General features: G+C 42.8%; 3 protein-coding genes across 3 annotated transcripts; 1 reads left to right on the plus strand and 2 right to left on the minus strand.

The window, feature by feature from the left end:
- Nucleotides 1–16,666: 16,666 nt before the first annotated feature.
- Nucleotides 16,667–18,531, minus strand: LOC127331737 (elongation factor 1-beta). The gene is made up of 6 exons (XM_051357921.2): nucleotides 18,351–18,531; nucleotides 18,009–18,125; nucleotides 17,852–17,927; nucleotides 17,404–17,506; nucleotides 17,156–17,269; nucleotides 16,667–17,061 (listed from the first exon to the last, which is right to left on the minus strand). Exons 1-6 carry the CDS (start codon nucleotides 18,434–18,436, stop codon nucleotides 16,898–16,900), a joined length of 660 nt encoding a protein of 219 aa, XP_051213881.1. The 5' UTR covers nucleotides 18,437–18,531; the 3' UTR covers nucleotides 16,667–16,897.
- Nucleotides 18,532–18,697: 166 nt separating this feature from the next.
- Nucleotides 18,698–20,831, plus strand: LOC127331736 (uncharacterized). Its single transcript, XM_051357920.2, has 2 exons — nucleotides 18,698–19,149; nucleotides 19,621–20,831. The coding sequence occupies exons 1-2, from the start codon at nucleotides 18,763–18,765 to the stop codon at nucleotides 20,644–20,646; spliced, it is 1,413 nt and encodes a 470-aa protein (XP_051213880.1). The 5' UTR covers nucleotides 18,698–18,762; the 3' UTR covers nucleotides 20,647–20,831.
- Nucleotides 20,832–22,037: 1,206 nt separating this feature from the next.
- Nucleotides 22,038–25,404, minus strand: LOC127331738 (nucleolar protein 56). The gene is made up of 7 exons (XM_051357922.2): nucleotides 24,903–25,404; nucleotides 24,306–24,463; nucleotides 23,488–23,675; nucleotides 23,148–23,400; nucleotides 22,859–23,007; nucleotides 22,630–22,776; nucleotides 22,038–22,515 (listed from the first exon to the last, which is right to left on the minus strand). The coding sequence occupies exons 1-7, from the start codon at nucleotides 25,320–25,322 to the stop codon at nucleotides 22,214–22,216; spliced, it is 1,617 nt and encodes a 538-aa protein (XP_051213882.1). The 5' UTR covers nucleotides 25,323–25,404; the 3' UTR covers nucleotides 22,038–22,213.
- Nucleotides 25,405–72,089: the final 46,685 nt, after the last annotated feature.

A 72,089-nucleotide genomic window follows, 5' to 3' on the forward strand; every position in this document is an offset into this window, starting at 1 on the left:
TTGCTGCTGATGTTGATCTTTTGAAATCGAAAGTTATGCCTAATGAAAATCATCATAATAAAATTGTTACTATAGCAAATGCCATCCAAGTTAGAATTAATGAGAATATAAGATTAATGGCTGAACTGCGTGCTAGGTGGGATAGAGAAGAAAATGAAAAACTAGCTAAAGAGAAGAATGTAGCTAAAGTTTGGACTATTACCACCACTTGTAATGCTAATGCTACACATGTTGCTGCACCTCCTACTATTAATAATAAAAGAATTGGTGTTAGCAATGTTTCCACTTCTAATGCAAAGCGCGAGAAACTGCCCGAAACTGCTAAAACTGCTGAAACTGCCTGTGATAAAGCTGCTGAAATTTTTCCAACATTGGGGATGATGATCCCATTGCTTTAGATTATAATGGTTTGAATTTTGATGATTGCCACATCTCTGAAGTTATAAAGTTCTTGCAAAAACTTGCTAAAAGTCCTAATGCTAGTGCTATAAATTTGGCTTTCACGCAACATATTACAAATGCTCTCATAAAAGCTAGAGAAGAGAAACTAGAGCGCGAAGCCTCTATTCCTAAAAAGCTAGAGGATGGTTGGGAGCCCATCATTAAGATGAAGGTTAAAGATTTTGATTGTAATGCTTTATGTGATCTTGGTGCAAGTATTTCTGTTATGCCTAAGAAAATTTATAATATGCTTGACTTGTCACCGCTGAAAAATTGTTATTTGGATGTTAATCTTGCTGATCATTCTACAAAGAAACCTTTGGGGAAAGTTGATAATGTTCGCATTACCGTTAACAATAACCTTGTCCCCGTTGATTTTGTTGTCTTGGATATTGAATGCAATGCATCTTGTCCCATTATATTGGGAAGACCTTTTCTTCGAACTGTTGGTGCTATCATTGATATGAAGGAAGGTAATATAAAATATCAATTTCCTCTCAAGAAAGGTATGGAACACTTCCCTAGAAAGAGAATGAAGTTACCTTTTGATTCTATTATTAGAACAAATTATGATGTTGACACTTCGTCTCTTGATAATACTTGATACACACTTTCTGCGCCTAGCTGAAAGGCGTTAAAGAAAAGCGCTTATGGGAGACAACCCATGGTTTTTACCTACAGTACTTTGTTTTTATTTTGTGTCTTGGAAGTTGTTTACTACTGTAGCAACCTCTCCTTATCTTAGTTTAGTGTTTTGTTGTGCCAAGTAAAGTCGTTGATAGTAAGTTCATACTAGATTTGGATTACTGCGCAGAAACATATTTCTTTGTTGTCACGAATCTGGGCTGTTTTCTCTGTAGGTAACTCAGAAAATTATGCCAATTTACGTGAGTGATCCTCAGATATGTACGCAATTTTCATTCAATTTGAGCATTTTCATTTGAGCAAGTCTGGTGCCTCGATAAAATTCGTCAATACGAACTGTTCTGTTTTGACAGATTCTGCCTTTTATTTCGCATTGCCTCTTTTGCTATGTTGGATGAATTTCTTTGATCCATTAATGTCCAGTAGCTTTATGCAATGTCCAGAAGTGTTAAGAATGATTGTGTCACCTCTGAACATGTTAATTTTTATTGTCGCTAACCCTCTAATGAGTTGTTCTAAGTTTGGTGTGGAGGAAGTTTTCAAGGATCAAGAGAGGAGTATGATGCAACATGATCAAGGAGAGTGAAAGCTCTAAGCTTGGGGATGCCCCGGTGGTTCAGCCCTGCATATTCTAGGAAGACTCAAGCGTCTAAGCTTGGGGATGCCCAAGACATCCCCTTCTTCATCGACAACATTATCAGGTTCCTCCCCTGAAACTATATTTTTATTCCATCACATCTTATGTGCTTTGCTTGGAGCGTCGGTTTGTTTTTGTTTTTGTTTTGTTTGAATAAAATGGATCCTAGCATTCACTTTATGGGAGAGAGACACGCTCCGCTGTAGCATATGGACAAGTATGTCCTTAGTTTCTACTCATAGTATTCATGGCGAAGTTTCTTCTTCGTTAAATTGTTATATGGTTGGAATTGGAAAATGATACATGTAGTAATTTGCTATAATGTCTTGGGTAATGTGATACTTGGCAATTGTTGTGCTCATGTTTAAGCTCTTGCATCATATGCTTTGCACCCATTAATGAAGAAATACATAGAGCATGCTAAAATTTGGTTTGCATATTTGGTTTCTCTAAGGTCTAGATAATTTCTAGTATTGAGTTTGAACAACAAGGAAGACGGTGTAGAGTCTTATAATGTTTACAATATGTCTTTTATGTGAGTTTTGCTGCACCGGTTCATCCTTGTGTTTGTTTCAAATAAGCCTTGCTAGCCTAAACCTTGTATCGAGAGGGAATACTTCTCATGCATCCAAAATACTTGAGCCAACCACTATGCCATTTGTGTCCACCATACCTACCTACTACATGGTATTTTCCGCCATTCCAAAGTAAATTGCTTGAGTGCTACCTTTAAAATTCCATCATTCACCTTTGCAATATATAGCTCATGGGACAAATAGCTTAAAAACTATTGTGGTATTGAATATGTACTTATGCACTTTATCTCTTATTAAGTTGCTTGTTGTGCGATAACCATGTTCACTGGGGACGCCATCAACTACTCTTTGTTGAATTTCATGTGAGTTGCTATGCATGTTCGTCTTGTCCGAAGTAAGAGCGATCTACCACCTTATGGTTAAGCATGCATATTGTTAGAGAAGAACATTGGGCCGCTAACTAAAGCCATGATCCATGGTGGAAGTTTCAGTTTTGGACATATATCCTCAATCTCATATGAGAAAATTATTAATTGTTGTTACATGCTTATGCATAAAAGAGGAGTCCATTATCTGTTGTCTATGTTGTCCCGGTATGGATGTCTAAGTTGAGAATAATCAATAGCGAGAAATCCAATGCGAGCTTTCTCCTTAGACCTTTGTACAGGCGGCATAGAGGTACCCCTTTGTGACACTTGGTTAAAACATGTGCATTGTGATGATCCGGTAGTCCAAGCTAATTAGGACAAGGTGCGGGCACTATTAGTATACTATGCATGAGGCTTGCAACTTGTAAGATATAATTTACATGATACATATGCTTTATTACTACCGTTGACAAAATTGTTTCATGTTTTCAAAATCAAAGCTCTAGCACAAATATAGCAATCGATGCTTTTCCTCTATGGAGGACAATTCTTTTACTTTCAATGTTGAGTCAGTTCACCTATTTCTCTCCACCTCAAGAAGCAAACACGGCAGTGAACTGTGCATTGATTCCTACATACTTGCATATTGCACTTATTATATTACTCTATGTTGACAATATCCATGAGATATACATGTTACAAGTTGAAAGCAACCGCTGAAACTTAATCTTCCTTTGTGTTGCTTCAATACCTTTACTTTGAATTATTGCTTTATGAGTTAACTCTTATGCAAGACTTATTGATGCTTGTCTTGAAGTGCTATTCATCAAAAGTCTTTGCTTTATGATTCACTTGTTTACTCATGTCATATACATTGTTTTGATCGCTGCATTCACTACATATGCTTTACAAATATTATGATCAAGGTTATGATGGCATGTCACTCCAGAAATTATCTGTGTTATCGTTTTACCTGCTCGGGACGAGCAGAACTAAGCTTGGGGATGCTGATACGTCTCCGACGTATCGATAATTTCTTATGTTCCATGCCACATTATTGATGTTATCTACATGTTTTATGCACACTTTATGTCATATTCGTGCATTTTACGGAACTAACCTATTAACAAGATGCCGAAGTGCCGATTCTTTGTTTCTGCTGTTTTTGGTGTCAGAAATCCTAGTAAGGAAATATTCTCGGAATTGGACGAAATCAACGCCCAGGGTCCTATTTTGCCACGAAGCTTCCAGAAGACCGAAGAGGAGACGAAGTGGGGCCACGAGGTGGCCACACCCTAGGGCGGCACGGCCCACCCCTTGGCCGCGCGGCCCTGTGGTGTGGGCCCCTCGTGCCGCCTCCTGACCTGCCCTTCCGCCTACTTAAAGCCTCCGTCGCGAAACCCCGATCGAGAGCCACGATACGGAAAACCTTCCCGGAGACGCCGCCGCCGCCGATCCCATCTCGGGGGATCCAGGAGATCGCCTCCGGCACCCTGCCGGAGAGGGGATTCATCTCCCGGAGGACTCTACGCCGCCATGGTCGCCTCCGGAGTGATGTGTGAGTAGTCTACCCCTGGACTATGGGTCCATAGCAGTAGCTAGATGGTTGTCTTCTCCCCATTGTGCTTCATTGTCGGATCTTGTGAGCTGCCTAACATGATCAAGATCATCTATCTGTAATTCTATATGTTGCGTTTGTTGGGATCCGATGAATAGAGAATACTTGTTATGTTGATTATCAAAGTTATGTCTATGTGTTGTTTATGATCTTGCATGCTCTCCGTTACTAGTAGATGCTCTGGCCAAGTAGATGCTTGTAACTCCAAGAGGGAGTATTTATGCTCGATAGTGGGTTCATGCCTCCATTGATATCTCGGGACGATGACAGAAAGTTCTAAGGTTGTGGATGTGCTGTTGCCACTAGGGATAAAACATTGGTGCTATGTTCAAGGATGTAGTTACTGATTACATTACGCGCAATACTTAATGCAATTGTCTATTGTTAGCAACTTAATACTGGAGGGGGTTCGGATGATAACCTGAAGGTGGACTTTTTAGGCATAGATGCATGCTGGATGGTGGTCTATGTACTTTGTCGTAATGCCCAATTAAATCTCACTATACTCATCATAATATGTATGTGCATGGTCATGCCCTCTTTATTTGTCAATTGCCCAACTGTAATTTGTTCACCCAACATGTTGTTTATCTTATGGGAGAGACACCTCTAGTGAACTGTGGACCCCGGTCCAATTCTCTATACTGAAATACAATCTACTGCAATACTGTTCTACTGTTTTCTGCAAACAATCATCTTCCACACAATACGGTTAATCCTTTGTTACAGCAAGCCGGTGAGATTGACAACTGATACGTCTCCGACGTATCGATAATTTCTTATGTTCCATGCCACATTATTGATGTTATCTACATGTTTTATGCACACTTTATGTCATATTCGTGCATTTTCTGGAACTAACCTATTAACAAGATGCCGAAGTGCCAGTTCCTGTTTTCTGCTGTTTTTGGTTTCAGAAATCCTAGTAACGAAATATTCTCGGAATCGGACGAAATCAACGCCCAGGTTCCTATTTTACCCGGAAGCATCCAGAACACACGAGAACCGCCAGAGAAGGGTGGCAGGGCCACCACACCACACCCCGGCGCGGCCTAGGGGGGGGGGGCTCGCCCCCCTAGGGTGTGGGCCCCCCTTCGACCTTCCTGCGCCGCCTCTCCGCCTATAAAAAGCCCCTGGATCAGAAAACCCTAGAACGATTGACGAAACCCACGAAAACCTTCCAGAGCCGCCGCCATCGCGAAGCCAAGATCTGGGGGACAGGATCTCTGTTCCGGCACCCTGCCGGAGCGGGGAAGTGCCCCCGGAAGGCTTCTCCATCGACACCGCTGCCATCTCCACCGCCATCTTCATCACCGCTGCTGCTCCCATGAGGAGGGAGTAGTTCTCCATCGAGGCTCGGGGCTGTACCGGTAGCTATGTGGTTAATCTCTCCTATGTACTTCAATACAATGATCTCATGAGCTGCTTTACATGATTGAGATTCATATGAGTTTTGTATCACTACTATCTATGTGCTACTCTAGTGATGTGTTATTAAAGTAGTTCTATTCCTCCTGCACGTGTGTAATGGTGACAGTGTGTGCACCGTGTTAGTACTTGGTTTGTGCTATGATCATGATCTCTTGTAGATTATGGAGTTAACTATTGCTATGATAATATTGATGTGATCTATTCCTCCTACATATGCATGAAGGTGACAGTGTGCATGCTATGCTAGTACTCGGTTTAGTAGCGTTGATCTATCTTACACTAAAGGTTACTTAAACATGAGCATTATTGTGGAGCTTGTTAACTCCGGCATTGAGGGTTCGTGTAATCCTACGCAATGTGTTCATCATCCAACAAAAGTGTAGAGTATGCATTTATCTATTCTGTTATGTGATCAATGTTGAGAGTGTCCACTAGTGAAAGTGTAATCCCTAGGCCTTGTTCCTAAATACTGCTGAGTTACTACTGCTTGTTTCTTGTTTCTTTGCGTTACTACTGCTGCAATACCACCACCATCAACTACGCGCCAAGCACTTTTCTGGCACCGTTGCTACTGCTCATATATATTTATACCACCTGTATTTCACTATCTCTTCGCCGAACTAGTGCACCTATTAGGTGTGTTGGGGACACAAGAGACTTCTTGCTTTGTGGTTGCAGGGTTGCATGAGAGGGATATCTTTGACCTCTTCCTCCCTGAGTTCGATAAACCTTGGGTATCCACTTAAGGGAAACTTGCTGCTGTTCTACAAACCTCTGCTCTTGGAGGCCCAACACTGTCTACAGGAAAGGAGGGGGAACGTAGACATCAACAACCTCACTGTTTCGTTGAGGCAAAGTACTTTGGTTGTGTTGTGCAGGTTCCACGTTGGCGCCGGAATCCCTGGTGTTGCGCCGCACTACATCCCGCCGCCATCAACCTTCAACGTGCTTCTTGGCTCCTCCTGGTTCGATAAACCTTGGTTTCTTTCTGAGGGAAAACTTGCTGCTGTGCGCATCATACCTTCCTCTTGGGGTTCCCAACGAACGTGTGAGTTACACGCCATCAGTCATATTGGAGTGAAACGCATGAAGAAACTCCATACCGATAGATTACTTGAATCACTTGACTTTGAGTCACTTGATAAACGCGAAGCATGTCTAATGGGAAAATGACTAAGAAATGCGGAATACTTTCACAATTAAAACCGCCGGGAACACCACAACGAAACGGTGTGTCCGAACGTCATAATCGAACTCTCTTAGATATGGTTCATTCTATGATGTCTCTTACTGATTTGTCGTTATCATTTTGGAGTTATGCATTAGAGACAACTGCATTCACTTTAAATAGGGCACCATCTAAATTCGTTGAAACGACACCGTATGAATTATGGTTTAATAAGAAACCTAAGTTGTCGTTTCTTAAAGTTTGGGGTTGCGAAGCCTATGTAAAAAAGTTACAACCGGACAAGCTAGAACCCAAAGCGGAGAAATGCATCTTCATAGGATACCCTAAGGAAACTATAGGGTACACTTTCTATCACAGATCCGAAGGCAAAATCTTTGTTGCTAAGAACGGATCCTTTCTTGAGAAAGAATTTCTCACTAAAGAAGTGACTGGAAGAAAAGTAGAACTCGGCGAGATTACTGAATCTTCACTCGTTGATCAAAGTAGCGCAGTACCAGAAGTTGTTCATGTGTCGCCTACACCGGCAACAGAGAAAGCTAACGATAATGATCATGAAACTTCGAACGAGATAGCTACTGAACCTCGCAGATCGACAAGGGAACATGCCACTCCTGATTGGTATGATCCTTGTCTAAATGTCATGATTATGGACAACAATGATGAAGACCCTGCGACATATGAAGAAGTGATGATGAGCCCATATTCCAACAAATGGCAAGAAGCCATGAAATCCGAAATGGGATCCATGTATGATAACAAAGTGTGGACTTTGGTAGACTTACCTGATAGCCGCAAGGCTATCGAGAATAAATGAATCTTCAAAAGAAAAACAGATGCTGATGGTAATATTACTGTCTATAAAGCTCGACTTGTCGCAAAGGGTTTTTGACAAATTCAAGGTGTTGACTACGATGAGACTTTCTCACCTGTAGAGAAGCTAAAATCTGTGAGGATTTTGTTAGCAATAGCTGCATTTTTCGATTATGAGTTTTGGCAGATGGATGTCAAAACGGCATTCCTTAATGGAGACATTGAGGAAGAGTTGTATATGGTACAACCCAAAGGTTTTGTCGATCCTAAAAATGCTGACAAAGTATGCAAACTTCAGCGTTCAATTTATGGACTGAAGCAAGCATCGAGAAGTTGGAACCGACGCTTTGATAAGGTGATCAAAGACTTCGGGTTTATACAGTGTCATGGAGAGGCCTGTATTTACAAGAAAGTGAGTGGGAGCTCTGTAGCATTCCTGATATTATATGTAGATGACATATTATTGATTGGGAATGATATAGAACTATTAAGCAGTGTAAAATGTTATTTGAATAATAGTTTTTCAAAGAAAGACCTTGGTGAAGCATCGTACATATTAGGCATCAAGATTTATACAGATAGATCAAGACGTCTAATAGGGCTATCACAGAGTACATACCTGGACAAGATTCTAAAGAAGTTTAGAATGGACGAAAGTAAGAAAGGATTCTTACCTATGTTACCAGGCAAGGTCTTGAGTAAGACTCAAGGTCCGGCTACGGCAGAAGAAAGAGAAAGGATGAGCCAGATCCCCTATGCCTCGGCAGTAGGCTCTATCATGTATGCCATGCTATGTACTAGACCGGATATATCACATGCTGTTAGTTTGACTAGCAGATATCAAAGTGATCCAGGAATGGAACACTGGACATCGGTCAAGAATATCCTGAAGTACTTGAAAAGAACTAAGGATATGTTTCTTTGTTATGGAGGTGACCAAGAGATCGTTGTAACCAGTTACACCTTTTTCGATGCAAGTTGGAACACTGATCCTGATGATTCTAAGTCTCAGTCTGGGTACGTGTTTATATTGAATGGTGCTGCAGTAAGCTGGGCAAGCTCGAAGCAGTGCACGGTGGCGAAGTCTTCAACAGAATCGGAGTACATAGCGGCTTCAGAGGCTTCATCAGAAGCGGTATGGATGAAGAGGTTCATTGTAGAGCTCGGTGTGGTTCCTAGTGCATTGGACCCACTAGTCATCTACTGTGACAACATGGGTGCCATCGCCAATGCACAAGAACCAAGGTCACACAAGAGGCTGAAGCATATCAAGCTGCGTTATCATTCGATTCGCGAGTACATCAAAGATGGAGAAGTAAAGATTTGCAAAGTACACACTAATCTGAATGTAGCAGATCCGTTGACTAAAGCTCTCCCTAGGGCAAAGCATGACCAACACCAGAATGCCATGGGTGTTAGGTACCTTACAATGTAATCTAAATTATTAACTCTAGTGCAAGTGGGAGACTGTTGGAGATATGCCCAAGAGGCAATAATAAAAGTGGTTATTATATATCTTTATGTTTATGATAAATGTTTATATACCATGCTATAATTGTATTAACCGAAACATTGATACATGTGTGTTATGTAAACAACAATGAGTCCCTAGTAAGCCTCTTAACTAGCTTGTTGATTAATAGATGATTATAGTTTCATAATCATGAACAATGGATGTTATTAATAACAAGGTTATATCATTATATGAATGATGTAATGGACACACCCAATTAAGCGTAGCATAAGATCACGTCATTAAGTTATTTGCTATAAGCTTTCGATACATAGTTACCTAGTCCTTTCGACCATGAGATCATGTAAATAACGTATACCGGAAAGGTACTTTGATTACATCAAACGCCACTGCGTAAATGGGTGGTTATAAAGGTGGGATTAAGTATCCGGAAAGTATGAGTTGAGGCATATGGATCAACAGTGGGATTTGTCCATCCCGATGACGGATAGATATACTCTGGGCCCTCTCGGTGGAATGTCGTCTAAATAGCTTGCAAGCATATGAATAGTTCATAAGAGACCACATACCACGGTACGAGTAAAGAGTACTTGTCAGGAGACGAGGTTAAACAAGGTATAGAGAGATACCGATGATCAAACCTCGGACAAGTAAAATATCGCGTGACAAAGGGAATTGGTATCGTATGTGAATGGTTCATTCGATCACAAAGTTATCGTTGAATATGTGGGAGCCATTATGTATCTCCAGATCCCGCTATTGGTTATTGGTCGGAGAGAGTTCTCAACCATGTCTACATAGTTCGCGAACCGTAGGGTGACACACTTAAGGTTTGATGTCGTATAAGTAGAACTTGAATATGGAATGGAGTTCGAAGTTTTGTTCGAAGTCTCGGATGGGATCCCGGACATCACGAGGAGTTCCGGAATGGTCCGGAGAATAAGATTCATATATAGGAAGTCATTTTATAAGTTTGAAAATGATCCGGTGCATTTATGGAAGGTTCTAGAAGGTTCTACAAAAGTCCGGAAGAAATCACTTTGGAAGGCGGAGTCCCGGAGGGACTCCACCTCCCATGGCCGGCCAACCCTAGAGGAGTGGAGTCCAAGGTGGACTCCACCAAGGGGGTCGGCCACCCCCCTCATGGAAGGGGGGGGGGAGTCCCACTTGAGGTGGGAATTCCACCTTGGGTAGGTTTCCCTACACATGGAAGGTTTTGGGTTGGGGTCTTATTCGAAGACTTGTAGTCCAACACTTGGGGGTTCCACCTATATAATGAGGGGCAAGAGGGAGGGGGCCGGCCACACCAAAGCCACCGTGGCCGCACCCCTCATAGTGGCCGGCCACCCCTCTCTCCCCAAACCCTAGCCGCCCCACTCCTCCACCTCTCCCGCAACGCTTAGTGAAGCTCCGCCGGAGATCTCCATCGCCACCGCCACCACGCCGTCGTGCTGCCGGATTCAAGGAGGAGCTACTACTTCCGCTGCCCGCTGGAACGGGGAGAAGGTTGTCGTCTTCATCAACACCGAATGTGTGACCGAGTACGGAGGTGCTGCCCGATTGTGGCACCGTCAAGATCTTCTACGCTCTTTTGAAAGCGGCAAGTGATCGTCTACCGCAGCAACAAGAGCCTCATCTTGTAGGCTTTGGAAATCTTCAAGGGTGAGTCTCGTTCATCCCCTCGTTGCTCCCGTCTTCTAGATTGTATCTTGGCTTGGATTGCGTTCTCGCGGAAGGAAATTTTTTGTTTTCTATGCAACGAATCCCTACAAATCCACCATGCGAGAGCTTCTTCGGCGCAACTTCACATATCCATGAACACCATATGGATGGCAAGAGACAAGCAAAGGATCTTTTCGAGATGGCTCATCTTGAACTTGCACTTCATTATGTTGATGTCTTGAAGTAACTTGAGGGCTCACTTCATCTTCATCTTCAAGACATACTTGACACTTGATATCCTTCATCAATTTCTTCTTATTGCAACCTTGAAGCCAACAAATGGTTCAAGCATTGCCTATGGACAACACCTACAAATATAACTCAATGCAAACATTAGTCCATAGGGATTGTCATTAATTACCAAAACCACACATGGGGGCTCCATGCACTTTCACTCGGTGCCACCTCATCGGTCGCCTCCACCCATGTACCCGTGGGCAGTACCGACATTTGCTCTACCGCCGCCACCACCAGCTGCAACGACATTTGCTCCGCCGGTCCCCGACTAGCCATGGGTGATCCCGCAGCTCGTCGACCTGGCTCAGGTGCCCAGCGTCGATGAGGAGTAGGATAGGGTTAGGGTTTTAGCATGCCATGATCTTTTTTATATTTCCATGTTTTTTCGTACTATGTAAATTTGTTTTATGAATGAAAAAAATGGTAAAACAAGTACGTCGGACCGCTGGAGGCACCCCGGACGCAAACGGGTAGCACCCTTTTCAATCGATTTTGCGACCATGGCCCGGTGCAAACGGGCGCGTGGTCACTTCTGGCGCCTATTTTATGTCAGCCCGCTAGAAATGCCCTCAACAGATATAGAGAGATGTTGGCTTAAGCTTCAGCTGCATGGCCACTTTGTGTGCTTTCAAACAAATCCGTTTCTTCTGTACTATTACATCCATCCCAAAACTTATGTCTTATATTATTTTTAGAATGTCAAATTATGTCAAGTTTAACTATTTTTTTATCTTATTAACATGCAAAATACAAAATCAATATTATTAGATAGATATTAAAATATATTTTCATGTGGCATCTACAAAATATCATATTTGTTAATAGATTTTTCTAAAAACTTGATTAAACTTTACTTGGTTTGACATTTAAAAAAATACAAAGCTTAAATTTTAGGATGGGGGTGAGGTAGTACTGTTTAAGCCGTTGATTTTCTAACACAATGGCTACTAGCAACTGACACACAAAATGATCAGGCAAGAAGTTGTATCCGCCCATCTTTTACACAAGGAAAACTGGTATGATTGACACCACACATTAGACCGCTCAGCAGTTCAACTATTTAAAGGTATTGGAGAATTGGATAACACCCTTAACAAGGAACAACAAATATCAAACACATCCAAACAACAGATTTGGTATTGGAGAGCATTTCCAAAACCACACGGTTCTGGTATTCCCACCTCAATTCAATTACCCACTTCAATACATACATCCAAACAATGCATAAAAGTTGTTCAGGATACGACATCACTCAAGAATAAAACCGTAGCACTGCTGTAAGACGGTCGAACCGGGCAGGATAGAAAATACTTGCAGAAGAACCAATCATAGTTGCCAGGTCCTAAAATCAAGTCGCGAGCGCCAAGCGCATCAACCCTAAGTCTAGATTTTGCAGAACAGCCTATGCAAACTAGGGAAAGGAGATGCATAAAATAGAGATGAAACTGTAAAGCCATAATCCCTAACACTGTGGCATCTAGCGAATCAAATACTCCTACGGTTTATCGACACTTGGTTCTTTCGATGCAGCTGCTGAACTGGAATTACCACTCCCGCACCGTATCTGGCATTTTGAAAATGAAGCTTTTAGCTTATCCATGTGGTTGTTCCATGGAAAATGATAGCTAACAACAACACATATGCTCTTACCTTATCAAGCTTATGTCTGACTAGATTTCATTGACTCGGATGGAAAATAGGCCTACAATCGAAAAGCATATTCTCCACAAAATGATCAATAGGCATTTCACTGAAGGAGAGAAATGCCCATGTTTTTAGGAATCAAATCATCTACATCAACCATGTTTGTATCAATTATCAAGAATGAGGCAAGGATGTGGTGCCTCTCCGGGGAAAAAGCCTTTAGTAGTGTAACGCCGCAAGAGTAGACGTTTTATTTGTGTCTTGGCCAAGACTTGGTTTGTAAAACCTCTCTAAAATTTCTTATTAATTAATGAAAATGGCAAGTCCTTTGCCTTGTTTCAAAAAAAAAACTATGTAGGCTCAAGCACTAGACCCTAAAATAAGGACCATATAAGCTAACTATGGGTTCCCCCTACTTCTTGAGGACCAAAAGATGCCGCCAATCAAGTACTAGTCCCTATTTCTCAGCCCATATTTTTATGTACTCTATGATATGTGGAATACATGCAACGAAGTGGTGATAGCAGAGGCGTCGATAATGATAGGGTCGACGTTGGTGACATGGTCGACTACACTTGCCACATCAGCTACACAAAGTAGCAGTTGCGGGAAGATCCTCTTGCATTGTGTTCTCAAGGGTTTTTAAGGAGGCTCCCTATAGTAGGGGAGCTAGTAGGAGCCGATTTTTTGGAAGTGGCAAAAAAAAACCCAAAGTCGGGGCCTCCAATTCAATATGGACGTCTTTATTAATTTTGTACAATCTTTAATGTAGAATTTTGACAATTAATGATTTTAAGAAATATGTAAGTATTATGAAACAACTTTTAATGAAAAATCAATTTACACCTATTTCATCTACTCATTAGTAATTTTAAGAAATATGTAAGTAGGCCCAAACTATGTTATTAGTAATTAATGAGCTCACAAATATAAAATAGCTTAGTTGTTGAATTTCTAGAAGATATATATCTATCTGTAGGTATAAAATAGGAGTATCCACTATTTTATTAATTCTAGCCAAAAGATAGGAAAGATTAAGGGTATTATTTAGGAGTGCTTCATAATTAGTACATTAATTCAATGCCCTTTATTTCGATTTTCCCTCTTTATAAACAACTGGAAAGGCCAGGTCTTACGGCAACCTAAGCACACAACAAAAACACAACTGATCTCCTCATCATGGCACGCAAGAACAATGCGACAAGCATGGTTGTTGTCTTCCTGGCTCTTATGATCATGTCTTCCATCATTTCATCACCATCCTGCTATGCTCATACAAGTAATAACATCTCTCGCTTTATTGCTCATGTTTTCTCAAACTTTCTAATCTTGTCGATCAAGTTATTTCGATCTCTCTCTCTCTTTTGCAAAAAAATTAAGTTCGTTGTAAAAATCGAAACTATTTTTCCTACATACATACTAAACTGGTTAACTCATTCATTGTAGTTGATGATAATCCTCCAAAGTGCTTCCATTTGGAAAGTTGTCACCAGCGTTGCGGGACCTTATGCGACGTAAGTGGCCACTCTTCGCTTAGGGCCTACTGCCAGAATGATCAATGTTGTTGCGCATAGTATAATGATTTTGTTCTTGCTCGAGCAATAATGTTGTAACAGTTTCTTGCGACGTGGTATTGGTCACCAAAAAATTATATAATCAAGCTGCTTATGACAAGTGGTCCATCCTTTAATATGGTGATTCTTTGCAGGCTAATGTACTATCTATGTGAACCAACTCTCCCTTGAATTAATGAAATGTACGTGTTGTTTGCTTCCACCATGCGTACAAATAAATACACCATGTACAAATTAAGGAAACGGTAATTAGTCACAAGCATAACCACACTTCCTATTGAATTGTTGGCGTCTGAACATCTAACATGTTTATTTATGATCTTTCTTATTACATGAACTTGGAAAATGTTCATGCACGAACGTGAAACAAATCTTGTATGAACCTTATCTTCTTGATAGAAAAATTGAAATCAAATGAAATACATGTGGAAGATATAATATGCTTTGGCAAAGCTCTAAACCAACTTACCAAAACGACTTATGTTGTGGGACGGAGGGCAGAAATCCAAGGTCTAAAGTGCCTAATCTCTCTGAAGTGTTGACCATCAGTTCTGGAGTCGGACTCAAGGACTGGCCCCTTATTCTTGAAGGCAGAGAGTTGCTGAAAATTTATAGGAATATTTCTGTAACTAAAGTTGATCGTCTCTGTAATAGCCCTTCTCATGTGTTAGCCCAATTAGCTAAGTCAGGTTTTAGTGGGTCCACCTGCAACTCAACTCCGGAGTGTATTAGGGAGTTGATTGCAAATGATTGTAAGAACACTATGTAATTCTCGAGGCAACAGGTTTTTTACGCACTTTTTTCCTTACCAGGGTACCGAAGGAGACTGGAAGGTTTTTAATGAAGCGGCCAGCTGCTTAATATATGTGATCTTACTTCAAAAAAAAAAGATTTTAGGAGCACATGGTTTAGTCTAATCCAAATTGTTTCCATGGAAAATCATTACAAAGCTTCTATGAAATTTTATTTGGGCAACAGTAGGCGTCAACCAATATAAACTAACCTCCGATCAACCGCAATTCTAGCCACTTGATCTGATTAAAAGTCAGGATCATGTAGCTTGTGAAGGCTTGCAGAATATATATAAAGTTATGAGGCATTTTTTTTCTATATACTACCCCAGCTCAAGGAATAAGGCGCACGCATATTTCTAGACGAACTTTAACCATAAAAATTAAGCAACAAAATCTTGATTATATCATATGTAATTGGTATTGTTGGATGCGTATTGAAAATCACTTTCTAATAATGATGCTAATTTCATATAAACATCTTTACATATTTAAAGTAATTCTTGGTCCAACAAAAAGCACGTAAAACAAGGACAACTTATTCCTTAAATCAGAGAGAGTATGCAACATCATCACAACATTTATTCTCATGGAAGTTATAAACCATGCAAAAAGGAAAATTCTATGAAAATGGATTTTTTGAACTGGAGTGTACCTACACCCTCAATTGTTTCAGATATATTCAACTACACTTTTCTTTCTATGGCAGGTATCTACCTCATCTTTCTCTAAATTGTTTTTATTGTGCGTGTGTCCAATAATCTCTAATTTAGTTGGTTTGAGATGTACCTTTTTTAGGTCAGGGCACGCAGGAACAACATGGTTTTAAATAGCCCGCTATAGCCTTTTAGGAGACCTGCCGCTGCAGCTATACCCTTTGTAGGCTAAATGAGAAAAAACCGCTAATGGCCGGCTATAGCCTTATTTAGCCTCCAATTTAGCCGCTAAACCTCCTGTATTTTGAATTTATCTTCTCTTTGATTTTTTATTTCTTGTTTTCTGAATTTGCATTCAGTAAAATTAGATAAAACATGTGAGTTAAATATCTGAATACTTGTTTTTCTTGAATAGTTAAATAAGTTGTATCACAAATCGTATTTGAGTCATAGTTTTCCTCGTCTTTTGGTAAGATATGACAAAAATATTTTAAATTTTTGAAAAAAAGGCTAAATGGAATAGCTCGCTATAACCCAGCTATAGCCTTTTATAGGCTCTAAAAAAATTGCGGCTAAATGAGATAGCCCGCTATTTTAAACTATGAGGAACAGTCGGTGGCACAGCCCCCATCTATTGTTTTACTAAAACTAAAACGCAAGGTAATTTAGAAATGAGGGAGAATCTATCAACATATCTATATGTCAGCCTCAAGTTCCATGTCTGGCCAAAATTGCAAAATAATTGGCTAACTAAACCGGCACAAAGCTCGGTGCTAGACCATTTCATACCAGCAATAAAAGAGACCAGCCAGAGTGGGCCAGATGCCTAGTTCTCCAGTAAGGAGACAGAATGCAAGTATGTCCAAATCACATGGCAAATATAAACACAACAGTAAACAAGAGATTGATTTTACTAAAGATGACAGATGTATTCGCCATTACAAACCACTCAGCAATTCATTCAACTATTTAAAGGTAACAGATACTCGAGACCAGGGCATCACTCAAAAACAGAACTAGTAGCATTTCTGTAAGAGGGGTAACTAAATGGGATTGAAATGCTTCCAAGAAGAACCAATCCCAGTACGAAGAATCCAGCAGCAACAAGGGTACAGACCAAGATTCTATATCTTGTTGAAGGCAACAATGTCACAGGACTGGATATACTCATTGTGGGGCGGCTCCTGGAGTACTTCCTCAACCAGAGTATCGACTGACACGAGATCATCGATGATCGTCATCATAATCTGCAGCTTCTTGATGCCATAACCGACAGCAACAAGCTTTGCTGCAGAGTTCAAGAGCAGTGAATTAGTTCCATGAATCTGTTAAATCAGTGCTCTATCAGAGACAGGAGATTTGAAGAGAGACAATTTACTTACATGCACCCCAAGTGAGACCGTCCATCTGAACACTGCGGACAGACTCCTCCAGCTTCTTCATATCAGTCTCATCATCCCACGGCTTGATGTCCATGAGAACAGAGGACTTGCCACCTAAATAAGTTTTGCCGTTAGCACAAAAAAACAAACCAGACAGTGCTAATATAACCCATACTAGAGAAGTGTGGCATGCTAGTAGATTAGCACTCAGCATAAAATTCAAGCACACACAAACAGGCTAAACTTACTTTCTTTCTTCTTGGCAGGCTTGGCAGCCACACGCGCAGCTGCTGCAGCCTTGTCCTCCTCAGTCTCATCACCAAACAGGTCCAAGTCATCATCATCAACATCCTGTAAGAAGGTCAAACACAACACAAAACAATGTCAATATGGCAAAATCATTACATTAGAATGCAGAAAAGATCAATGACCATTCATAAACAGATAACAGACACAGTAATTTTGGCAAACAATCAATTGCGTAAAGCATCCAGAGCATGGAAGGCTTACAACTCTACTATTTAAACAAGAGTATCATTCCCATATAATGAAATTCTAGCAGCATAGAGTACATCAGCTATGGTGTAGTAAGTTAACTACTATGAAATCTTTGAGGACAAATAATAACATGAACAGGCTCAATTAGTCAACATCAGAACGAAGTAATTGACACAGCAGGGTAGTATAGTAGCGAACCATAGCTTCGGCAGCAGCAGGAGCAGACGCAGCAGAAGCGGATGATGCACTCACACCACCAGCCTTGCCAGGGAACCTGCAACCAGCAAACACAATACTCAGCAACCATCCATCCAGATATCTCTGGCGGTAGAGGAGCAAGCTTTACAGATCGTACCTTGCAGCGGTAGCCGCGGCGATGGTGTCATACCAGCGGGCAGCATTAGGAAACTCGGCACCAGGCTTGGTGGGCACCGCCGCGAACACCTTGATGTCGTCCTTGCTGATCCCATCGCTGCAGAAGCACAACGAACACTACTAGTGAGCAAACACGGCAGCGCACTACCAAAATCAGATCACCAGATTCGCCGAATCCGAGGCGAAAGAGAGAACAACCCACATCACAGCCAATCGCAATCGCAAGCGCCGATCAGTTCAAATCTACGCAAATCCACTGCAGACCAGTACGAACCACCAGATCTGACCGCCTACGGAAGCAAGTTAGGCAAACCGCGCTCACCCGGAGATGTAGGTCTTGCCGGCGAGGTGCGCCTCGAGGGCCTTGAGCCCTTCGGCGGTGTGGAGCTCGGAGAAGGTCACGGCCATCGGATCCGGCGAGCTCGTCGAATTCGCGTGCGGCGGCGGCGGCGGCGGCGGAGGCTAAAATCCCAAAACCCTAGAGATCGAGAGGAGCGTGCGAGGCCGCGAGGGCCGCCCTATATATACCTGGCGGCGGGCTGGGGTGGGCCCACGCCGCGCGCGCCCGTGCGATGATGCATCTACGGTCCGGATATTCCCTCGGAAAGCTACAGAGCCACCACCGCCGTCCGATCGGATTTCGCGCCGACGGACGGCTCAGATTCGATCTTCCCATCGGATAGAGTCCCTGTTCTGCTTGCTCGGCTCCCAGTCGTCTTCTCCGGCGAGCTCCAATGGTGTCGCTCGCCGCCCCAGCCTTCTACTCGCGGGTCACGCGAGCATCCAGCGCCGGCACCGCGAGGGCGCCTTCTCAGTGCGCGTGCAGCCGTGGAGCGGAGGCGCGGCCTCGGGCGGCGGAGGCGGAGGAGGCGCCGCGGTTCAGGTGGGATGAACTCGGGACCGGCCTGTCGGAGCCCCACGAGCAGGCGCTGCGCGGCCTGTCCCCGAAGCTTCCCAACCGCTGCAGGGCGCTGATGCCGCGCATCGTGTCCCTGTCTCCTCACGGTGAGAATCTCGGCGTGGTTCTTGCGTTCTGGGTGAAGGCCATGAAGCCCAAGAGGGCCGACTGGCTGCTGGTCCTCAAGGAGCTCAAGGCCATGGAGAGCCCGCTTCTTGCCGAGGTCAGTTGGCATTTTCTCTGCCAGTCTCGTTGCTGAATTTCTGGAGCAAATGGAAATTGCATGGTGTGTTTGCTGGCTTTGTGGTCAGGAATGGTTTCTGAAGTGCTAGAACCACCTAGGAAGTATTGATTCTCATGTTTATCAAGTAATTAAGATAACTGCAGTTTGCTCCCTTTTGAGGAAATGCTTGATTGAAATGAGTGTTGCTGTGTTGACACTTGACACCACAGCTACCCAAAGGTTGCAAATTTGTTCTTGGGGAATGAACAGAGACTGAATCTTTGCTTACTTGTATCTTTTCCGCATGTGTTGATTAGAAAATTATGAAGTTCTGAACTGTACCCTTTTCTAAAGATTGAACTAGGGATGTGTGAAGTCATGGTCTGCAACTCTGCATCATTGGTGACTGTTAGCATAATGTTATCTCATATCTGCAATGTAACCTTACAAAATCGACTGCATGTTTGGTAGGTACTGGAGTATGCATTGATGGAGGATTCGTTCGAAGCAAACGTGCGCGACTACACCAAGTTGATACAAATCTATGGCAAGCAAAATCTGTTGAGGGAAGCCGAGGAAGCATTCCATGCCATGAAAGCCAGAGGTCTCCCCTGCGACCAGGTCATGCTGACCGCGCTGGTGGACATGTACAGCAAGGCCGGAGATCTCGCACGCGCGAAGGAAAGCTTCGAGGAGATCGTGCTGCTTGGCCTGCCGCTCGATAAACGTGCTTATGGCTCGATGATCATGGCTTACATCCGAGCTGACATGCTGGACCAAGCAGAAGATCTAATCAAAGTAACAGAGGATCAGCAGATCTTTGCGGGGAAAGAGGTTTACAAGGCTTTGCTGAGAGCATACTCATACAAAGGCGATTCAGAAGGGGCGCAGCGAGTTTTCGACGCCGTACAGTTCGCAGGGACGGTACCCGACACGAAGCTGTGTGCACTCCTGGTGAACGCTTACTGCCTCACTAATAAGATCAATGAGGCTGTCTGTGTGACCCGGAACATGAGAAGTGCTGGACTGGAGCCGTGTGACAGGTGTGTCTCATTGGTATTGGGCGCGTACGAGAAGGTCAACAGGCTGGAAGGAGCACTGGAGTTTCTGGCAGAGCTTGAAGAAAATGGCGCTGTAATTGGTCAAGAGCCTTCGCAGTTGCTTGCGGGATGGTTCGGGCGGCTTGGCGTTGTTCATGAAGTGGAACAGGTCCTGAAGGAAGGGATGAAGAGTAATGAGAGCAAGCAGGGTGTTTCAGTCCTGAAGGAAGTGACGAAGAGTAGGAAAAACGAGCAGGGTGTTCCAGTCCAGAAGCAATGGACAAATGGCAGGAAGAGCAAACGCAGTATTTCAGTCCACAAGGTAGGGAGAAAAGGCAGGAACACCAAACATATTATTTCAGCACCTCTGCAACCCAGTATTTCAGTCAAGAATGAAGGAACAGCTAGCAGGAAGAGCAAACATAGTAGTAGTCCATTACCTCTGGAACTAAAATGATTTTCTAGCTTACTCTAGCCGTTATGGCGGTACATTGTCAAGAAATCACATGACGGTCATGAGGAATACCTAACCAGAAGAAGGAAGACCTATGTGAGTGAGTGCATGTAGCTGCGTTTTCTTTTTGAAAGTTTAGTTTCAATGCAAACTCCAGTGCAGCAGAGAAAGAAGATTCGTCAAAACCAGACACCAGCGATGTCATCTTATTTTCCCCACGGAACACACATCATAGCTATTCTCAAGTGCTCAATCAGAACATCTTCGTTCAAGAACAAAAACCCAACACACTATCAGTACAATGCAACAGGGCAACTCATTATATGAATCACAAAACAGTAAAACAAAACAGCAGAAGACAATGGTAATATTTGGAAGGCTTCCTGAATATATGATCATCTACTTTAGAGACCTGAAAATGTCATCCGCACCACCCTGTGGTGAAGGCTTCAACAGTTGAGACCAAATTAGATCCATGCCTATGCATAAATCAGATACTAGATGTTTAATTTCATGAAGCAGTGCAGAGAGGTTATAGTCTAATCGTCACCCTCGGTTCTGGACTTCTGCTTCTTCCCTTTGGTGACCGTTTTAGGCTCAACATCCACTGAAGCATCACGCTTCTTCTTTTTCTTGTTTTTGGGAGGCTTGGCCATTGGCAGGCATCTCATGACATGGGGCTCCTCAAGCTTGTTCTATTTTTTATCTTCTCAGTTTCAAGTTCAGCTTCTGATGCAGTGGCCTCGACAAGGTTATCAAGATCCGTGGCGTGGCCATCAGCCTCCGCCCTTTCTTCTTTTTCTTATTTCTTAGCAGATGTGCCACCATTCTCTCTTTTTGACCACCATTCTCTTTTCCTGCTAAATTCAAAGATAAACTTTACACACATGAAATTAAGTGATTGAGAGTTCAATGAACGAAGAGAAGCAAATGGGAAGGACCCAGTAAACTCTGGCCTCATCATTTCTCCTTCAGTGACCGCTGACCAGCAATGCCGAATTGACAAATTTCATATGGGCTAGCAAAAAATTGTCATCTGGGCTAGTTGCAAAATCATCCGAAGAAAATGTATGAAAAAGCACACTAAATGACCACAAGGATCCGATATATTAATTTTTAATTCATGAATCAAACAGAACCTTACAGACCCTCATCATACTTTCTGTAATGACATGAGTACGGTCTAGTTGCAAAATCATCAGAAGATAAATATATGAAACTGTTTCGACCTAAAGCGACTGAGCCCTTTTGACCTCAACAGAGCTGGTAACATGACGCAGCAACTAGCAAACAATGAGATAATTTGTAGGCCATTCAAAAGCTAACGCTATCCTCAACAAACATCAGGCTCAGATACCTGAACATAAAAAGGCAGAAACAGAGAACCAAGGAACTAGTGCAACAGCTTCGCCGCTTCAATCCATGCAAGCTACATTACAAACCTCATCAAGGGCTCAAAGAGTACATACTTAAACAGTCAGGCACGGTTGGATCTATTGTCGTACAAAAATTTGATCCTTCATTATCAAGTTCAACACTCCATACTTGATACGTAGGCGCTAAACTAGTACTACTCGTCATCTGTCTTGGATTTCTTCTTTTTCTTCTTCCCTTCAGTGCCTGTCTTGGGATCAACAGACTCGGAAGCATCACGGTTCTTCTTTTTCTTCTTCTTAGGGGTTTCATCATCACCATTGGCTTGCATCTCTTCGTCCTGTGCCTCAACAAGCTTGTGCTTCTTTTTCTTCTTCTTCTCTGTTTGGGTTTCAGCTTCAGCCACAACATTGTCAACGTCCATTGCATCACCATTAGCCTCAGCCTTAGACTTCTTTTTCTTACTTTTCTTAGCAGATGCCTCACCATTCTCTTTGCCTGCAAAAGAATTAATGGTGCATGGTGTTAGCTCAACAGTTTAATGTGGACTGAAAAACATGACTTGAGGTTCAAGTGATTGGGAGACTAACAAACAAATAGATGTATCCTTACCGTCATCATCCTCCGTGTTTGTCAAGCCCTCAATAGCTGCTTTCATCACATCAAGGTTTTTACGTGGTGCAACACCCTTGTCATAGAAGTCCAGTCTTTCCTCAACTTGTTCTCGCAGCTTCTCACCAAAAATGGAGCTACTCATATCTGGAATTCATAAACCAATGAGAAAAATAATCAGGAAGTGGAATCAGAATGTGTAACATTTGGTTGAAGTCCTTCAACTAACCTGAATAGCAGTCAATGCGGGAAGCAATGGAACATTTGTTTGCCAGGTACCGAGCCATTCTTCCCTTGTTCTTAGTTGATGCACGACCAATAAAAGATGAGTGGAAGATGAGACCATACTTTGGTGTGTTTCCACGTGTTTTCAGGGCTCTGTAGTAAAATTAAGAAATCAATCACAAGATTTCAGAAACATAAAGGAAAAAACTGAGTAGAAGGATAACAAAAAAAATAAGAGAGCACATCTTCAATATAAGACGTTGGAATACATAAGGTTTTCATGTATGAAGTACCTGAACAGCGCCTTTTCAGCACCTAGTATCTGGAGAGTAGAGGCAGGACACTTTGCAAGATTTGAAAGACTACCAGCATGAGAGATTAACCGAGCTCCAACCATCTCACCAATCAATGACGTCAGGTTTGGTGCAATATCATTCATCTTTGTTACCAGATATTCATATAGATTTTTACGGTACTCAGATAGATTCATGACCCTCTGAGCGAACTGCTGAACATTGATCAAATCAACTGGTGAAAGATCCTGGCCTGAAATACAAACGAGATAGTTAAACAACAACCCCACCTCCCCCAACTATGGAGAAGAAAAATAACAATTGTGGACATTTAAGTTACCCATAGATGCCTTTGCTGCTTCAACAATTTCTTTTGCCTTGTCTTCATCTCCAATTAGATCTGCTAAAGCTGGAATATCTTTCTCCGATAAATCAGATTTGTTCACCACAAACTTGGCAAGCTTAGCATAAAGGTAGTTATCATTCACAATTTTGACCAGCTCGGGAAAATGCCAGCCGTACCACTCCCTGCATTGTGGTTAAGCAACAATTTAATACACCCAAACAACTGACATATCAGATAACCACAGTAATGAATGTTCAAAACTAGTTACAGTGTCAACAATAGTTGAAAGAAAAGAAAGGCCAGTAAAACCACCTAGAACATGCATAGCAGAGGATATACAGAAGGATTGCTTAGTAAAATGATCTTTCATAATCACAGGACATAATGTGAAAGATACTACAGGGTACAACAGACTTGTCACTGTAAGCCAGATAGTGACATGACTGGGTATGGAACAAACATAAACATAGTCAGACATATAACACACATAGTAAACGTGTAAAAATGTAAGTGTTTGGGGTTTATAAATATAGCATACTGACCAACTATGATGATGCCACAATTGATATAAGAAAAGGTGATACAAACGAAATTTATTAATTTTTCATCTGTTTTTTAAACTCCTATAATCGGAAGAAGCAACACCACCTGTATACCAACAGCTAAATTGAACATGTGATGAACAAATGTCCATTCTAGTACGAAAATCTAGGATTTTCTGAAGACTTCTATGTTAGCATCAACATAATAGATTACAACATTTAAAACCAAAGCATCACAAAGTTAAACTAAGCAAAAGGTAAGGAACGAACCTCACTCTCATGGAGAAGGAATTGACGTCCTTGTCAAGTGTATCCAATAGAAAGATCGCTTGAATGACCATGTTATCCACACGGTTCACATTGAACTTAACCTTTGCCCTGCTGTAGCTATGCCCCAGGCCAAGCTGAGCCTTCTCCAGGTCAGATGGCTACAACCAAAAACCAACAGAACAAAGTTTTACAAACAAGACCAGAAAACACTATTGTTAGCCTCCAGATGGCTTAAAACAGTCAAAGCAAATCAACAAGTCAACAACCAATTTGAGCAATTGCAGGCAATTCATTGTATAAAGTAGGTAACTTTAGACTAATAGACTGCTGTATCAAGCACCCATCAACTCTGTATTGTATAATAAATCTGCACCCAGTTCATATAAAGCAAGAACACCGGTGCGTACAAGTTCTTCAACCACTATAGAAAGCTCCAAGAGCCCACACAACAGCCACAATAAACAATTAATACCACGATGTGAAGACAGAATATGATTATGCTAGAAAAGTTCACACCCCATGTTAGACTGTTCAAGCTTTTACTGAACAATGCAACATAAAACATATCGCAAGTAGGGCGTATACAAAATCGGTCACCTTGAGTTGGTCAATGAACTGGTCGAAGTGCAGGCGCACTGCGCGCAGCAGCTCCTGCACATACTCGTTGGACTGGCATGGGATTCCGGTGGCCTCGGTGATGTGTGACCCGACCTTGGGCTCCATGACGCCGACGCTGAACTTGGCCTTCTTGCCGTCCTTGACCTTGGGCAGGTTGAGCTCGAGGAAGTTCCTGAGCTCGTCGGTCATGATGCCCTCGGAGATGGCGTTGCACTGGTTGAGCGCGTCGATGGCGGACGCGAAGGGCGTGAAGCCGGCGAGCTTGACGGCCTTGCTGAACCGCTTGAGGTCGAGGACCGAGGAGCGCACGGCGTCCACGCTCTGCCCGATCTCGTCGATGCCGTAGGCGTGGAAGAGCGCGTACCCCGACGCCGACTCGAAGAGCAGGTAGAGCGCCATCTCGCCGCGCGCTTCGTCGGCGGCGGCTGGCTGAGGGGTTTGGGAGGCGGCGCTAGGGTTTTAGGAGAAAAGAGAGGGAGAGAGCTGGAATGGGCCTCGCGGGGCCTTATTTATGGTCGGGTTTTCGTGGGCACGACTCTGGGAAGCCTCGGCCGTCCGATTGGACCGATCGATCGTCCTGACCTGGAGCACATTGTTCTGGAAAAAAAACTGGAGCAAAAGGAGAGAAAGAGCAACGATTCCCCCCTTCCCAAGGATTCCGGCACCACTTGTCTCATCCTGACTCCGGCCATGTCTACCTCCTCCTCCTCTCATCCTGACTGCGTTCTCCTCAACGTTCACGCCTATATCGGCCAGAGTAGGAACGACACCACCGCCAGCGCCACCGCCGCTAAATCGCCTTACTAAACTCAAACTCCTTCATTCCTCCTCATCCCATGCCATTTCACACCTATTCCAAACCCTTAAGCATAGCTCCTCTAGGGAAGGTGCACCTTCCGGAATGAGCTGAATCACATTCTTCTGAATGGTCAGCCAAATTCACAAACCTTAGCATGTGGAACACCGGCCATAACTCTCTTGGACCTTCAGATTTAACCCAGATCTTTTCGCTTTCAAAGTTCAAATGCAGCTCACTTACGATGGCTTTGCTCAAGCAGTTCACTTAACTTGAGCATCTTCTTCGTGTGCAACTTAACTTGGAGTTAGAGTCTGGAGTAGTGGGACATAAGCAAAAGAGAAAGGATCATGTCGAGCGATCCAATATGAAATGGTCAGCTTTGTGAGGTTTGGTAGCCAATTCAGATCAACCCTTTCCAAATAACACATGAGAATCTCAAGCTCACGGAGTTGCTGGTGTTCCACTTCTAGCAAAGACATAATTCCCACATCGAAGTTGACTAAGCGGAGGAACTCCAGCCGCTTGGATAGACTAAAAATCGTATGGAAATCTTATTCACCTAGTCTCTAATTCTCTAGCTTGAGATGTGTGAGGCTATTTTTTTAGGAAAGTTACCGCGTATATATATTAAAATATCACTTGGTTACATCGTAGAAACCTCACGAACACGCCAGAAACACCAGCTGTGCTGACACTTTGCACAAAACACCTTGCAGAAGAAGAAAATTACAAAGAGGCCCTGAAGATCTTTGTGCAGCACAAAGACGAGCACCTCCTGCAGCCGCCGCCGCCGAAGACGCCGGAAGGGAAGGAGATGGCCACCACATGCCAGAACTCAGATGAGAACCCTCGCAGACACCGCTACTTTGTGGACATCAATCCGCACCCGCCGCGCCCGACGGGATTGCTTACTTTGGGGAACATTGGCCGGGGAGAGCCCCAAGCTCGTCCGAGTCGCGACGCCACCGGAGCCGATCGACAAGGTCGATGGAAAACCACCGCGTCGCCCGCCCGCTTCCACACAACCCGCATCGGCCAAGCCAGCCTCTAGAGCCTGTCGGCGACTAGCACCGGCGCTACTCCTGTACAGGACCTCCCAAGCTCCATGGCGGTGTTGGAGTGACCGCAGCCACAGCGACGAATCCGGAGGACAAAATCCAAGGGAGAGGAGATGTCGTCGCCGCGCCGACCCCCCAGGAAACCTAGACCCATAGATCCACCTGATCCATGGGTAGACTCGGCCTCCAGCTCTCTGGCGCCGCCATGGAGAGCGCCGCCGCAATGGAGATTGAGTTGAGGCATCATTATTCTTGCCGGCATCGCCTCTGCCACCAAAACGTCGCCGACCGACACAAGACCCCTACTATCTACAGGCCGGAAGCGCATATCCGCGGTTCCCCCACTCTCCCGCCGCTGAAGCAGCCGACGGAGAGGGGGGGAACTGGCGGTCTGGCCGAAGGAAAGACTGGGGAAACAAGGCTTCTCCTTTTCGCCTCTCACGGACACTGTAGCGTGGAGAGGAGAAGAGGAAAGCAGAGTAGAGTTTGATCCACACGGACACGGTAGTTGTGTGAGGCTGTTGAATATGTTTGGGCAAGCATCAACAAGTGACATGAGCTGCCTCTCGTAAGCGAGCAAGTCGTCCTCATCACACCACTTGCATTTATTCTTTGTCAAGATATTGTACTATGAGATTTGATTCTACTTTGTGCAATATGTACTGATAGATGCATATTATGTACCCCGTTTTTAAGTATTGGTTCTGATTCAATTTGTACGCAAAACGTGTGTGGGGATATGTGTGTTAGATAGAGTAGCATGGTTTTAGTGATTGAATAGTGACAACAAATCCATGATGTATTATGGCTTTGCCTTTCTTTTGCTATATCACTAGGGATAAAGTGAATGTATGTGCTATGTTCGTCACGTGACCGAAGTGATGATGTTATTTGGTCAAGGTAGTATATTTTATATTGAAACACCATGTAAAAGTACTTATGGTTATGCTCTGTTAATTATTAATTCAAGATTGCAGGGAGTTGATACGTCTCCAACGTATCTATAATTTCTGATGTTTCATGCTTGTTTTATGACAATACCTACATGTTTTGCTCACACTTTATAATGTTTTTATGCGTTTTCCGGAACTAACCTATTAACAAGATGCCGAAGTGCCAGTTCCTGTTTTCTGTTGTTTTTTGTTCCAGAAAGGCTGTTCGGGCAATATTCTCGGAATTCGACGAAACGAAGACCAAACATCATAATTCACCGAGACGGAGTAGGACACCGAAGGAGAGTCGGAGGGGAGGCCTGGGGCCCCCACACCATAGGGCCGCGCGGTCTCAGGCCTGGCCGCGCCGGCCTATGGGGAGGGCGCCCTGGTGCCCCTCCTGCGCCGCCTCTTCGCCTATAAGACCCCTTTCGACCTAAAAACACGATACGAATTGACGAAACTCCAGAAAGACTCCAGGGGCGCCGCCGCCATCGCGAAACTCCAATTCGGGGGACAGAATCTCTTTTCCGGCACGCCGCCGGGACGGGGAAGTGCCCCCGGAAGCCATCTCCATCAACGCCACCGCCTCCAACATGCTCCGTGAGTAGTTCCCCCATGGACTACGGGTTCTAGCAGTAGCTAGTTGGTACTCTCTCTCTCCCATGTACTTCAATACAATGATCTCATGAGCTGCCTTACATGATTGAGATCCATCTGATGTAATCGGTGTTGTGTTTGTTGGGATCCGATGGATGATACATTATGATTAGTCTATCTATAAAGTTTGTGAAGTTATTGTTGCTGCAATCTTGTTATGCTTAATGCTTGTCACTAGGGCCCGAGTGGCATGATCTTAGATTTAAGCTCTATAATTATTGCTTAGATTGTATCTACAAGTTGTTTGCACATATTGCTGTCCGAAACCCGAGGCCCCAAAGTGTCAGAAATTGGGACAACCGGAGGGGAAGGCTGTGATATGAGGATCACATGTTTTCACCAAGTGTTAATGCTTTGCTCCGGTGCTCTATTAAAAGGAGTACCTTAATTTCCAGTAGATTCCCAAGAGGCCCGGCTGCCACCGGCTGGTAGGACAAAAGATGTTATGCAAGTTTCTCATTGCGAGCACGTATAACTATATATGGAAAACATGCCTACATGATTAATAATCTTGATGTTCTGTCTTAATGCTTTCAATCCTATCAATTGCCCAACTGTAGTTTGTTCACCCAACACGTGTCACTTGTTATTGGAGAGTTACCACTAGTGTAGATCGCTGGGAACCCCGGTCCATCTCTCATCATCATATACTCGTTCTATATGTCATTGGAAGTAGTATCAACTATTTTCTGGTGTCATTGCCTTCGTATTCTTGCTACATCGCTGTGTTACTGTTACTATTGCTCTCATATTACTGCTGCTTTCACATCACCCCTGTTACTAGTGCTTTTCCAGGTGCAGCTGAATTGACAACTCAGTTGTTAAGGCTTATAAGTATTCTTTACCTCCCCTTGTGTCGAATCAATAAATTTGGGTTTTACTTCCCTCGAAGACTGTTGCGATCCCCTATACTTGTGGGTTATCAAGACTATTTTCTGGCTCCGTAGCCGGGGAGGCATAGCTCTACTCATAAGTTCACCCGGGGAGTACACTCTACCTCTCTCTTTGTTTTTATCTTATTTTATTTTGTTTTGCTTAGTTTACTTTTGTCTAGTTTATTTGTGCTTAGTTTATTTCTGTCTAGTATTATTTTACTTAGTTTACTTTTGTCTAGTTTGTTTTTGTCTTGTTTTCTTACATACTCGAAAATCCATAAAAATTTGAAAAACCGAAAAATTAAAAATTGTTGTTATGGGAGAACCCACAACCTATTTGGAGCTTATTGAAATATATAATAATTATAGAGAATCAAGAACGGGTAAAGTCATGAGTGCTGTGATAGAAAAATTGAATACAATTGCTAAAATCTTGCTTAAACGCCATGATATAAACTATTGCTCTCAACAGGATACTAAACATCTTAAATTCCAATGTGGCTTTAGTGAAGAAGTTTTAATTAAGAACTATAATTGGAATAGCTATATTCATCTTGGGTTCGAAGAAGTAGAACAATTTGTCTTATTTATGGGAGCCTCTGAGATCGAATCCTTCATAGTTAAAAATTATGAAACTTGTGTTGTTTGTAAGGACCTTAAAGATTATGTCTCTTCTATCCTTAATTTTTGCATAGAAAGTTACAGCGATAATCCTTATATTATTGATTATAAAGAGAGACTCATTAATGCACAAGAATGCACTCACAATTTGCAGGAACCTGTGGAAGAAGAAATTGATGAACCTGAAAGCTCATTGGATGAAAAAGCAGAGGAGAGTGATGAACAAAAGGAGGAAGAATGGATTAGCTACCCATGCCAACCTTCTAATGAGAGTAACTCTTTATCTCTTACACTATTTGATTGTCCTCCATGCTTACCAAAAGAGGATGAATGTTATGTTCCTGTGGATTCTCTTGAAATATTCCCTATGAGTAAAACTTGTGAGAAAAATTATGCTACTGTTATCTATGATAATCCATGCTATTTTGATAAATCTTATGATAATGCTTTGTTTGTGCCTGATATCGAAATGCATGGTACTAAAGAGTTTTGCGTAGCAAATATTTATGATAAAGCTCTAGATGATGGTCTTATGTTACTTGATAATATTAATTGTACTACTAATGAAAATGGGATTGGAGAGTTCTTGAATTTATCTATGAGTCACATATCTCTTGAGATTGATCAATCATCTTGTTATATTATTGATAAAAGTGGGTTTGAAAGTTTTAATCTCACTATTTTTAAGCTTGATAAAAATTATGTGCTTATGGATCATGAGAAGCATGCTTTATGTGATAGTTATATTGTTGAGTTTGTTCATGAAGCTACTGAAAATTATTATGAGAGAGGAAAATATGGTGGTAGAAATTTTCATGGTACTAAAACACCTCTCTACATGCTGAAAATTTTGAATTTACTCTTGTTTTCTCTTCCTACGCTTGTCACTTTGTTCTTCATGAATTTATTTGTGTACAAGATTCCTATGCATAGGAAGTGGGTTAGACTTAAATGTGTTTTGAACTTGCTTTTTGATGCTCTCTTTTGCGTCAACTCTTATTTCTTGTGAGTGCATCCTTAAAATTGTTGAGCCCATCTTAATGGCTATAAAGAAAGCACTTCTTGGGAGATAACCCATGAATTTATTTTGCTACTAGTTTGTTGTGTCTTGGAAGTTGTTACTACTGTAGCAACCTCTCCTTATCTTTATTTTATTGCAATGTTGTGCCAAGTAAAGTCTCTAATATAAGGTTGATACTAGATTTGGATTTCTGCGCAGAAACAGATTTCTATATGTCACGAATTTGGGCAGGGTTATCTGTAGGTAACTCAGAAAAATCTGCCAATTTACGTGCGTATTCCTCAGATATGTACGCAACTTTCATTAGTTTTGAGTTTTCTGATTTGAGCAACGGAAGTACCTCTTAAAAATTCGTCTTTACTGGCTATTCTGTTTTGGCAGATTCTGTCTCTGTTTTTTTGCATTGTCTCTTGTGGACTTTAAGCAAGGCTTTCTAGACGTGGAGAGCTGTAGCTAATGTTTTATTGAGTTCTTGTAATGTGTCACTACAGGACTAAAGTGGATTAAAAAAAAATTAGTACTAACCCCTCTAATGAAATTTATGAGAAGTTTGGTGTGAAGGAAGTTTTCAAGGGTCAAGAGAGGAGGATGATATATGATCAAGAAGAGTGAAAAGTCTAAGCTTGGGGATGCCCCCGTGGTTCATCCCTGCATATTTCAAGAAGACTCAAGCGTCTAAGCTTGGGGATGCCCAAAGCATCCCCTTCTTCATCAACAATTTATCAGGTTTCTTCTATTGAAACTATATTTTTATTCGGTCACATCTTATGTGCTTTACTTGGAGCGTTTGTGTGGTTTTATTTTCGTTTTGTTTATGTTTGAATAAATTTGGATCCTAGCAATCCTTGTTTGGGAGAGAGACACGCTCCGCTTTTTCATATGAACACTTGTGTTCTTCGTTTTACTTTTAATGTTCAATGGTAAAAGTTGGAAGCTATTGCATTTATTGCTATTTGGTTGGAAATAGGAAATGCCTCATATTGTCTTGAATAATTTGATACTTGGCAATTGTTTTGAGCTCTCAAGTAGATCATGTTTAATCTCATGCATCATGTAGTTTGAACCTATTAGTGGAGAACTACCGTAGAACTTGTTGAAATTGGTTTGCATGATTGGTCTCTCTAAGGTCTAGATATTTTCTGGTAAAAGTGTTTGAGCAACAAGGAAGACAGTGTAGAGTCTTATAATGCTTGCAATATGTTCTTATGTAAGTTTCTTGTCTTAGGTTCATACTCGTGTTTGCTTCAAATAACCTTGCTAGCCAAAGCCTTGTACTGAGAGGGAATGCTTCTCGTGCATCCAAATCCTTGAGCCAAAAACTATGCCATTTGTGTCCACCATACCTGCCTACTACATGGTATTTTCTGCCATTCCAAGTAAATACTTCATGTGCTACCTTTAAAACAATTCAAAATTTATCATCTTTTATTTGTGTCAATGTTTTATAGCTCATGAGGAAGTATGTGGTGTTTTATCTTTCAATCTTGTTGGGCAGCTTTCACCAATGGACTAGTGGCTTCATCCGCTTATCCAATAATTTTGCAAAAAGAGCTGGCAACGGGGTTCCCAGCCCCAATTAATCACAAATAGACACTCCTCCATGGTATGTGAAATGTTGGAAGGCACCCGAGGATTCGGTTAGCCATGGCTTGAGAAAGCAAAGGTGGGGAGGAGTGTCATCTAAATAAAACTAAAATAAATAGACACTCCTTCATGGTATGTGATTGTTGGAAGGCACCCGAGGATTCGGTTAGCCATGGCTTGTGAAAGCAAAGGTTGGAAGGAGTGTCACCTGACAAGGTATTAACTTGTCAATGCCTACGGGTTGTAGACTAGGGTTTTAGTTAGAAGTAGAGGGCAAGTAGATCTCGAAGGTTTCAGCCGAAAAGTACTCGACGATATGAAAACTAGGGTTTGTGAGACAATGAATCAATGCTTTCTTTGTCCCTCGACTCCCCCTTATATAGAAGGTGGAGCCGAGGGATTCGTGATACACAAGTTACAGAGTCCGGGAGGGTTTCCAACTCATCCCGCAATATTACAAGTGTTCTCTCCTAATACAACTCTAGCTTTCCTTAACTAGCAACTTGGGCTTCCGATTCTTCTTATCCTTCGGGTCGTGGGCCTTCAGTAAACCCCGGGTACCATCTTCGGCAGGCCCATTGGGGATGCCTATGTCAGTAGCCCCCGAGATTTTGCTTGAATCGCAGAGTCAGGGAAAATCTCCACCTTTATATTTATTCGATAACTCTGAACTTTACCATACATCTTTGCATACGAATTTATATATTGTACAGGGATAATGGTAGTTGGGGCTAGTTCATCTGACGGATCAGGTACTAGTTAACTGCTCTAGTGGCAATCCGCAAAAACCTACTTCAAGATCACGTCCCTGGACATGATCTCGGGATACTGGTGTAAACTTCGACAGGTGCCGCTTAAGGTCTTACCATTCTGTCGAGTCCCAGTCATATTTATCGGGTACCTAACGCGTCCGATAGGATTTTTCTTCGTATCTGTTGATACGGAAAAAAGTAGCAAACCGACGTCAGAGACGGCGCCACGCCACGCCACGCAGAACGGATCTGGGGTCTTACCTTTGCAAAGTTTTGCGGCATTCAGAGATTGATCGCAACTTTGGCGCTCTGAGAATATATTGTCGAGTGCTTTTTCGGCTGTTGGAATAGCACATTTTATTGAGTCAGCGGATGACTTATATTGCTCTCCCGATGGGAGTATATGTAGAGTTATTTATATAACTCGAAATACGTTCACTTTTTCTTCTTCTTTCTTTCTTCTCTTTTTTATAATTTCATCGGGCACGCGAACAGCGTTCCCGATGGGAGTAGCCCCCGAGGCTACAGCCAAGGACTTGTGCTTGGGTGTAGGCTCCACGCCTTATGTTGCTATATTTTCCTCTCTCTCGAAGTTTTCAAATCTCTCGGGTGCGCGAACAGCGCTCCTGATGGGAGTAGCCCCCGAGGCTATGAGCAAATACTTGTTTTTGATCATAGGCTCTCGCCATTTCTATTTTGTCTTTCTCGAGCTTTTTTTTTAAAGTAGCCCCCGAGCATTTGATCAAAAACTTGTATTTGATCAAAGGTTCTCGAGATAATCCACAATCTCCTGCTGTCGCCGTTTTATGAAGCTGCTTAGCCGAACTTTTCTCTTGCCAAGGTGACATCACTGCTGATGATAGCCACGACCGCTGTACCGGGAAAACGCGAGAACTGCTCTCTCTCTGCCTTGCGGACCCAAATTACCCATCAAGTTGACACGTCGTGCAAGTGGGGGACACACGTCCTCCGCTTTTTCTGGCGCACGTACTGTAGCTCCTGTTCTTTCTTATCTGAATGAAATTACTTTTTACCCCTTGTCCACGTGTACACCATCTGTCCCTCAATCTTTCCAATCCAACGGCGCGTGGATTCACCGCACCTCTATATAAAGGCATCGTCTTCCTCCTTCAGCCCTTTCGCTCGCGCCGCACCTCTGCTTCTCCTCTGCAAAATCCTCCATTACTCCCGTTGCTCCAAGCGCTCCACCACACTCACACCTTTCGCCGCCACACTCATTGATGCCTCCTCGCATCCATTTGACTAGGCATAGCACTCCGGAGTCGAAGATGGCGACAGCGGATCTGGGGAGCGCTGAGTGGGAAAGATCTAAGATCTCTGCCCAAGACATCAACTTGCTGAAGAAGCTGGGGTTCAGCAAGAAGGAAAACTCGCTCCGCTTCCCCAAGGAGGAGAGCTATCCAACGCCTCCAATCGAGTATCGGGTCAGTTTCGTTGACCACCTCATCCGAGGTCTCTCTCCCCCAATCCACGAGTTTCTTCGGGGTCTTCTGTTTCTCTATGGGCTTCAACTGCATCAGTTGACGCCCAATTCTATCCTCCACGTGTCGATTTTTATCACATTGTGTGAGTGCTTCCTCGGAGTCCAACCTAATTGGGCTCAGTGGAAGCGTATCTTCTGTCTCCGCCGTAATGGCTCCCACAACGTCGCCTACAATATTGGCGGCGTTGTTATCTGTGTTCGTTCTGACGTCGAATATTTCGACGTCAAATTCCCCGACTCCGTCCAAGGTTGGCAGAAGAGGTGGCTGTATGTACATGAAGAAAGCTCCAATCTAGTGGAGGACAACATCGCCCCTTTTGACGGAGAAGCCAAAATCCTTCGCCGCCGTTCTTGGGATGCTGAATCTACTGAAGCTGAGAAGTTGGCGACAGAAGCACTAATGACTCGCATCCATGAGCTACAAAACACCCGCGACAAAGAGCTATCAGGTATTGAGATCACGGCGTATTTCCTTAGGATTAGAGTGCAGCCTCTCCAGGCTCGCAAGAATCCCCTCTAGAAGTATGTTGGTGAAAAAGACGTCGATAGGCTCTCAAAAGACCTTCCTCTGAAGGATTTTGAGAAGCTTATCCGAAGAATCTCATCGCTCAGCAAGAAGGATACCATTCCATCCTCTTGCCGCATTACGCCATATAGTGGCGCCAATCCCCTTCCCGAGGTAATTTTTCTTCTTAGTCGCTATATTGTCTTGTCGAGTTTTATTATTTGTCGACTGCTATCTTTCTAGCTTTTTGCATAACTTCCTTTTTATCGATACGTTTTCTTTTTCTCAGAACCACCCCGTTCTTGCTTCTCTTCCTCCTCTTCCTGAGGGTGGAGAAGTTGAAGATCGTACCGTTGTCGATGATGACAGCCAAGGTACCTCACGCCCTGAGAGTGAAGTCGCGGGTTCTCACAAATCCGCGGCTTCCTCTGAAAAAGAAGCTGAGTCTGAGGCTACTGCCTCGACACACTCCCTTCCTTCCACTGTTTCGCCAAGGAACAAGAAGAAAAGGGATGAAGTCGAAGATTCCGACACCTCCAAAGCCGAAGAAGTTGGTCCTTCAGATAGGAAGGTGGCTTTCAATTCATATGATGATGCCCTCGTCAGCTCGTAAGTTCCCTATTGTTTCTTGTTGTTTTGCTCTCGATGTTTTTGTCTATCTTGCTTCTTATATTGTCGACAATTTACTGCAGTGGTGATGAGGAAGAAGCGCAACCTATTGACGCGACTGCTCGAATGAGCACGTCACGTACTTTAGTTGTTTCTGAAGCGCAAGCTGATGAAGACGAATCTTCGCCTCCTCAGCAAAACACGGAGCAGCCAACTCCTCCTGCAAGCCCCCGTGCCCCTTCGCCAAAAAGGGCAAGGGTTGAATCAATCACGGAGCCTGCCTTACAATTGGGTGGCTCCACTACTCCTCTTCTGGATGATGTAAGTTCCTTCTCCTTTTTTGTGCAAAGTACTTTCCGATGCTGTCGACTTTTTGTTGTTTGCTTCTTTTTTCTGCTTTGCGCTGTCGAGCTTTTTACTATATTGACGCTTTCATTCTCTATCTTTCTTCGTTAGCCTTTGATTAAGGAATTCATCCGCTTCGGTACCCAATTCGTCGGGTACCGTGATCATGCTAACAAAGCTGAAGGTAATATTTTGCTGCTCCTTCCGGCAAATGACTTCTCACTCCTTTTTTGTCGTGATTTTGACTGATTTCGACTTTTTTGGTAGAAAATCTTGCGGAAGCCAACAAGCGTGCTGACGCACTTGCTCAAAAACTAGAGCAAAATGAAAATGCTCGTAAGAAGGCTGAAGCAGATGCTAAGAAGGCCAAGGCGGATGCTGCTGCTGTCGAAGATCTTCGGAAGAGACTTCATGATGCAGAGACTGCTTTGAGCGACAAAGTGACTGAGCAAGCTGCTCGAGAAGAAAAGATCCTCAGTCGCTTGCAGTCGCAGAGTCGACGTTTTGTTAGTAAGTGCTCGAATCCTTGTGCATTTCTTCGGATTACTTCACATTTTTTCGAGCATTCTTATTGACGGGCTACCCTTTGCTTGTTTTCAGGGAGAACTCATCAAGAATACGAAGTGGATGGTCCTGAAGGCGACGAGCTTCTCGACGCGCTTACCCTTCTTGAAATCCATGGGGATGAAGCACGCGAAGGCCTTGCTGACACTGAGGCAGGTCTGTCGAAGCTTTCCCCTACTTCTTCCCGAAGAAAGAGGAGCCCAACACTTTTACTGCTCCTGCCAAAAGCTTTAACGTGCCGGAAGATCTTGGGCTCAAACTTCGCCAAGAGGGCCTGAAGATTGGCGTTGAGGGCACCATCGCGCTGATTGCTGATAGCCAGCAAAACGTCGACTTGGCTAAAGTTGGCGACATAAAGGAGATGGAGACGAAGAAGTGGCAATCTCTAATTAGAGCTGCCAAGCCTCCCTCAAAGCCGATCCTTTCCTTCCTTGGTGTCAAACCAACTCCTGCTCCAAGCGCATCCAAGCCGGAGGTCAAGTAGACCACCCTGTCTTTATTTTTCCTTTTTCCCTTTTGATGTTGTCGCCAAAGTAGCTTTGGCGACACTTACCCCACTAGTTTGTTAGGGCGACCTCCATTGTAATGTTTTGTAGATATTCTGAAAATCAATGGAATTCTATTTTGCTTGATGATTGATGTCAAACCTTTGTGTTTCAGTTGACATTTGACAACTATACTCCAACTCCTCGTCCTTCCGATGTTTTTTCCTACTTCCTCTCGCTCGAAGAAAACGCCTGTTAATGAGTAGCCTGGTGAAGATTCCTCGAATAAGGGTTCAGTGCAAGACTTGGAAGAACTTCGTCAGCAGCTTCAGTATGCGAAGAAGCAAACACTTGTGATGATGGAGCAGTTTCGAAAGGCATCCGAGAAGGAGAAAGTTGCACTATAGCAAGCTCAAGAAGCCATAGCTGCCAAGGAAGCCGCCGTTTCTGAAGCTGCAAAAGCGACCACTCGAGAATATTTTATGCTCGAGTTGATGAATGAAGCCAGCTTGGACATGTCAGGTATGGTTTTGCAAAGCAAAACTTCTATTTTCCCGCTATTTCCTTTTTTGAGATCCTTGTGCTGTCACCAAATAGGTTCCTTTCTCGACGCTGCTGCTGAAGACCAAAGGGTAGATGCAAGGACAAATCTTCTGGTTAACCTCTCCCTTGACCATGGTTCTTTGTTCTGGGCCACTCCAGAACGTACCCGACAGATTGTTAGGTTTCAAGACCGCGCCTGTCAGGTTCGTGAATTCCTTGATTTCTGCACCAGAACCTTGTCCCTTGTTTACAAGACAATGTTTCCTCGGAACGAAACACCCGACACTCTTCTTGGTCTGATTGAAATTTTTCGGGATGCCCCTCGTATCCACAACTTTGCGAGCTCAATTATCTGCTGGAGCAAGATTCGCCATGATTATGATACAGATCTGCTACCGAAAGTTAGACCTGACGAAGATTGTCTCCAAGTGCTTGGCCAAGCAATCGAAACGAAAAAGGAACATCGACAAAATCAATGATATTGTAACTCCTGTTGCCGAAGAAATGATGGATGAACTTCTTCGGATGGACTCTGAATTATTTGTCAAAGGGAGCTATGTTGAACATACGACAACTGCTGCAAATAACAAAGGCCTATCCATAGATAGTATATTAGGCATTAACTGAGTTGTACTATATTGCAAAAAGTCATGTCTATATTTTTTGTCGAATTTTTCGTGATAATGAAGTTGTCTATATTGTGAAGTGTAATCTATATTGCGAAGCCCCCGAGCCTTTGGCCAGAGCTCGAACTATTTTTTGCGTCTCGATGAATTTACTATTTTGCGAGAGTATGTATATTTTTGCTGTCGTGGGTTATGAGCCCCCGAGCCTGTCGACGAAAAAGATGTATATCACCAATATCTTTTACTATATTGCAGCACCGCGAGCCCGCCTCATTAAAAACCTTTCCAGCCCCACTCGGTGCCCTGAAAAGGAAAAGAGTGCGTCTGAAAACTCGCGGGCGTTTCAGTACATTGTATTTTTACAAAGGAGGACTATATTTTGACTCTAAGCGTAGAACCGCCTGAGTTGCGCCACGTTCCAGGGGTTTTTCTCGGGAACCCCCGTCTTCTTGTCCTTGATCCTGTATGCTCCTCCTTCGATTACTTCTGTGACGATGTAAGGGCCAAGCCATGGTGACTCGAGTTTTTCAGTACTCTGTTGATTGAGCCGTAGGACTAAATCTCCGACCTGAAAAGACCTTGGCCGCAGTCGTCGACTGTGGTAGTTTTTCAAGTCTTGCTGGTACTTGGTGACCCGTGATAGTACTTCGTCTCGAGCTTCATCGAGTGCATCGACATCGTCCTCTAATGCTCTTCTGGAAGTTTCTTCATCATACTCTGTGACTCTTGGGGAGTCATGCTCTATTTCTATCGGTAGTACTGCCTCAGCTCCATGGACCAGAAAGAACGGAGTTTCCTGTGTCGCTGTATTTGGCGTTGTTCGAATACTCCACAAAACACTTGGCAACTCTTCTGGCCAAGTATGTCGAGCCTTTTCCAGCGGTCCCAGCAGGCGCTTCTTGATACCATTGCAGATGATACCATTGGCTTTCTCGACTTGACCGTTGGTTTGCGGGTGCCCAACTGATGCGAAGTGCAATTTGATGCCTACTTCTGCGCAGTATGCCTTGAATTCCTTGGATGTGAAGTTACTGTCATTGTCCGTGACGATGCTATGAGGTACTCCAAACCAAAAAAAACAATGCTTTTCACGAACTTTATTGCTGACGCTGCATCTGGTGAATTTATCGGCTTCGCTTCTATCCACTTGGTGAATTTGTCGACAGCGACGAGCATATACTCGTATCCTCCTGGCGAGGCCTTGTGTAATTTTCCCACCATATCGAGACCCCATTGAGCAAAGGGCCAAGACAACGATATTGGCATCAGTTCTGCTGCCGGAGAATGAGGTTTTGCTGCAAATCTCTGGCACGCGTCACAAGTTCGTACTATTTCCTTCGCGTCCTCGATCGCTGTCAACCAGTAAAATCCAGCCCGAAAAACCTTGGCCGCGATAGCTCGACTGCTCGCGTGATGACCACATATTCCCTCGTGTACATCTTTCAAGATTATCCTTCCTTCTTCGGGTGTGACGCACCTTTGTAACACGCCCGAAATACTGCGCTTGTACAACTCCCCTTTGACCACTGTAAAGGCTTTGGATCGTCGAATAACTCGCCTTGCTTCAACTGGGTTGTCGGGTATTTCTTTCCTTAAGATGTATGATATGTATGCTTGCATCCATGGGACCTGCACCATCATCACTAATTCCTGGTCCTCTTCTTCTTCTGGTGCTTCCTTGGGCGTCGTCGAGGTTTTCTCTTCCTTCTTCTTTTTCTGCGCCTTCTTTGGCTTTGTGGATCTCTCGGATATTTCTTCCCAAAACACACTTGGTGGAATTGCGAGGCACTGAGACCCGATGTTTGCAAGAACATCGGCCTCATCATTGCTCAACCTGCTGATGTGGTTTACTTCGCACCCGTCAAATAACTTCTCGAGCTCATTGTATACTTCCTTGTATGTCATCATGCTATCATTGACTGCATCACACTGGTTCATGACTTGCTGAGCCACCAATTGTGAGTCGCCAAAGATTTTTAGTCGAGTTGCACCACAAGCTTTCGCCATCTTCATCCCATGTATAAGAGCTTCGTATTCTGCCTCATTGTTAGACGCGTTTGGGAATGTCATCTGCAAGATATACTTCAGTTTGTCGCCTTCTGGTGATATAAGAATCACACCTGCTCCAGCTCCTTCTACCCTCTTGGACCCGTCAAAGTTCATAGTCCAAGTCCTTGATAAATCCGGGGGTCCTGTGTTTTGCAGCTCCATCCACTCTGCGATGAAATCTGGTAGGATTTGCGACTTTATTGCTTTTCTTTTTTCATACGTGATGTCCCGAGGAGAAAGTTCTATTCCCCAAAGGGAGACACGTCCTGTAGCTTCTGGATTGTTTAGTATATTGGATAGAGGTGCTTCATTGACCACTATTATCAAGTGTGCCGAAAAATAGTGTCGTAATTTCCTTGCGGTTGTTATCACTCCATATGCTAGCTTCTGGTACTGCGGGTACCGCTGTTTTGAAGGCGATAAAATTTCACTGATGAAATATACCGGCCTCTGCACTCCATGTAGTTTTCCTTCTTCCTCTCTTTCGACAACTAGCGCCGTGCTGACCACCTGAGGTGTGGCTGCAATGTATAACAGGAGGGGTTCCTTCTCTTTCGGTGCCACCAAGATTGGTGGTGTCGAAATTGTGCGTTTAAGATCCTCGAAGGCTCTATCTGCCTCTTCGTTCCACTAGAACTTTTCTCCTTGCTTGATTAAGGCGTAGAACGGTAACGCCTTTTCTCCCAGCCTGGCGACGAATCTGCTTAAAGCTGCGACTCGCCCAGTCAGCTGATGTATTTCTTTCAACTTTGTCGGCTTCCTCATTGTTACGATAGCTTGGATTTTTTCGGGATTAGCTTCAATCCCTCTTGCTGAGACTAGGAACCCGAGAAGTTCTCCTGCAGGGACGCCGAAAGAACACTTCGTTGGGTTCAGCTTGAGGCAAAACTTGTCGAGGTTGTCGAAAGTTTCCTTCAGGTCCTTGATTAACGTTGCCCCCTTTTTTGACGTTATGACGACATCATCAATGTACACTTGTACGTTTTTCCCAATCTGTGTTGCTAAGCACTTCTGCATCATCCTCTGATATGTTGCTCCCGCGTTTTTCAGACCAAAAGGCATTGTTCTATAGCAAAACACGCCGTAAGGTGTGATGAACGCTGTTTTGACCTCGTCCTCTTCTTTCAATCTGATCTGGTTATAACCAGAATATGCATCCAGGAAAGAAAGTGATAACCCACAAGTATAGGGGATCGCAACAGTCTTCGCGGGAAGTAAACCCAATTTATTAATTTGACACAAGGGGAGGTAAAGAATACTTATTATAAGCCTTAACAACTGAGTTGTCAATTCAGCTGCACCTGGAAAAGCACTAGTAACAGGGGTGATGTGAAAGCAGCAGTAATATGAGAGCAATAGTAACAAAGAATAACACGGAAAGTAGCAATAACACAGAGGAGATGGCACCGGAAAATAGTTGATACTACTTCGAGTGACATATAGAACGAGTATATGATGATGAGAGATGGACCGGGGTTCCCAGCGATCTACACTAGTGGTAACTCTCCAATAACAAGTGACAAGTGTTGGGTGAACAAATTACAGTTGGGCAATTGATAGGATTGAAATAGCATTAAGATAGAACATCAAGACTATTAATCATGTAGGCATGTTTTCCATATATAGTCATACGTGCTCGCAATGAGAAACTTGTACAACATCTGTTGTCCTATCAGCCGGTGGCAGCCGGGCCTCAAGGGAATCTACTGGCTATTAAGGTACTCCTTTTAATAGAGCACCGGAGCAAAGCATTAACACTTGGTGAAAACATGTGATCCTCATACCTACGCCTTCCCCCCCAGTTGTCCCAATTTCTGTCACTTTGGGGCCTTTGGTTCCGGACATAGACATGTGCATACAACTTGTAGATACAATCTAAGCAATAAGTATAGAGCTTAAATCTAAGATCATGCCACTCGGGCCCTAGTGACAAGCATTAAGTATAACAAGATTGCAGCAACAATAACTTCACAAACTTTATAGATAGACTAATCATAATGTATCATCCATCGGATCCCAACAAACACAACACCGATTACATCAGATGGATCTCAATCATGTAAGGCAGCTCATGAGATCATTGTATTGAAGTACATGGGATAGAGAGTACCAACTAGCTACTGCTAGAACCCGTAGTCCATGGGGGAACTACTCACGGAGCATGATGGAGGCGGTGGCGTTGATGGAGATGGCTTCCGGGGGCACTTCCCCATCCCGGCAGGGTGCCGGAACAGAGACTTCTGTCCCCCGAATTGGAGTTTCGCGATGGCGGCGGCGCCCCTGGAGTCTTTCTGGAGTTTCGTTAATTGGTATCGCGTTTTTAGGTCGAAAGGGCTTATATAGGCGAAGAGGCGACGCATGAGGGCGCCTGGGGCCTCCTCCCCATAGGCCGGCGCGGCCAGGGTGGAGCCCACCCGGCCCTGGCGTGTGGTGGCCCCCTGGCCCGCCTCCGACTCTCCTTCGGTGTTCTAGGGTCTTCAGGGAAAAATAAGATACTGGGTCTTTGTTTCATCGAATTCCGAGAATATTGCCTGAACAGCCTTTCTGGAACCAAAAACAGCAGAAAACAAGAACTGGCACTTCGGCATCTTGTTAATAGGTTAGTTCCGGAAAACGCATAAAAACATTATAAAGTGTGAGCAAAACATGTAGGTATTGTCATAAAACAAGCATGGAACATCAGAAATTATGGATACGTTGGAGACGTATCAGCATCCCCAAGCTTAGTTCCTACTCGTCCTCGAGTAGGTAAACGATAAAAAGAATAATTTCTGTAGTGACATGCTACTTACATAACCTTGATCATACGATTGTAAAGCATATGAGATGAATGAAGTGACTCAAGGCAATGATCTATAGTTGCTAACAAACAGATAACATATAGCAAAACTTTTCATGAATAGTACTTTCAAGACAAGCATCAAAAGTCTTGCATAAGAGTTAACTCATAAAGTAATAAATTCAAAGTAAAGGCATCGAAGCAACACAAAGGAAGATTTAAGTTTCAGCAGTTACTTTCAACTTTCAACATGCATATCTCATGGATAATTGTCAACATAAAGTAATATGATGAATGCAAATAAGCAAGTATGTAAGAATTAATGCACAGTTGACACAAGTGTTTGCTTCTAAGATGGAAGGAAGTAGGTAAACTGACTCAACATAAAGTAAAAGAATGGCCCTTCGCAGAGGGAAGCAGGGATTAAATCATGTGCTAGAGCTTTTCAAGTTTTGAAATCATATAGAGAGCATAAAAGTAAAGTTTTGAGAGGTGTTTGTTGTTGTCAACGAATGGTAGTGGGCACTCTAACCCCACTACAAGAGATGGGGGATTTGTTGACGAAAACCCTGGTGACAAAAATGCATACCGTCATGGATGTGTCCTTATAGGTGACGAATTCATCTTTCGTCAAGCATTTAAGGTAATGCTTGACGGTATGATTTCTCGTCAAGAAAAAATCGTCACCCATTACCCAAGCGGGAAGGGCTTCCATCGTGTCTGTTAATAGGTGACGAAATCAAAGATCGAGGTGACGAAATAATACTAAGTTACTTTATTAAATGTTATTAGTTTTATATATCATGCGTGACCCACTTGTCAGGAACATATTTAATTAAGTAAAAATTGTGGTTTGGAAGAATCGAACAAGGGCTTCGGCGTGACCGACGCGGAGTCTTACCGCTAAGGTAGATATGGAATTTTGATCTGGATCCGTAAGTAGTCTATTCTACATATTTATTTCAATGGTGTGATCTAGATGTTACGACATAATAATTCCCTTATTAATATTTATGTCGGCCGAGGGTGCCTCGTTTAAGTCGCGCCGCTAGCAGACACGGCCTATATAGGTGCTCTTGCTAACAGTCGAATCGACTAGGGTTCTCGTCGAGGTGAGAAGAATTCCGTGAAGGCTCCATTGTGGTGGCGGCGAGACGCATCATCGGTGAGTTCTCCTGATTGTTCGTTAGGTCTAGATTTTTTAATCAGTTGTCAAGATCTGTTCTGAAGAACGTTGGCATGTTCTTAACTGAATTGTAGGCAATGGATCGAAGTTGGATAACTGATGGCACCAAGAAGTTCACAACAAAGTACATGGCAGGTGTTAGGGATTTCATCAAGTTTGCGCGAGAACACTTGGACAATACAGATGAACCAATCTTGTGCCCTTGCAAGGACTGCCTAAATCTGATACGTCAGGATATAAAAACAGTCGAGGATCACTGCAATTGTTCAGGTATGTCCATGACGTATACAAGATGGACTAGACATGGGGAAGATTTTAGTGATGACGAAGGGCGGGATAGAAACGATGATGGTGCGTATGATAGTGACAACGATGAAGAGGAAGACAATGGTGATTGTTATGTTGATGATTCGTCTAGTATGATCGATGAAGCTGCAAGTCCTGGAAATAAAGGTCCCGACTCGCCAAATCTGTATGCTAATCTAATTGAGTCAGCGAAAAAGAACTTTATGAGGGATGCACCTCTTTCACTAGGTTGTCGTTCATCATTAAGCTCCTTCATGTCAAATCATACAATGGGATAACAAACAGAGGATTTGATCTCTTACTTCAGCTTTTACGTACGACTTTGCGGATGTGGACTTTCCCAAATCATATGCTGATGCTAAGAGTGTTCTTTCGATGTTGGGCTTGGTTATGAGACAATTCATGCATGCAAGTTTGATTGTTCTTTATTTTGGGGAGATCACAAGGACGATACGAACTGCCATGTTTGTGGATTATCAAGATATAGAGACCCTATCGGAAAAAAGAAAATCCCTCACAAGGTGTTAAGGTACTTTCCTATAATTAAAAGGTTGCAGAGACTATTTGTTAAAAAGGAAATGTCGACACATACTAGATGGCACAAAGAGAAGAGGGTTGTTGAGCCCAATGTACTGAGGCACCCTGCTGATGGTGAGGCATGGAAACACTTTGATGGCAAGTTTGATTGGTTTGCTAAAGATCCTCGTAACATAAGACTAGGTTTTGCCACAGACGGCTTGATCCTTTTGGAAGTATGAGTAATCCTTACGGTATGTGGCCTGTTTTTGTGATTCCTTACAACTTCCCACCATGGATGTGCATGGATCAATCGAATTACATGATGGCATTGCTAATCCCCGGAAAGTATTCCCTGTGGAAAGATTTTCATGTATTTATGCAGCCACCGATAAAGGATATGATGCGGCTATGGAGTGGTGTGGAGACATTTGATGCATGCACAGAGGAATATTTCCCATTGCATGCTGCGTTTCTTTGGTCTATTCATGATTATCCTGGATATGCCACTATGTCGTGCCGAAGCACAAGAGGATTTCATGCGTGTGTGCATTGCGATGAGAATCCTTGCGCTGAACCTTTGAAAAACAAAATTGGATATATTGGGCATCGGCGATTTCTTGATAAAAATCACCCATACAGAAAAGCAGACTTTTCAATGGTACAACCGAGACTAGAGATCCACCAAGGAAGTACACACCCAAAGAGGTAGCTGCGAAGGTAGAAATGGTTAAGGATTTTGAACATGGGAAAAATCCAATAAGTAGAAAGCGGAAGCGTGCAATCGTACCGGTGAACCAACATGGCACCCGAAAGTCAGCTTACATCATCTACCGATCTTGGCGAACTTAAGATAGCTCACAACTTAGATGTGATGCATATTGAGAAGAACATATGTGACAATATTGTTGGTACACTACTTGAACTTGAGGGCAGGAATAAGGACACCGTTAGTGCTAGAATTGATTTGAAGAAATTCAAAATGTGGAAGAAGTATTGGTTGAAGAAAATTGTGAAGGATGATGATGATGCAAACAGTAACTTATGCGAAGCCCCTGCACCGTGGACGCTTTCGAAGGAACAAGAGACATTTGTGTAGGTATTTGGCAAACACTAGGTTCCCAGAGATGGTTATTGCGCAAACCGGGGAAGATGTGTGAATATTGATGGTTGTAAGGTTACCGGTACGAAGACGCATGATTGCCACATACTGCAGCCGAGTGTTGCCGGTGGGCTCAAGGGAATTGCATCTAAGGAAATGTATGTGGCTATTGCAGAGCTAGGAAGATTTTTAGGGAGCTGTGTGCCAAAACCACGAAAGTTGATGTGCTGAATCGATTGAAGGTTGAAATTGTTGTGATCCTATGCAAACTTGAGAAGCTCTTCCCGACTTTTTTGATGTAATGGTGCACTTAGCTATTCATCTTCCCGAGGAGGCTCTTTCGAGGGGTCCTGTTCATTATGGTTGGATGTATCCAGTTGAGAGAAGATTAGGTTATCTAAAGTCTACGGTCCGTAACAAAGCAAGGCCGAGAAGGTTCTATCGCAGAGAGCTACATTGTTGATGAGTGTTTGATTTTTTGCTCTAGATTTTTCAAGGATGGCACGAAACAAGATTTAACAAAGATGATAGGAACCAAGACATTCGGAGAAAACCTGATCCTGACGAGATGGAAGTATTTTCAGTTGGAGCTAAAGGTCTTGGGAAATCCATTTTGAAACATTTTGACAAGGAATTTGACAAAATGGTTTGGTATGTGCTGAACAACTGTGACGATGTAGAACATTATATCAAGTAAGTAGTTAGCTTCACTTTAATAACTACTTCTCAATGTTAGAACATAATTGTCCCGTATTTCATATGTGTTTTTTCTATGTTTCAAGAATTCGACAAGAATTGGGAGGTAGGGGTGTGCGTGACATCGAGGAGACGGTTCGTAGAGAGTTTGCAGGTTGGTTTGCAAACCATATGAGGCGATTGGACAATGCATCGAAGATTTGAAGTCTCGGCTCTTTGGGCCAGACCGGCGTGTAGTAGTATACGCTGGTTGCAACGTAAAGGGTGCGAGGTTTCGCACGCTTACTCGGGATAAAGACACGAAGACTCAAAATTCGGGCGTAGCGACTAAGGGATCTTTTGGTGATGCGAGATGAGACCGACTACTATGGTGTTCTGCAAGAAGTTCTTGAACTGCAAAGACGGGACTAACAAACACGGTGACAGGTCCGTGTACTTGTTTCGTTGCGACTGGTTCGACCTTTCGAGCAAGGGTTCCAAGATTAAAGATGATGGTTTTTTTAAAAGCGTTAATACTTCTATCCTATGGTTCAAGAATTCACCATTCATATTGGCCAGTCAAGCTGAAACATGCTTCTATTTGGAGGATACAAAGTTTGGTGATCCGTGGAAAGTGGTGCAGAAGTTCAGCCATAGACATGTGTACGACGTTCGAATTAGAAGATGGTAACGATGATGCATTTGTACGGAATGAAGACGCATACCAGGAGGATGAAGGTTCGATCGACCATACATTTCATGATGTTGTCGACCTAGACGAGGAAGCGAGAGGTGGAAGCAGAGGAGGATGATCATCGTGCTGCTGAAGTTGTACGTATTCATGATGCTCGTACAATCCGTGAACTAGAGAATGGGGAAGATAGTCCCAATGTTGACATGGATATGAGCGAAGATGAACTAGAGAATCAGGAAGATAGTGTCATTTTGGAAGAGAACATACATGATGACGAGGGAAAAAATTCAGAAGAAGATAGTGATTTAGATTGATAGAAACATGTAATGCATACAACTATATGTTTTGTTCCAAACATTTGAAATGTTCTTATTTAGATGTTTACGATCTCGAACTTGTCATTGAATTATCCAGAAGGGTTTAAGAGCAAATTAATATAAGCAAAAATATGGACAAATATAAGAAAGCCAACATGTCGGTAACATAACTTTGACAATGGTTTTAATTAATCGACACTTGACATGATTACAACCAGCAGCACGATATGACTAACTATTGTTTTAACACAAGCAAAATCGACAATCGCATAAAGAGTCTTACAACTTAATTTAAACCTAAAGGGGCTGCATAGTTGGACACACGGGCACCATGAATCACGGACTAGCTACTCCGGATCGATTTCGGGCACATGGGTAGCAAACAAGTAAACCCTGCATTTCCCGAGGTAAAGCAAGAACAGCATCTTGTCACCCATCTGAAGGTGCTTTTCCTTGTCCATGAACTCCTTCCACCCACTGACGCAGAGACGACCATCGTCTAAAGAAATTGCGTAGGACGCATGCACCAAAGTACTGGGATGGCACACAATACTGATTGCACCATATTGTTCCATATCTTTAGGAACCAAACGGCTAGGGATTTTCTGTTCCAACAGTAGGGACATAGTTTAGTTAACACTTGTACGTAATGTAGGTCGCAAACTTAATGAAATGATATGATGTACTGCTTACCACGTGTTTGTTGTAATTTTCGTTGTTTGTCCAATTCAGAGTATGCGGCATTGGGACAACTAGTGCTCCTTGATCATAATCTCGACATTGTGGTACTCAACAAGGTAGTCCAAGTTGTCCACACGAAGAATGACGGTATGCATCATCCTCCAATTTATCATTGTTCCATCGCACTACCGAGCGAGTCAACAATGTCACGCTTCGTACGGGACAACCGGTAGTAAGCTGCATAATTAAAATAATCGACATAAGATGGAATAATTAATATGATCAATCATTGTGTCCAAAGGTGGAAAATTACCTGGATGGATTAGTGGTTCAGTTCAGTTATTACAAGAGTATCTGAAGCAGATGAGTTAACTCTGAAAATTAACTCCATGCCAACCTTAAAATTGTACACTCTAGCAAATTCGTTCCAAAATCTTCCGTTGATATAGGTTCTGCCAGCTCTGTTGGTAACATTAACAACAAATGCATGGCCATCTTTGGTTTTGAGTGCAGCTTCAAAAGTTGTCCTGTGGGAGGTCTGGACACCATACTTCTTAAGGAAATACGGTCTATAGTAGCAAGGGATGACCTAAATTCAGTAGAGTTAATACAAAAGTAAGTTAAATATGCGTCTACTCGGATAATCACCGAGTCTCAGATCTTGGACTTCTATCAGCACATATCTGAACTTCTATCAGCAAATATCTGAACTTCTATCAGCACATATCTAAACTTCTATCGGTATAGGACTGAACTACCGATACCTCTATCTCTAACAGCTACAACTATCGTAAAACTGGTATGAACGTAAAAGTTATCACAACTATCGTAAAACTCAACCATAAATAAGCGGTTAATACATATGGTGACCAAAAATTATTACACACATCTGAATAATAGTACTAAACTAGCAATAACTACTAGGATCACGTGTTAAACTTTGATGTGGCGGCGAATTAACAAAACATCTGAATGAATTTTAAACTTATAAGTGCATGTACCGTCTTCTCCTCAAAACCCTCTTGTAGTGTTTGCACGAAAAAACCTAACGCGACTCCCCCTCCGCCGCACATCCCCTTCTTGTCAAAGCAAACTGGACACTGCAAAAAATATGAAGAAAGATTACAAATCGGAAACAACGATCGATCGCGAGACGTACATGTTATTTACGTACTCCACTAGTAGGCGCCATCCTTGGTCTCGACGCGGAGCGAGAGTCTTACAAGTCTCACCGGCGAGAGACGTGGCGAGCTGTGGCGGCGAGAGACGTGGCGAGATCTGGCGGCGAGAGACGTGGCGAGATCTCGGCGGCGCCGAAGGAGGTCGTGATATGATGGCAAGTTATATCGTGGAGTAAATTTCGGTAGGTCAATAGGAGTGCAAATGGGCGGTGCTGGGTTTAGACGTGACAACACGGTCGAATGCGCGTCAGTTGGACTAGACCCGCGTCAGTTTTCTCTTCGTCTGCCGTGTCAATATTCGGACGGAGTAATTAATGGGGATGATATTTATCCCCTTCCCCCTCCTCTACCGTCTCAATATTCGCACCGCATCCTGGTTTCCACTTTCCACACTTCTCGTCGTCTCCTCTCCCTCATTATCTTCGTCTCCCGCAGCGTCGCCATGGACATGGATGAGCAGCAAATGTACAATCTGACTAGCACGCGCGCAGTCCACATCCACGACGAGGAGGACCTGGAGGTGGTCTACACCAACGACCCCTGGGAAGTGCGCCGCGTCCTCGACATGTACACGGAGTGGCTCATGGAGGACGAGCACAAGTTCGTCGGCCTCGACTTCGAGTACACCAACCATCGAGCCGAGGACGAGAAGAAGATCGCCGTGGTTCAACTACGCATGCGTCGACATGTGCCGGTGTTCCACTACGCAGCGTAAGAACTAATCCCCTTTTTTAATCTTTCGATTGGGGTTTTTTACTTGCCGCCGTTACGTCTCTCTTTGATTTTCGTTAGACATTGTTCCGAAAATCAGTACATCCCGATCTAAATCTGCTACACATTGTTCCTAAAAGCAAGACATTCCCGATCTAAATCTGCTACACATTGTTCCCGATTTATTAATTTGTTTCATCTTCGTCTCCTCTCGTAGGTTCTTGCATATTTGTAACTGATCCGTGACTAGTACATTACTTTGTTTATCGCAGTGCTAAGCGGTGGGAGTCTCCGAGCAATCTGCGATTTCTTTCGAGAAGGCGCTACGTTTGCAGTGTTGACATCCGTGGTGACAAGAGAGTTCTGTGGAGGACATGGCACATGGAGATTCCTTCGAGTACTACGTCGATCTCTAGGACGAGTACTTCAAGTACACCGGTCATGCGAGGGCTGGCATGGCTACCATGGCAGCAAGACTCATTGATTCATGGTTCGGTGATATGAAGAAGAAGTTCCACCACCATCGGCACATCGTGGGGGACTTCCCACTTCCAAATATGAACATCGAGTATGCAGCCATTGATGCTTGGGTCTCGTACGAGCTCTACCGCAAGATCGTGGTCGACAAAGTCCTGCTGATGGTGGATTGATCATCTCTTCTGCTGCATGACCCCCTCATCTTTTGGTTTGGTCTCCCTCCTGCGTGAGGTGCTTTTGGCTAGTAGTCCGTTCTTTTGAAACTGTAAATATTTTGCCATGATATGTTAACAATTGTCTTGGGAGGTTTCAATTTTATGTTGTGTACATCCTAGTACTTCAAAGTGCTAGTAAACTAAATGTTCGAGCAAGAGAGTTCTTCAAAATCAAAACATACCAGACGTAAAAATCACCAAAAATTGTGATTCAAATTTTCTTTATGACTTTTACTCATTTATCTGAAATTTTTCATCGAAAAAAATCTCAAAGTGGTGAACAATAACATAATATGGTGTCCCCATGGTGGACATGTGTCGAACGAGGGGTTTTCGGACGAAAAGAGGGGGAAATCGCCAAAAACTCACCAAACCACCATGGATTTGGGGCATGATTTGGCACACTTGTGCACATTGTGATATGACACCTTGCTTGCTATGGGTTTTGATTTTTTGGAGTTGGTGGCATGGTGTCCCCATGGTGGACATGTGTCGAACGAGGGGTTTTCGGACGAAAAGAGGGGGAAATCGCCAAAAACTGACCAAACCACCATGGATTTGGGGCATGATTTGGCACCCTTGTGCACATTGTGATATGACACCTTGGTTGCTATGGGTTTTGATTTTTTGGAGTTGGTGGCATGGTGTCCCCATGGTGGACATGTGTCGAACGAAGGTATTAAGGTCGAAATGTGGGGGAAATCTCAAAAAACTGACCAAACCACCATGGATTTGGGGCATGATTTGGCACCCTTGTGCACATTGTGATATGACACCTTGGTTGCTATGGGTTTTGATTTTTGGGAGTTGGTGGCTTGGTGTCCCCATGGTGGACATGTGTCGAACGAGGGGTTTTCGGACGAAAAGAGGGGGAAATCGCCAAAAACTCACCAAACCACCATGGATTTGGGGCATGATTTGGCACACTTGTGCACATTGTGATATGACACCTTGGTTGCTATGGGTTTTGATTTTTTGGAGTTGGTGGCTTGGTGTACCCATGGTGGACATGTGTCGAACGAGGGGTTTTCGGACGAAAAGATGGGGAAATCGCCAAAAACTCACCAAACCACCATGGATTTGGGGCATGATTTGGCACCCTTGTGCACATTGTGATATGACACCTTGGTTGCTATGGGTTTTGATTTTTTGGAGTTGGTGGCATGGTGTCCCCATGGTGGACATGTGTCGAACGAGGGGTTTTCGGACGAAAAGAGGGGGAAATCGCCAAAAACTGACCAAACCACCATGGATTTGGGGCATGATTTGGCACCCTTGTGCACATTGTGATATGAAACCTTGGTTGCTATGGGTTTTGATTTTTTGGAGTTGGTGGCATGGTGTCCCCATGGTGGACATGTGTCGAACGAGGGGTTTTCGGACGAAAAGAGGGGGAAATCGCCAAAAACTCACCAAACCACCATGGATTTGGGGCATGATTTGGCACCCTTGTGCACATTGTGATATGACACCTTGGTTGCTATGGGTTTTGATTTTTGGGAGTTGGTGGCTTGGTGTCCCCATGGTGGACATGTGTCGAACGAGGGGTTTTCGGACGAAAAGAGGGAGAAATCGCCAAAAACTCACCAAACCACCATGGATTTGGGGCATGATTTGGCACACTTGTGCACATTGTGATATGACACCTTGCTTGCTATGGGTTTTGATTTTTTGGAGTTGGTGGCTTGGTGTCCCCATGGTGGACATGTGTCGAACGAGGGGTTTTCGGACGAAAAGAGGGGGAAATCGCCAAAAACTGACCAAACCACCATGGATTTGGGGCATGATTTGGCACCCTTGTGCACATTGTGATATGACACCTTGCTTGCTATGGGTTTTGATTTTTTGGAGTTGGTGGCTTGGTGTCCCCATGGTGGACATGTGTCGAACGAGGGGTTTTCGGACGAAAAGAGGGGGAAATCGCCAAAAACTGACCAAACCACCTTGGATTTGGGGCATTTAACGTCACCACATTACCCTACAACAGAAGTTTCACTTGGAAAAAGGTTTGACAACCTCTTAGTGCAATTAGGTCAACCTAGGTTTCACCAAACACTCAAACTTTCATATAAAATTGAAAATTTGTTGAAATCTTTCCAAACCTTGTGTATTGGCCAATGTGTGGCTAACACTTTCCATGGAAAATAACAAACTAGAAAAAAATTTGGCATAAGGGTGCATCAACATGTGGGTAATGACGCTAGCATACTATCTTGGCAGTTTGGTTTGAAAATTTTCAAAAATTCATCCCCTAAACTCAAGAAGAGGCTATGTGTGATCACTAATTCGTATTTCAAATAATTTAGAGTTTTTAATACCCATACTGAAAATTCTGTGCCAACCCATCCGTCATGCGTGGGACCCATGTCAAAGTAATGGGAAAGTGGACTGACTACATGCAGCAATCCACGTTTTCACACCCACGCGTCAGACAGAGGAACCCAAACGGCAGCACCTACTGTATATCCATCGGCCCCATCGTCTCTCCCACCCGCAACTTCTATTCCCCAATCTGCGCGAAACCCTGCTTGCACCTCCACCAGCGCAACACCGACCTCCCCTTCCACCGAAGATCCCGAAGATGAAGCGTGTTCGCGGAGACGAGCCGGAGGCGAGTGCGGTCATCAATGTCGACAGAGGCGACGGCGAGGGTCCGGTAGTAGTCGACGTCCCGGAGGCGGGATCTTCTTCCGGACCTGGAGCCGCTCTTCGCCGCGCTGTGACCGTGGAGGGCTCCGCCCAACCGGCCGTGGTCGCCGTCGCTGATGAGGCCAAGGGAGACGTCCTCGCTCCCGCGGCACAAGCAGATGACCAGGGCTTCGATCCGAATGACCCGTTCTACCGCCACTCCAGGCAGTACCGCGAGCTATATGGCCCCAAAGAGTGCGACGAGTTCGAAGAGGAGGCCTCCGACAACTGCAGCGAGGTACTCTACTATTCCGATCGATCCCCTGTTTTTCTTGATCTTACTGTTCACCATAGGGTTTGCTCATAGGGTAGATTGATTTGCCCTGTCTGCGACTTCTTGTACAAATTGATGATTCTGGGGTTCTTGCTCATCTGATTTATGGTTTGTAGTTACTAGATCTGTAATATTTGATGCACATCTTGATTCAACTGTAATGATTCCTTTTGTGTGATGAATGATACCTGCTTAGTGTAACGCTCAATGCATTTCAAACTTAAATTCATCCGAATATGAATCATACCAGAGTGATTATGATTACAAGAATTATATTATAGGTACTATTAATTGATCTGATACATGGATTTTATAATCACCATTTGTCTTAAACTGGTGCTTATTTATACGATGAAACCATAGTGTGTACATCATTTTAATTTGGGGAACAAGCGAATTATCAGTTGCATGTAATTTATGACCATAATTTTTGTTCAATTCCTGCTTATTGACGTCATGAATCCATATTGTTTTATGAATCAGTACATCTTCAGGGAACAAATGATTGATCCCTGATCCATGAAATTTATAATCACCATTTTCTCTTAAATTGGTGCTTACTTATAATACTGAAATAATGATTGGACTACCCATGAACAAGTTGTGACAACAGTTTAAATTGGTGATTATTTATATTAGTGAAGTAATTATGTATGGTTGGATCTGGATCATAAATGTTGATTCTACATGATTAATTCTTAATAATGTTCATACAAAAATATTTAATGCTTCAATTGTATTTCAGTTAATTTCCTTCTCTCACTTCTTCTTTACTTTCAAAATCGCAGGAAGACTCTGAGGACGTTGACAACGACAAGGAGGACCGGGACCGGAAGAGCCGCTTCGTTCTGAAGAAGTCGAAGATCGGCAGATCCCTTTCCGTCGTAACGGAAAGCCACATTGCCCATTCTGCGGCAGGGTTTTCCCGAACGATCTCGTGTGTCCGATCCAAAGACGCGACGGGAGTTGGAAAAGGTAGCAAGCGTAAGCACAATCCTGCTAGCAAGGCGAAGCACGCTGCCTTTGGCAAGTTCCTCAGGGACTACGTCAGGACTGGCCTCATCCCGCTCGTCGGTCCAGCTGTTGGCCCTCATGTTCTCCACTAAATTTAGTTTCTGTTTAGTTGTTCCCCTGGAGGTTCATGGTTAAACTATGTCATGTTTCAAAGACTATGTTCTACTTTTGTTATTTGGAACCTGGGCAATCATACCCAGTTGTTTAACTACCAGCCTAGTGGGCTTGTTCTGTTTTTCCCAAGGCCCAGGGAAGTACATATTAATTTGCAAAAAATGAACAATTAAAATCGGTGAAAATTGAACTGGCAAAGAGAAAAATGCAGGACCAAATAGTCAATCGTGAAGTGTACCCCCTACATAATCCCACTATACAATCCCTTCACACAAGAGCGGCGGGTAGCGATATGACATAAACACACAATGGGTACACACAAATTGTAGACTAAAACAATTATATCATATGATAAAGATTATATCATAGGATATCAACTGAAACTTCAATACCACCACGGCCGCCCTGGTTGAAAAGAATGAGAACAACATTCCCAGATTCAAAGTTATACTCCTTAGTAAACTCCGACCAGCAGGAATCGAACTTCATCCTTCCATCGTAGTAGTGTAGTATGCACCACGAGGGTGGTAGCCATAGTCATCAACAAAAAAACATGCCTCCCCGCTTTCAGAGATATTCAAGGACCTAACAACTTCCTTCGGTATACACTGAATAATAAAAATTAAATTATATATGGGAAGGATATAAAGGATAACTAAGATTACATAAAGAAAAGGAGAATTATACCGAGTCCATTGCCCTTCAAATCAGTATTCGTCAAGGTGTGCACAAAAACAACACCAAGACCAAGACCACGCTCACGGAGAAGTTGTTCCTTCTTCAATGTTTGAGCGGTAGTAAGCATAACACCTTTAGTGTGGACAAGCTGCAGTTGGAATTTCTGCATACAAATTTAAAATTAATAAAAGAATAAAAAGAGGAGATATAACATCAGTTATATTAAAAAAATGGGCAACACATGGTAAAAGATAAAACAGAATTACCATCGACACGATGCTTTTCGGTGCCATCGGGACCTACCGCAAAAATCCCAAACAGTTCAGGAGCACTATCAAACCCAAACATGATACAGTCACCAACTTTCGTGTCGTAGTCATGAAGAAATTTTTGGTATCCGGTACCAAAAACACGTGTCTTCGACTGCCTTTCTTAACATGAAATTTGTACTTCACTTCATCCGATGTAACGACAAAAAAGATATTACCAACAAGGTTGTTGAACTGCCTCCTCACAAAACAAGGCACGATCTGAAAAACAGTAGAGAACAAAAATGCAGAAAATAAGGATATAGTCTAGAATCTGTCAACAAAAAAGATACATTCTAAAAAAGGATATATACCATAAAGTCATCAAATCTGCTTCCAAGATAACAACGAAATGAATCGAGAGTCTCCCGCCTCTGCGACAATGATTGCCCATCGAACCACAAACAACACAGTTCATCCCGTGTATATTTAGCAATTACCAAAGCTAGTACAAAATACAGTAGGTAGGGCATATTCATAGAAATCTATCCATAGATACGAAACCATACACACATATATCCATAGATCTGAACAAACAAGATTATTCAGGAGGACAAAAAGGATTTTCAACAAACAGAGAAAAAGGAGGTGAGGTGAAGTAGTGACATGTAAAAACATATTTTCCTACCTCTCAAAACAAACGAAAATCTTGAGAGAGAAAAGAGTTTTTCAGCACAAAAGAGAGAGAAAGAAGATGAAGGAGACTTGCTTCACCGCATGAACAAGGGAGGCGAAGGCAAAACCAACCAGGGGCATTATAAATACAATAAGTAGTAGTAACTCGCCTACAACCGCTATTTAATGAGGCTTGTGGGGTAGATGGTGGTTGCTATCACGTAAGTTCAAAAGTCAAACACAAAGTATCTCATGCAAAAATGGAGCCCACCGCTATTATGTAAACTCTGTCAATAAGTTCACAATGGCAAAACATCAGCACACACCGAAAAATACATTGAATCATAAAGTTGCACTTCAAAATTATTTAAAACCATATGATTTACAACTTCAAATGTACAACAAAATGTTGACTACATGCCTTTGTTCGGACTATAGGTTAGGTCGAACAATTATGGCATGTTAGTCATTTTTTCAACATACATAAAAAACAAATGCTCATTTGTGGACGAAGTGCACAATTATACCAAAGTAGGCATCACTTCAACACATCAAACTACACCAAACCTCATGAAAAATTTAAATTTGAATTTTCCACATGAATGTCACAACATTTACTCAGTCCCACTAGTTACTGATGATTTTACATTGAATTTAGCATTTATTATGAGTTTTACTCGTTTTCTGTCATTTTTTAATAAAAAAATCAACAAACACCTAAAATTGTCAGAAAAATCTGAAACTCCTTAGGCACACATACCTACCCTTCATGACCACTCAAAAAAATTTGCAGCTCAATCTGAGTATTTGAAGTGCGACTTGCTTGAAAAAGAGCCCTTCACCGACATGATCGATGTGGGTCCACACATGGATCGACCCAACCAACATGAGGTTCCACAAGTGTTTTCAGACAAAATCTCACATGTGTGAACAATAACATGTATATGTGGGATGTGTTCTCACATATACCTCACATGCAAAAGGTTTTACAACTTCCAGGGTCGACGATTCGACCGTTATGCCGAAAATGCCCTCACTTGTGTAAATTCACATCAAACTACACCAAACCTCATGAAAAATTTAAATTTGAATTTTGCACATGAATGTCACAACATTTACTCGGTCCCACTAGTTACCGATGATTTTACATTGAATTTAGCATTTATTATGAGTTTTACTCGTTTTCTGTCATTTTTTAATTAAAATATACATGTACAGTTCCATTTTCGTAGTAATATTTTTTCTTTCGCGGCAAAAACTTGTTCCCTCCAAATTGTAGTACGCCGGCTGCCAAAACGCCCAAATTTTTTGTTCCCTCCACTCCTCCCGCGCACCCCACCTATCAAATATTTCGCCCTCCCTTATATACGTCGTGCCTCTACCCCATGATTTACGAGCATCTTAACTACCCACCCCCCCGACCTCATCCTCTCGTGCTCACCCCGATCCGGTGTCTTCGCCGGACGTTCATCCATCTCGCATCTATCTCCCCGCCGGTGGTCGCCATGGCCGGCGATCGTCGAAACGTCGGGGGAAGGAAAATCGCACACACACGCCGAAGAAGGCGCAGCTCGAAGAAACGCCAAGGTAAATGTCGGTGATCGGCTTGTTGTCGTGTTTTTCGGATGGTTAGATCGAGAGATCGGTTTTACATGTCTACCACGCCCGTTTGACCTATATCTAGATCTTGCATATTTGATAGATCCAATCCCGACATCATACGTATAGGGTTTATCATTTTTATTGCAGAGACAATCATGCCGTGCTATACAATCTTTGCCATCCCGCTGCTGTACAATCTTTTGCATAGACAATTGTTTGCCAAAACACTTAACTGAACTAATTCCAGCCGTTGCCGAAAACAGCCTGACGAGCTACAGTTGAACAACGACATTGCTTGAGACTTTTATTCCTCAGTTTCAGAGGGAAGCAGAGTTTGATCTAGAACAATTGTTTGCTGTTTTCTATGGAACTAGTTAGTTTGCACCTGCAATGCACGTCTTAACAATGTAATGAAGTTTTTTTAATCATGTACTTTGTTTCATCAGTCTATTTATTTCCACAATTTTTGTTTATCTATGTCTTTCAAAAGTCAAAAATCAAATTTCAGCACATATCCGAACTTCTATCAAGACAAATCTGAACTTCTATCAGCACATATCTGAACTTCTATCAGCACATATCTGAACTTCTATCGGTATAGGACTGAACTACCGATACCTCATTACGTGCATACCAAGCCCGCCAAGCAACCAGAAGGGTAGTATCCACCATGTGAGGTGGTAGTTGTCCAATAACAGACTGAAACCAGCTATCAACAGACATGCATAATTCAGTGTGCGAGGGGAGTCTCATGTGTCAATTATTTGTTACGAGTAGATATCTAAAAGCACATGATGTCCCTTAGCCTGGCATATGCCCCCTCTTATGTTTTGTTCGCCGACATCATACGTAGACTCTTATGTTTTCAATCATTTGTCTTTGTACAATATTTTGCAAAGACAATTTTTTGCTGTTTTCTATGGAATTGGCCCCCTCTTATGTTTTGTTCACGCTCCGCTCTTCCGATTATTTCAGCAGAGACACAAAACCCCGTCAAGCCGGCATATGAGCTTGCCAAGGAGAAACAAATGCAAGAAAATGTAGTACGCATGGAAAAAAATTCGCTGAAAGATATGGACCTGGCCACAAATTTCGTAAAGATTTCTCTCGGTTTTGCACGTACATTAGTGTATGGTGGGGTACAAATAGGAACTAGTAACAATCTAAAGGACACAGATCGCGAAGAGATGGAGGTCGAAGAGGACCCTTCGTATGAACCAAATCCAGAAGAGATAGCTCTGCCGATGATGATCTTCATTCAGATGAGGATCAGCAAGACTGTCGGCAAAACTTCAGCTCAGTCCGTGGAACTATGTCTACGAACTATGATAGGAAATACGTACATGCTAAATGTTTCCTACTAATGTAGCCTCTACTTTGCTTGCAGATAGTTGCTTCTTCGCAATAGTTGCACGAAGAAGCGATCCATACCCGAAGTTGCACTATCCAACATTGCAACAAGATCAATGGCAACAACCGAACTCGAAGTCGGGTCATCTCGATGAGCCGACGGCCACCGCTGGTCCGAACACCGAAGGAGCACCTCACCTAACCAGATCATGACATCCGGAGGCAGCACCTCATCTCCTGAGGACAATCAAATTGTAAACTTTGAGCGGCAAGGTATGAAAATTTGTAAAAACTAAACACTGTACCGCATATTTTCATATAAAAGAGAATCATTTCATATATCTTCTTTCAGAGACACTGACAACATCTGGCGGTAGTAAGAGAAAGAGAGGTGGACGCAGACGTACCATGGGCCATGGACTACATGAGTACACAAGAAGACATGGTGGCAATAAGATGCCAATTGAATTCAACGTGGTGTCGGGAGACCCAAGGATTATGTCCAAGCCAGCAAAGCCGAGCAATGAGGTTGGTATTCACATCCGTGAAAAATGCCGCTTGCAACACACTGGACACAAGTACAAGAAAGATGACACTCTCAAACATGTCATTCCTCATGCTATAAGTACAAAGAGTTTATGAGTCCTGTACAATCTTGGTTTAACCTAATTAGTATGCTACATGATCAACTATCTAAGATTCTACCGATTAATGCATCACTATTTTGAAGGGAAAGTTTAATATGGACAAAAATGATGAGGTGGCTCAAGATGTGTGCACCGATATGTCGGAAGTTAGTATTCGGCGCTCCGATATAGGCTTAAAAAGGAGTATTGGCCGAAAATTAAAAATCTCACACTGGAGCAAGCATATCTCAAGAAGCCAGATCATGTAGAAGAGAAAAGCTGGAAAGAACTGGTGAAAAGATGGTTTGATGAGAAGTACCAGGTACATAAACGTTATTCCTTTCAATAACGACTACCGAATTCTTACATTTCTACGATCTGGATAAATAAAATGCATGTACCGAACATAGGACTGTGTGTAATAAATGGAAAGAACAGAGAAGCTGTGAAACAGTTCCATACCACTGGATCTCGAAGCTATGTTGCTCACTGGGAACATCTAGTAAGTGTTCTGAATTTCCCAATACAGTTCATACTTCTGTCATACATAGTGTACAATGGTAATGTGCATTCTACATTTTTTCAAGCAGAAGGCTAAGCAGCAGGAAGAAGAAACCTCTCCAATTGAATTTTTTAGAATCACACACACTAACAAGGATAACATTATGAGTGCTGAAGCAAAAAGTGCATATGTAAGAAATATTTCTTATTAGCACAATATAATATAATCCAGTTTTGTATGTTGTCCATGCAATGATTGTAATCTTTATGCAGGATCAAATGGTGGCAAAAAAAGCGGCGCCACGCAATGAAGATGAACCTGATTTGACTGATTTGCAAATTGTTCAGCTAGTTCTGAGCGAGAAAAGCCCATCCACCACCCGCACAAAGCACATTCCTACCAAGATTGGGCGTCTCATCAAGTTCCAGGAAGTCTTCTGTCTCGCCTACATGCATCCGAGAGCTACAACAAAGATCGGCAGATCAAGAGCGTAACTCCATACGTGCAAATGAAACGTACCACGGTGAGATGCGAGCAAGACTACAAGGACAAGATGAAAAATTTGAAGAGATCAGAAGAAGCAGGAGGAAGAACTTGAAGCCGTGAAGAAAGCCCAAGAAGAAAAGACTCGGCTTATGAAAAGAGGTGACGTAAATGGATGCCGTGCTTAATTTGCTCTTGAGGACATCCCACCACCATCCATGTCTCAATCCCAGGGCAACTAATCTATTGCACCACCGTCCTACAACATTATTAATCATAGGTCTTTCAATTTCTTTGTGTTCCAATTGTAATTTTCTTATGAATCTTTCGGTCTGTGAGAGACATATATACTTCTTGTGCCACCATTTAAGTATGATATTTATTGTCTACTTTTTGATATTTCGCCAGTATTTTTGTTTCCCAAATTTCGCAAATAATTCAAATGCTCTCAAATTTTGTCAAATTCAAAAGGTGACGGAAAATGTCACAACGTCACTATTAAATGAAACCACGTGGCACCAATTTCTGGTCCCACTTGTCAGAATTTGTGGGTCCCACCAGTCAGCATTATTGGGACCCATATGTCGGCAACAACCTGGTCCCACTTGTCTGAATTTTGTGGATCCCACCGGTCAGAATATTGTGGGTCCAGCTTGTCATAATATTTTGTGGGTCCCACCAGATATCCATGTCAGCGCCGTCGGACCCATGTTGTCAGAAGCCAAATGGACCCACATGTAAGGCCACGTATGCTTTTTTTGGACCAATCAGAAGCTTCCCAAGATTTAGATATTGACGAAAGTTGCAATTTTTCGTGACAAACCTGTCTGTCAACAATGAACCTTTGATGTTGACGAATTTGCAGGTCGTCACCATCAAACATTTGACATTGACGAAAAAATGCATACCGTCACCCCCGATATTTTATGACGGAGCTTCCTTGACGAACCCCATGACGATCAAATTTTGTCACCGCGAAGTAATCCTTGACGAAAATTGGCCTTAACATGACGAAAGTGATTTGTCAAAAAAAATGTTTTCCTTTGTAGTGCCCCTTGCCAAACAGACTTTCGAAGAGCGGCTCCCATGAACATTATCTCTCACATGTACTTTAGTTTAATTTATTTTTATTTTTGGGTGACACTCCTTCTAACCTTGCTTTCACAAACCATGGCTAACCGAATCCTAGGGTGCCTGCCAACAATCTCATACCATGAAGGAGTGCCTTTTTATTTTAGTTTTATTTAGATGACACTCCTCCCCACCTTTGCTTTCTCAAGCCATGGCTAACCGAATCCTCGGGTGCCTTCCAACATTTCACATACCATGGAGGAGTGTCTATTTGCAAAATTAAGTTGCTTACTGACGAATCAGAGCAAAACATGTGAAGAGAATTATTAATGAAAGTTGATTAATTGGGGCTGGGAACCCCGTTGCCAGCTCTTTTTGCAAAATTATTGGATAAGCGGATGAAGCCACTAGTCCATTGGTGAAAGTTGCCCAATAAGATTGAAAGATAAAACACCACATACTTCCTCATGAGCTATAAAACATTAACACAAACTGAGAAGTATTTTGAATTGTTTAAAGGTAGCACATGAAGTATTTACTTGGAATGGCAGGAAATACCACATAGTAGGTAGGTATGGTGGACACAAATGGCATAGGTTTTGGCTCAAGGTTTTGGATGCACGAGAAGCATTCCCTCTCAGTACAAGGCTTAGGCTAGCAAGGTTATTTGAAGCAAACACAAGTATGAACCGGTATAGCAAAACTTACATAAAAACATATTGCAAGCATTATAATACTCTACACTGTCTTCCTTGTTGCTCAAACACTTTTACCAGAAAATATCTAAACCTTAGAGAGACCAATCATGCAAACAAATTTCAACAAGCTCTACGGTAGTTCTCCACTAATAGGTTTAAACTACATGATGCAAGAACTTAATCATGATCTACTTGAGAGCTCAAAACAATTGCCAAGTATCAAATTATCCAAGTCAATATGAGACATTTTCTTTTTCCAACCAAATAACAATAAGTGTTGTAGCTTCCAACTTTTATCATTGAACATTAAAAGTAAAATGAAGAACACAAGTGTTCATATGAAAAAGCGGAGCGTGTCTCTCTCCCACACAAGGATTGCTAGGATCCGATCTTATTCAAATAAAAACAAAAATTAAAACAAACAGACGCTCCAAGTAAAGCACATAAGATGTGACAGAATAAAAATATAGTTTCAATAGAAGAAACCTGATAAATTGTTGATGAAGAAGGGGATGCCCAAGGCATCCCCAAGCTTAGACGCTTGAGTATTCTTGAAATATGCAGTGATGAACCACGGGGGCATCCCCAAGCTTAGACTTTTCACTCTTCTTGATCATATATCATCCTCCTCTCTTGACCCTTGAAAACTTCCTTCACACCAAACTTCTCATAAACTTCATTAGATAGGTTAGTACTCAAAAAACTTGAATCCACCTTGGTCCCTTATTGACACATTGCAAGAACTCAATAAAACATTAGCTACAGCTCTCCACGTCTAGAAAGCCTTGCTTAAAGTCCACAAGAGACAATGCAAAAAACAGAGATAGAATCTGCCAAAACAGAACAGCCAGTAAAGACGAATTTTTAAGAGGTACTTCCGTTGCTCAAATCAGAAAACTCAAAACTAATGAAAGATGCGTACATATCCGAGGAACACGCACGTAAATTGGCAGATTTTTCTGAGTTACCTACAGAGAATCATACCCAGATTCGTGACAGATAAAAATCTGTTTCTGCGCAGAAATCCAAATCTAGTATCAACCTTCTATTAGAGACTTCACTTGGCACAACAATGCAATAAAATAAAGATAAGGAGAGGTTGCTACAGTAGTAACAACTTCCAAGACACAACAAAACAGTAGCAAACTAAAGACATGGGTTATCTCCCAAGAAGTGCTTTCTTTATAGCCATTAAGATGGGCTCAGCAATTTTAATGATGCACTCGTAAGAAATAAGAGTTGAAGCAAAGGAGAGCATCAAAAATCAAGTTCAAAACACATTTAAGTCTAACCCACTTCCTATGCATAGGAATCTTGTACACAAATAAATTCATGAAGAACAAAGTGAAAAGCATAGGAAGATAAAACAAGAGTAACTTCAAAAGTTCCAGCATATAGAGAGGTGTTTTAGTATCATGCAAATTTCTACAACCATATTTTCCTCTCTCATAATAATTTTCAGTAGCTTCATGAATAAACTCAACAATATAACTATCACATAAAGCATGCTTTTCATGATTCACATACACATAATTTTTATCAAGCTCAAAAATAGTGGGATTAAAACTTTCAAACCCACTTTTATCAATAATATAACAAGATGATTGATCAATCTCAAGAGATATGGGACTCCTACATAAAGTCAAAATTTCTCCAATCCCATTTTCATTAGTAGTACAATTAATATTATCAAGTAACATAGGACCATCATCTAGAGCTTTATCATAAACATTTGCTACGCAAAACTCTTTAGTACCATGCATTTCGACATCAGGCACAAACAAAGCATTATCATAAGATTTATCAAAGTAGCATGGATTATCATATATAACAGTAGCATAATTATTCTCACAAGTTTTACTCATAGGTACTATTTCAAGAGAATCCACAGGAACATAACATTCAACCTCTTTCGGTAAGCATGGAGGACAATCAAATAGTGTAAGAGATAAAGAGTTACTCTTATTAGAAGGTTGGCATGGGTAGCTAATCCATTCTTCATCCTTTTGTTCATCACTCTCCTCTTCTTTTTCATCCAATGAGCTTTCAAGTTCATCAATTTCCTCTTCTTTTTCATCCAATGAGCTTTCAGGTTCATCAATTTCTTCTTCCACAGGTTCCTGCAAATTGTGAGTGCATTCTTGTGCATTAATGAGTCTCTCTTTATAATCAATGATATAAGGATTATCACTGTAACTTTCTATGCAAAAATTAAGGATAGAAGAGACATAATCTTTAAGGTCCTTACAAACAACACAAGTTTCATAATTTTTAACCATGAAGGATTCTATCTCAGAGGCTCCCATAAATAAGACAAATTGTTCTACCTCTTCGAACCCAAGATGAATATAGTTATTCCAATTGTAATTCTTAATTAAAACTTCTTCACTAAAGCCACATTGAAATTTTAGATGTTTAGTATCCTGTTGAGAGCAACAGTTTATATCATGGCGTTTAAGCAAGATTTTAGCAATTGTATTCAATTTTTCTATCACAACACTCATCACTTCACCCGCTCTTGATTCTCTATAATTATTATATAATTCTATAAGCTCCAACATGGTTATGCGTTCTTCCATAACAACAGTTTTTAATTTTTCGATTTTTCAAAATTTTATGGATTTTTGGGTATATGAGAAAAATAAAACAAGACAAAAAGAAACTAAGCAAAAGTAAACTAAGCAAAATAATACTAGACAGAAATAAACTAAGCACAAATAAACTAAACAAAAGTAAACTAAGCAAAACAAAATAAAATAAAATAAAAACAGAGAGAGAGGTAGAGTGTACTCCCCAGGTGAACTTATGAGTAGAGCTATGCCTCCCCGGCAACGGCGCCAGAAAATAGTCTTGATAACCCACAAGTATAGGGGATCGCAACAGTCTTCGCGGGAAGTGAAACCCAATTTATTAATTCGACACCAGGGGAGGTAAAGAATACTTATAAGCCTTAACAACTGAGTTGTCAATTCAGCTGCACCTGGAAAAGCACTAGTAACAGGGGTGATGTGAAAGCAGCAGTAATATGAGAGTAATAGTAACAGTAACACAGCAGCAGTAGCAATAACACAGAGGAGATGGCACCGGAAAATAGTTGATACTACTTCGAGTGACATATAGAACGAGTATATGATGATGAGAGATGGACCGGGGTTCCCAGCGATCTACACTAGTGGTAACTCTCCAATAACAAGTGACAAGTGTTGGGTGAACAAATTACAGTTGGGCAATTGATAGGATTGAAATAGCATTAAGATAGAACATCAAGATTATTAATCATGTAGGCATGTTTTCCATATATAGTCATACGTGCTCGCAATGAGAAACTTGTACAACATCTTTTGTCCTACCAGCCGGTGGCAGCCGGGCCTCAAGGGAATCTACTGGCTATTAAGGTACTCCTTTTAATAGAGCACCGGAGCAAAGCATTAACACTTGGTGAAAACATGTGACCCTCATACCTACGCCTTCCCCTCCAGTTGTCCCAATTTCTGTCACTTTGGGGCCTTTGGTTCCGGACATAGACATGTGCATACAACTTGTAGATACAATCTAAGCAATAAGTATAGAGCTTAAATCTAAGATCATGCCACTCGGGCCCTAGTGACAAGCATTAAGTATAACAAGATTGCAGCAACAATAACTTCACAAACTTTATAGATAGACTAATCATAATGTATCATCCATCGGATCCCAACAAACACAACACCGATTACATCAGATGGATCTCAATCATGTAAGGCAACTCATGAGATCATTGTATTGAAGTACATGGGATAGAGAGTACCAACTAGCTACTGCTAGAACCCGTAGTCCATGGGGGAACTACTCACGGAGCATGATGGAGGCGGTGGCGTTGATGGAGATGGCTTCCGGGGGCACTTCCCCGTCCCGGCAGGGTGCCGAAACAGAGACTTCTGTCCCCCGAATTGGAGTTTCGCGATGGCAGCAGCGCCCCTGGAGTCTTTCTGGAGTTTCGTTGATTGGTATCGCGTTTTTAGGTCGAAAGGGCTTATATAGGCGAAGAGGCGGCGCAGGAGGGCGCCTGGGGCCTCCTCCCCATAGGCCGATGCGGCCAGGGTGGAGCCCGCGCAGCCCTGGCGTGTGGTGGCCCCCTGGCCCGCCTCCGACTCTCCTTCGGTGTTCTGGGGTCTTCCGGGAAAAATAAGATACTGGGTCTTTGTTTCGTCGAATTCCGAGAATATTGCCCGAACAGCCTTTCTGGAACCAAAAACAACAGAAAACAGGAACCGGCACTTCGGCATCTTGTTAATAGGTTAGTTCCGGAAAACGCATAAAAACATTATAAAGTGTGAGCAAAACATGTAGGTATTGTCATAAAACAAGCATGGAACATCAGAAATTATGGATACGTTGGAGACGTATCAGAAAGACGTTCACATCCTGCCGTGGAGTCGATAATTTGATCGATCCTCGGGAGGGGAAAGTGATCCTTTGGACAATGTTTGTTGAGACACGTAAATTCGACGCACATGCGAAGGACTTTAGTGTTTTTCTTCGGAACCAACACTGGGTTTGCGACCCACGTGGCCTCTGTATGCAGCTCCTTGATGAAACCAGCTTCTCTCAGTCGATCAATCTCTGTCAGCATAGCTTTGCGGTTTGGCTCCGAAAAATGCCGCAAAGGTTGTTTTATTGGTCTCGCTAATGGATCCACGTTTAGGTGGTGCTCGGCAAGTTCCCTGGGTACTCCTGGCATGTCAGCTGGACACCATGCGAAGATTTTCCAGTTCTCACGGAGGAACTCGACGAGCGCGCTTTCCTATGCGAGGTCCATGTCTATCGCGATGGACGTCGTCTTCTTTGGATCTGTCGGGTGAATCTGCACCTCCTTAGAATTTTTCGTAGTGTTGAAGGTTGATTCTTTGTTAGGCCTTCCCACATCTGGCAGCACATCATAATCAGTCGTGAGTGACACGCGTACATCACGCGACCGTTGGGAACCCCAAGTGGAAGGTGTGATGCGTACAACAGTAAGTTTCCCTCAGTTAGAAACCAAGGTTTATCGAACCAGTAGGAGTCAAGAAGCACGTTGAAGGTTGATGGCGGCGAGATGTAGTGCGGCGCAACACCAGGGATTCCGGCGCCAACGTGGAACCTGCACAACACAACCAAAGTACTTTGCCCCAACGAAACAGTGAGGTTGTCAATCTCACCGGCTTGCTGTAACAAAGGATTAGATGTATAGTGTGGATGATGATTGTTTGCAGAAAACAGTAGAACAAGTATTGCAGTAGATTGTATTCGATGTTAAAGAATAGGACTGGGGTCCACAGTTCACTAGAGGTGTCTCTCCCATAAGATAAATAGCATGTTGGGTGAACAAATTACAGTTGGGCAATTGACAAATAGAGAGGGCATGACAATGCACATACATGATATGATGAGTATTGTGAGATTTAATTGGGCATTACGACAAAGTACATAGACCGCTATCCAGCATGCATCTATGCCTAAAAAGTCCACCTTCAGGTTATCATCCGAACCCCTTCCAGTATTAAGTTGCAAACAACAGACAATTGCATTAAGTATGGTGCGTAATGTAATCAATAACTACATCCTCGAACATAGCATCAATGTTTTATCCCTAGTGGCAACAGCACATTGATACGTCCAATTTGCATCACTATTTTGTATCATAATTTGCTGTTATTCATTGATATATTTCATATTTGGATACAATACTTATGTTATTTCATCTATTTTGCATGTTTCATCATTATTGGAGGATCAAGCACCGGAGCCAGGATTCTGCTGGAAAAAGCACCGTCAGAACGCAATATTTCGGAAGATCAACTGTGGAAGGAAATTATACCAAAAATCCTATTTTTCCAGATGACGAAGGAAGCCAGAAGGGGGAGCTGAGAAGGCCCAAGGTGGGGCCAGACCACAGGCCGGCGCGGCCCATGGCCTGGCCGTGCCACCTTGTGGTGTGGGGGCCCCACAGCCCCTTTCGCCTCCTTTTCTTCGCGAAACCCTTCGTCCCGAAGACCTAAGCCACAGAGGGTACCTCACGAAGAGTTACAGCCGCCTCTGCGGGGCGGAGAACACCAGAGAGAAAAGAGCTCTCCGGCGGGCAGGAATCCGCCGGGGAAATTCCCTCCCGGAGGGGGAAATCGACGCCATCGTCACCGTCATCGAGCTGGACATCATCTCCATCACCATCATCATCATCATCTCCACCATCATCACCGCCGTCTCCACCGCTGGACACCGTCACCGCCGTAGCAATTTGGGTTTGATCTTGATTGTTTGATAGGGGAAACTCTCCCGGTATCGATTTCTACTTGTTGTTGATGCTATTGAGTGAAACCATTGAACCAAGGTTTATGTTCAGATTGTTATTCATCATCATATCACCTCTGATCATGTTCCATATGATGTCTCGTGAGTAGTTCGTTTAGTTCTTGAGGACATGGGTGAAGTCTAACTGTTAGTAGTGAACTATGGTTGAGTAATATTCAATGGTATGATATTTAAGTTGTGGTGTTATTCTTCTAGTGGTGTCATGTGAACGTCGACTACATGACTGATACGTCTCCAACGTATCGATAATTTCTTATGTTCCATGCCACATTATTGATGTTATCTACATGTTTTATGCACACTTTATGTCATATTCGTGCATTTTCTGGAACTAACCTATTAACAAGATGCCAAAGTGCCGATTCTTGTTTCTGTCATTGTTTTTGGTTTCAGAAATCCTAGTAACGAAATATTCTCGGAATTGGACGAAATCAGCGCCCAGGGTCCTATTTTGCCACGAAGCTTCCAGAAGACCGAAGAGGAGACGAAGTGGGGCCACGAGGTGGCGACACCCTAGGGCGGCGTGGCCCCTGCCCTGGCCGCGCGGCCCTATGGTGTGGGCCCCTCGTGCCGCCTCCTGACCTGCCCTTCCGCCTACTTAAAGCCTCCGTTGCGAAACCCCCAGTACCGAGAGCCACGATACGGAAAACCTTCCAGAGACGCCGCCGCCGCCGATCCCATCTCGGGGGATCCAGGAGATCGCCTCCGGCACCCTGCCGGAGAGGGGAATCATCTCCCGGAGGACTCTACGCCGCCATGGTCGCCTCCGGAGTGATGAGTGAGTAGTCTACCCCTGGACTATGGGTCCATAGCAGTAGCTAGATGGTTGTCTTCTCCCCATTGTGCTATCATTGTCGGATCTTGTGAGCTACCTAACATGATCAAGATCATCTATCTGTAATTCTATATGTTGCGTTTGTTGGGATCCGATGAATAGAGAATACTTGTTATGTTGATTATCAAAGTTATGTCTATGTGTTGTTTATGATCTTGCATGCTCTCCGTTACTAGTAGATGCTCTGGCCAAGTAGATGCTTGTGACTCCAAGAGGGAGTATTTATGCTCGATAGTGGGTTCATGCCTCCATTGATATCTGGGACAGTGACAGAAAGTTCTAAGGTTGTGGATGTGCTGTTGCCACTAGGGATAAAACATTGGTGCTATGTTCAAGGATGTAGTTACTGATTACATTACGCGCAATACTTAATGCAATTGTCTGTTGTTAGCAACTTAATACGGAGGGGTTCGGATGATAACCTCGAAGGTGGACTTTTTAGGCATAGATGCATCTTTGGATGGCGGTCTATGTACTTTGTCGTAATGCCCAATTAAATCTCACTATACTCATCATAATATGTATGTGCATGGTCATGCCCTCTTTATTTGTCAATTGCCCAACTGTAATTTGTTCACCCAACATGCTGTTTATCTTATGGGAGAGACACCTCTAGTGAACTATGGACCCCGGTCCAATTCTCTATACTGAAATATAATCTACTGCAATACTGTTCTACTGTTTTTCTGCAAACAATCATCTTCCACACAATACGGTTAATCCTTTGTTACAGCAAGCCGGTGAGATTGACAACCTCACTGTTTCGTTGGGGCAAAGTACTTTGGTTGTGTTGTGCAGGTTCCACGTTGGCACCGGAATCCCTGGTGTTGCGCCGCACTACATCCCGCCGCCATCAACCTTCAACGTGCTTCTTGGCTCCCCCTGGTTCGATAAACCTTGGTTTCTTTCTGAGGGAAAACTTGCTGCTGTGCGCATCATACCTTCCTCTTGGGGTTCCCAACGAACGTGTGAGTTACACGCCATCAAGCTCTTTTTCTGGCGCCGTTGCCGGGGAGATCAAGACACGCTGCAAGGAGAGTCTCCACTTCTCAATCTCTTTACTTTGTTTTTTGTCTTGCTTAGTTTTATTTACTACTTTGTTTGCTGCACTAAATCAAAATACAAAAAAAATTAGTTGCTAGTTTTACTTTATTTGCTATCTTGTTTGCTATATCAAAAACACAAAAAAAATTAGTTACTTGCATTTACTTTATCTAGTTTGCTTTATTTACTACTGCTAAAATGAGTAATCCTGAAGTTGAAGTTCGTACGTTTAAGCAACGAGGGGGAGAATGTTTAAGAGATGCTTGGTATAGAATTAGTGATGCCCATAATGGGTGCACTAAGAAACACTCCACCACTATTTTACTCAGGAATTTTTATGTTGGTATCTCTAGCTGGAATAGGTATGTTCTTGATAGTCTCGCAAAAGGTAACTTCCTAAGTACTCCTGCATTAGAAGCTAGTTGCATTATTGAGAGTCTATTTGGAATACCTCCTGTTGATGAAGTTAAAACTGAAATCTCTCTTGAAGATGTTATGAAAAAATTGGAAACCATAGAGAAAAATTTTCCAAGTATCGAAGCTAAATTGGAAATGTTACTTGATA

The sequence above is a fragment of the Lolium perenne genome, chromosome 2 (genome assembly GCF_019359855.2).
Source record: "Lolium perenne isolate Kyuss_39 chromosome 2, Kyuss_2.0, whole genome shotgun sequence".
Classification (NCBI taxonomy): Eukaryota; Viridiplantae; Streptophyta; class Magnoliopsida; order Poales; family Poaceae; genus Lolium; species Lolium perenne.

Coding starts and splice junctions, on each gene's coding strand:
- LOC127331737 (XM_051357921.2), bottom strand. CDS start 18,436: ATGGCCGTGACCTTCTCCGAGCTCCACACCGCCGAAGGGCTCAAGGCC. Junction 17,270..17,403: donor GCCTGCCAAGAAGAAAGAAA/GTAAGTTTAGCC, acceptor AAACTTATTTAG/GTGGCAAGTCCTCTGTTCTC. Junction 17,062..17,155: donor CGGTCTCACTTGGGGTGCAT/GTAAGTAAATTG, acceptor TGAACTCTGCAG/CAAAGCTTGTTGCTGTCGGT.
- LOC127331736 (XM_051357920.2), top strand. CDS start 18,763: ATGGTGTCGCTCGCCGCCCCAGCCTTCTACTCGCGGGTCACGCGAGCA. Junction 19,150..19,620: donor AGAGCCCGCTTCTTGCCGAG/GTCAGTTGGCAT, acceptor CATGTTTGGTAG/GTACTGGAGTATGCATTGAT.
- LOC127331738 (XM_051357922.2), bottom strand. CDS start 25,322: ATGGCGCTCTACCTGCTCTTCGAGTCGGCGTCGGGGTACGCGCTCTTC. Junction 24,464..24,902: donor AGTTCATTGACCAACTCAAG/GTGACCGATTTT, acceptor TTTTGGTTGTAG/CCATCTGACCTGGAGAAGGC. Junction 23,676..24,305: donor TCCTTCTCCATGAGAGTGAG/GTTCGTTCCTTA, acceptor ACCACAATGCAG/GGAGTGGTACGGCTGGCATT.